Below are 72,089 nucleotides of genomic sequence, written 5' to 3' on the forward strand. Positions count from 1 at the left end.
TTCCCACATGACAGGTGTGGGACTCCCAAAGGTCTAAATTACAAGTGATACAACAAAATTCAAATGTGATAATTTAAAGGGGTTCAGAATAGGTCAGGAAAACTTAAAAGATAGGAAAGATGTGTCAGACACAAAATATTGTGGTTGGAGCTGTGTTGAGAAACTCTCCATTCCCACGTGACAGGTGTGTGACTCCCAAAGGTCTAAATAACAAGTGATACAACAAAATTCAAGTGCAATAATTAAAAAGGGTTCAGAATAGGTCAGGAAAACTTAAAAGATAGGAAAGATGTGTCAGACACAAAATATTGTGGTTGGAGCTGTGTTGAGAAACTCTCCATTCCCACGTGACAGGTGTGTGACTCCCAAAGGTCTAAATTAAAAGTTAAACAACAAAATTCACATGTAATAATTAAAAAGGGTTGAGAATAGGTCAGGAAACATAAAAGATATGAGAAGATGTGTCAGACACAAAATATTGGGGTTGGAGCTGTGTTGAGAAACTCCCCATTCCCACGTGACAGGTGTGTGACTCCCAAAGGTCTAAATTACAAGCGATACAACAAAATTCAAATGTAATAATTAAAAAGGGTTCAGAATAGGTCAGGAAAACTTAAAAGATAGGAAAGATGTGTCAGACACAAAATATTGTGGTTGGAGCTGTGTTGAGAAACTCTCCATTCCCACGTGACAGGTGTGTGACTCCCAAAGGTCTAAATTACAAGTTAAACAACAAAATTCACATGCAATAATTAAAAAGGGTTGAGAATAGGTCAGAAAAACTTAAAAGATAGGAAAGATGTGTCAGACACAAAATATGGGGGTTGGAGCTGTGTTGAGAAACTCTCCATTCCCACATGACAGGTGTGGGACTCCCAAAGGTCTAAATTACAAGTGATACAACAAAATTCAAATGTGATAATTTAAATGGGTTCAGAATAGGTCAGGAAAAATTAAAAGATATGAGAAGATGTGTCAGACACAAAATATTGTGGTTGGAGCTGTGTTGAGAAACTCTCCATTCCCACGTGACAGGTGTGTGACTCCGAAAGGTCTAAATAACAAGTGATACAACAAAATTCAAATGTAATAAATTAAAGGGGTTCAGAATAGGTGAGGAAAACTTAAAAGATAGGAAAGATGTGTCAGACACAAATATTGTGGTTGGAGCTGTGTTGAGAAACTCTCCATTCCCACGTGACAGGTGTGGGACTCCCAAAGGTCTAAATTACAAGTAATACAACAAAATTCAAATGTAATAAATTAAAGGGGTTCAGAATAGGTGAGGAAAACTTAAAAGATATGAGAAGATGTGTAAGACATAAAATATTGTGGTCGGAGCTGTGTTGAGAAACTCTTCATTCCCATGTGACATGTGTGTCATGACTCTGAATGCTCTAAATGTCAATCAATACAACATAATTCCAATATTAATGCTCAAATTGTTTCAGAATAGGTCAAAAAGAAAGAAAATTGAGGGAAACAGAGATAAGTTACACAATTATGGTTGTTGGGGATGTGTTGACAGACTCTCAATTCCTACGTGACAGGTGTGTCTCTGAATACTCTAAATGCAAATCAATACAACAAGATTCCCATGTCAATGCTCAAAATGATTCAGAATATGTCACCAGGAAAGAAAATGAAGATCAACATTGATAGATAATTCCATGCTAGCGGTTGGAGATGTGTGAGAGCCTTTCATTCCCACGTGACAGGTGTGCAACTCCACATTTTCCAAATGTCAATGGATATCATAAAATGTCAATGTCAATGCTCAAATACAATATGTCACCAAGGAATAACATGAAGGAAAACATTGATAAGCAAAACCATTATTATGAATAGAGATATGTTGCGAGTCTCTTCATTTCCACGTAAAATGAATGAGATATGGATAAGTCATAGTCATAGTGCTGCAACAGTTGTTGCGTCTCATTCCTTCTGTTACAAGTCTATCACAAATGACAAAAAAATTGATACTCACTTTGTGCTCATGCACTTTCTCTATCAACAAATGTGGTGGTTTCAATCGGGTTCGAACTCACAACGTACGGTACCCTGTCACCTAGCGGAGAAGACTGTACAGTTGTATGCAGTATAGATATATGTACGAACAGCAATAGTTATTTCACAGGCGACCCAAGTATTACTGAGTTTTCACACTGTTTTCTCTATAATTTTCTCTTCTTTCTTCATGCTCTGAATGATCGGAATAAATAAATAAAATAAATGGTTTATATAACCTAACCTAGCCTCTGTGACTCTTTATTTATTTTACACTCCATTACAAGGACGTATATCTCTCATACACACATGCTGTAATTAATTAGTCAACACAACTAATTATGCTAATCCGTGGACTTATCAGAGGTTGGTCAACATCGGAAAGATAGTGATGTTAATGAAAAAGGAGTAACCATTCCTATCTTTCGCGATGTTGACCAACCCGTAAAATCCCTGATAAGTCCACGGATTAGCATAATTAGTTGTGTTTACAGCATGTGTGTATGAGAGATATACGTCCTTGTAATGGAGTGTAAATAAATAAAGAGTCACAGGTTAGGTTAGTTAGGTTATATAAACCATTTATTTTATTTATTCCGATCATTCAGAGCATGAAGAAAGAAGAGAAAATGATATAGAAAACAGTGTGAAAAACTCAGTAACACTTGGGTCGCCTGTGGTTATTTGAGGGAAGCGCTTGCGCAAAAGTCTGGCCTATGACCTTTGATCTCATATTCCGTGACTAAACGTGAGCATTCCCACATGACACATTCCATTTCCCAGGTGACAGGCTCCCTGTCGCGCGCACTACCCCTATCCATAATTGTTCCCGCGCTTACTGCATGTGCTGCAGAAGACTGGCCACCAAAGACGATATAAAGGAAATTTAGGCAACTCCACACATTAGCCCTACGAGTATGGTGAGAGTGTCCGGCTTTCGCTACGCCGCCTCCCACGGCGTAGCCAAAGCCGGACACTCTCGCCATACTCTTAGGACTACTCCACACATCGGCTCTACCAAGATTGTTTATTATTACGATGTGGTGAATACAAGGATCATTGCATTTATTTTGTGTGGAATACATAGCGAGACACCGATGAATCGGTAGTGGTTTGACCCTAGTCATGTGATCTGGGTCCCCGGTAAACCGGTTTGTTGATTCAGTGATTCGTACCAAAATGGGGTTCCTTCATCAGTCGCTCTCTTGTTTTGTATCCCCTCCGCTTGGTTGTGTGATGAAGTCATCTTCGTCGTCGAGGAGGAGAAGCCAGATTCGTTATTGAGAGAGTTCAGAGAGTTAGCCACTCTATTGACTGACTATAGTGAGCGATCCGGTGTGTGGTGTCATATTATAATTAACATGACCTAACATCAACCGGAGTTTCTAGACGCTTATAAGGATTTTAGTTTTAGGGCATATTTTGAGCGTTGCTAGTGCTCGTTATGTTAACAGTAAATGTTGTACTAATCATTGGTCATTGTTCGGCGTGTGGCGTCGCTTAATTTCATGTATTTCACAATATAGGCCTATGCGCACTGATCTCTCGCTTAATCCTGACAGATTATGATCAGGAAACAAGTCTTTCAAAGTACATGCTATCTCGCGGTGTGTTTTACCTTCAAAAACAACCATTTGCCGCATAAAGTCTTCAGAGACTAAGGAAGACAACTCAATTTTAAATTTACCGCAGTTCTTGCGTTGACGGAAGCCAAAATCTCGCACGCATCGCTGCTCGCCCACTGGCCGGTAGAGGGCCAGGAACAGCAAAGAAATTGAAATCACATGTAAGTCGTTTTTCGACCATTTTCAAAAAAATGAAAATGGTTGAAACTTACCATTTTCAATTTTCAATTTTCGCAAGTAACAAAATGAACAGCGAATTCATTTTCAATTAGTTGTACATGATTTAGTATTAAAGGGTTTCGATTCTCATCATTTTTGTTCTCCTTCAAATGTCAAAATTATCCTATATTTTATATTTTACAAAAATCGGTAGAAATACCATTTTTGTTATGTCAAGTTAGAATAAAGTTGAAGACTTGAAATTATTTTTATGCTTTGTTGAGAATGGCAACATCATTTTTAAAAAATGAATTAAAATCAAAATATGAAACAAGGAACGTTCAATAAAAGTAAACCCGAACTTGTGTCTTCAAATCTTATGAATGAAACAGAATTAATTGATTAAAGCTTAATTTGTGTTTACTGAAAATTGCTTTTCGGATTCAAAATATAAAGAAGGCGAAACAGAATTATGTTTTATTAATAATGAAAAGCCGAAGCTTTATTTAAAACGGGCCGTCAATCGGTTTTTTTTAACGGAGATAAAATGAAAAATAATTTCCGATTTGAAACATTTCAAATGTTGCTTTCTATGCCAAAAGGCTGTTTAATATTTTTGGGAATTGATTGGCCGCGAAAAGCGTACCAAAAAATCGGTAAAATAAAAATTTTGTCTGCAAAAATGAATATTAAAAATTGGTTGTTATTTCATTCAAATGAAAATTGCATTTTGACGGTGATTTCAATTTTCAATTTTCAATAAATTGGTTGGACGCTAGGTACACGCATTCTTTTCCTATTGCTTATTTATTTATATTTTATAGAAAGCCTAAATTCAGTAAATAACGGTATATTTATTTATCTGTACCTTAATTCATTATTGTACTGAGAATTCTATGGACATATTTACGGTCCGAAATAAAGTGAAATAATAATAATAATAATAATAATAATAATAATAATAATAATAACTTAAACAAAATGGATAACTAAAACTAAATGCTAAATGAAACACATAGGTCTAGACGTCCAGGGACACGGGGGTGTACTATGATTACCGTGCGCATGCACTTTCACTCTAAAATTTGATCCGTAATTTTGACAAATTCCAATAGACCAACGGTATATGATCGCACATGTTTCAGAGTACTCTCAGCTCGAGCTGATAGGAATATTTCGTTTAACTAGCCTAAAGGCAGTGAGCTGCATCCTTTGACATTACTCTCACGAATTTAATTTCCTTTCAAACTAAAATTAGTTCATTAGGATGTACTTAAGTTTATAAACCTCTAATCAGGACCTGATGTGTAAGTTTTAACGAGATAAGTAATAAACGGGTGCCTCTCTCAAATATGGCTGCCTCCATGCGAAATTACGCAAAATATAGTACTGTTTACATAGTGCATAACGTATTTTCATTTCGTCATTTGACTTCTAAACTTTCGTTTTGGAGGGAAAAGGGGGTTCAAGGTCAAACAAAATGAGTTTGGTTTGTCGAACGAGTGTTTTACTCATTATCGGTCCCTCAGATTCGTAAATTATTTTAATTCGGGGTTTGCACCCTGTATTTCTTAGATGCGACTCTTCGATGTGCCTCCTAGGCCAACGGGAATTTCAATGTGCCTCCTAGGCCAACGGGAAAAATGCCATGACAGTAATGACGTCGAGACTGGCTACTCGGTTTTCTGACTATTGCTTGGATATGGCTTTTTCCACAATACTTGAAATATTGACGTCGCAATGGAACCATCGAGACTAAACAATAAAATGATCATTAATATCAGATATCAGATCCTTTTTTTCTGAACTGTACAATTTTGGCGATGAAAATTGCAGAATAAACGACCGACTTCTAATTACTGTCGGATGTTAGCCGGTTATGGATACATAATGAAGCAAGTATAGGCGAATTTTGTGAAAGGTATCATTATTTCAGTGATAGCTTGGAAAGCCGGGCATCTAACAAGGAGATAGAAACATGTCCCTGAAAGATTATGGATGGTACATCTTGTTGTACTCTGCGTTCATGTATTTAGAGTTGGGTGATACAGCGATCAAGGTGAGTACTAGTAACTCAACGTGCACGTTGGTGAAATACGCGCAATGCAATATGGTCTCGATCATGTCTGCTGAAATGTCAATGTATCGGTTGATGCCAGAACGTAATTGCATGTGTACAAATAAAATGTGCATGGCAAAGAGAAAATGGATACGATTTCCGAATATTGCATTTAGCAAAAGTATTACTACGTTACTATAGTAAAAAAAAAAATGAAGAAATGTACTGCATGCTCAGATGGCTGGCTTATTGCAAGAGGGCTGTATCTCAAATTTTTACGATTTTGGCGATGAGAGGGAAAACAATTCTGAAAATCCTTTAAATTTTAACTAAGATTTTAACTCTAATATTACGGTGTTTTTTATTTCATGAATTATACATGTTTCAACACGAAGATTTAAAATATGCAAAAATTCACGTGCAAAAAAAAAAAAAAAAAAAAAAAAAAGAGCTACGCCCCCTACTACACTGGGCAATCGAAATGTCCATTCAATATCGTCAGACTATAACCACGAGGCTAACGAGAAAACAATGTATACTGTGGCGAAAAGAAATGAAAGAAAAGAAATCAAACAAATTGACTTGGTGCCTCATATGATTTTCTGTAGGGTTTTACGAATATCACATCTTTACGTCAGAAGTTCTATATTACCGGGTATTTACTCTTTTTCGATTTCTTACTTCGATAACAAGAACAAGCTTCTTTTCTGTCAAGGTAGGCGTATTTTCACAGCAAGAATTTCTGTCTTTTTGTTTAAATGCCAAGTACAAGTCGTGTTCAAGATCAGCGAAGGTTTGTGGAACGGACGAAACCTGTATGTACGATTTAATATGCTTTCCAACGGACGAACCGTGTACAGTCGGCGGTAGGTGATGACATACGCTGTTCTAGCTGTGTATTATGAACACTTTGATCCAAGTTTCGTGCCTTCTTCGCACCTTTTTATTCTGGAACAATTCACTGAAAGACATTCTTTTAGACAAATACTGATAACAATAAAATATCAATTTCAATAGTAATCCAGGACACAGAAATTCATCGTGTACAGTAGACTACCATATAAGTACAATGCTGGAACAATTCAATGATTGAGAGAGACACTCTTCTAGCCACCGTGGGTGTAAAATAACCAACAGTATTGATAAGCAACGGTCACTTACAATTGATATCGGCCAAAGGATATCGGTGGGCCCGTGTTTTAGATAGAGTCAATGTTGAGGTTCCATAGAAACAAGAGATGAATATTTCCTAGCTTACGATTTGCAGATTAATACAATACCTTTGTTCCATACTGGAATGGCCAACATATAAAACATTAGGAGACATGCCGTACATGGTATGTTGATATACATATTTGTATCGTAAATATCTTCTTGAAGGGGTTACGAAGTCTTGGTCCAAAGGATTTATGGAGACCAAACTAGAAAAGGAACTTAGAAGGATTAGACTTTCATAATTCATGCTGACATGGTGTAGTCCATCAAACTTGTGTATTGACGTCCCTCAGCTTTTCCGGTGTGTCTGTAAATCGCTGCAATAGCGAATCAATGCTTATCCAAGGTCTCGGGAAGGCCATCACATAGTTTTGGAAAAGACAAACAGCGATAAAAACAACTCATTTAGCTGACATAAAATGTGTCTGTTGCCAAGTTTGCTATGATAATTATTGTCACAGCTATCGATATCGTAACATGTTGATTACTGTCACTGGATTCAAACTTCTCATGGAGGCAATTATTTTTGGGGGTAACTTTTTCCTGAAAATATTTATGTTCAACGTCTCTCTCTTTTCAAATCGGGTTAATAACATGTACAAGTATTCGAGATTAGCACATTTCTCGTTCTGTCTTTTTGATCTCAGGTCAATGCAGAAATAACCACGAAGTCTGCATTAAACCGGACAACAAGTGTGTACCCCTGCACCCGTGTTTAAACCACAATCAGTGTCCGTACAAGTCAAGATGCAAACAGTCTCCTCATCTTGGTTACGAAGTATGCCAGTATCCTCACCTCTCCTCCTTGATAGTGTATGCGATATAACTTTCTATCACATATAAATGATGGATGACAATAATTAGTAATTATCATATGTAATATGGCGCCTGTTGACGAGTTAATGGTGACTAATTGGAGGCAATTACCGTATGGGACATCATAGATATCATCAGCAACTGTGTTCAAGCTAATTACCGACAGATTCCTGATGTAAAAAGCGCTGTTTAAAGATGTATTTCCGTGACCATGGATGCACAGTACGTGAAAGCTGGGCAGGGTTTGTAGCCGCGTCATAATTAGGGCCCAAGCCGACCGGCTGGGCCCTATTGGTTTTATAGGAGTTCAACTTTCTTCTACTTCTTCTTCTTCTTCCGCTCTTTTTTTGTCGACCTAGAACTCAAACACCACTTACCGCAAACTTCTGAAACTTACAGGGCTAATAGGTACCTATTAGATCTTGTGCACCTGGGTATACAAATTTCGAATAGTCGCGCGACCTGGCGGCCATATTGGATTTTCGAAAAATACCAATTTTATTTTAAAAATCTTCTTCTACAAAACCAACATACAGATTTAGCTGAAATTTTACTCATGTCATCCTTAGAGTGATCTCTTTGAAGTTTGCGAAAGACGTTTGGATCAGTCACGTGATTTGGCCGCCATCTTGGATTTTACGAAAAATCGCAATTTAATCATTAAAAATCTTCTTCTCCAGAACCAACATACTGATTTAACAGAAATTTTACTCATGTCATCCTTAGAGTGATCTCTTTCAAGTTTGCGAAAGACGTTTGGATCAGTCACGTGATTTGCCCGCCATCTTGGATTTTACGAAAATCGCAATTTAATCATTAAAAATCTTCTTCTCCAGAACCAACACACCGATTTAACTGAAATTTTACTCATGTCATCCTTAGAGTGATCTCTTTTAAGTTTGCGAAAGACGTAATGATCTGTCACATGATTTGCCCGCCATCTTGGATTTCACAAAAATCGCAATTTAATCATTAAAAATCTTCTTCTCCAGAACAAACACACCGATTTAACTGAAATTTTACTCATGTCATCCTTAGAGTGATCTCTCTTAAGTTTGCGAAAGACGTTTGGATCGGTCACGTGATTTGGCCGCCATCTTGGATTTTACGAAAATCGCAATTTAATCATTAAAAATCTTCTTCTCCAGAACAAACACACCGATTTAACTGAAATTTTACTCATGTCATCCTTAGAGTGATCTCTCTTAAGTTTGCGAAAGACGTTTGGATCAGTCATGTGATTTGGCCGCCATCTGAGATTTTACAAAAATCGCAATTTAATCATTAAAAATCATCTACTGCAGAACCAACAAACTGATTTAACTGAAATTTTACTCATGTCATCCTTAGAGTGATCTCTTTTAAGTTTGCGGAAGACGTTTGGATCGGTCACGTGATTTGGCCGCCATCTTGGATTTTACGAAAATCGCAATTTAATCATTAAAAATCTTCTTCTCCAGAACCAACACACCGATTTAACTTATATTTTACTCATGTCATCCTTCGATTGATCACCCTTCATATTTGGTATGATCGTAGGCCAGTACCTCATTCAATATGCACATATCTAATTTTGGGCAAGCCAATGGTGCTGGAGGTCTGATTTTTGGTATATGGGGATAAGTATGGGATACAATTTTTTTGACAAAATGTCACATGACCTTAATGACCTTTGACCTCAAATATACATATATGTCCATAACTCAGGAACCACAAGTGCTACATCCGTCATATTTGGTATGATTGGAGACCACATGGTGCCATATCCGGTACCTCATTAAATATGCACATATCTAATTTTGGGCAAGCCAATAGAGCTAAAGGTCTGATTTTTGGTATATAGGCATAACTTAGCGATACAATTTTTTTGACAAAATGTCATGTGACCTCAATGACCTTTGACCTTCAATATACGTATATGTTCATAACTAAGTAACCACAAGTACTACACCCTTCATATTTGGTATGATGAGAGACCATATGGTGCCATATCCTGTACCTCATTAAATATGCACATATCTAATTTTGGGCAAGCCAATAGAGCTAGAGGTCTGATTTTTGGTATATGGGGATAAGTATGGGATACAATTTTTGGGACAAAATGTCATGTGACCTCGATGACCTTTGACCTTAAATATACATATGTGTCCATAACTCAAGAACCACAAGTGCTACATCCTTCATATTTGGTATGATCCGAGATCATATGGTGCCATATCTTGTACCTCATTAAATATGTACATATCTAAGTTTGGGCAAGCCAATAGAGCTAGAGGTCTGATTTTTGGTATATGGGGATCAGTATGGGATACAATTTTTTTCACAAAATGTCACATAACCTCAATGACCTTTGACCTCAAATAGACATATATGTCCATAATTCAGTAACCACAAGTGCTACATCCTTCATATTTGGTATGATGGGATATCTTATGATGCCATATCCGGTACCTCATTAAATATGCACATATCTAATTCTGGGCAAGCCAATAGAGCTAGAAGTCTGATTTTTGGTATATAGGCATAACTTAGCAATACAATGTGACCTCGATGACCTTTGACCTTAAATATACGTATATGTTCATAACTACGTAACCACAAGTGCCACACCCTTCATATTCGGTATGATGGAACACCATATTTGTGAAAGGCATTTTTATCGGTCACATGGTTTTGCCGCCATTTAGGATTTTGAGGAAATTGTGATTTTATCTTCAAAAATCTACTTCTCCAAAACCAACACACGCAATCAACATGATAAAGTCCATGAATTCTGATATCAAGTTCTGTCTATCAGATAATACAGCAGGGAGTGATGTTTCATACTATCCTTAAGGAGAGAAATTCACTGTTAACTACAGCATAAAGAAGAAAAAATTGTGATATGCAAGTGACTGAGCCTTGACTAATGATGAGATTTTAACTCCCTTTATTTAAACTCAGTGGATAGCCATAGCTATTAAGACTTGGAAGAACACTAACAACACAATCATTATTACATAAATGTGTAAAATTCAATAATAACAAAAATATTTCATTTTGAGCAATTACTCCTACTTGAAGTTTCACCATACAGTACTAACAAAAAGTAAAACAGAATGATATTAGAAACTCTTCTTCACAGTAGATGTATCACCATATTATTTCATTACAATCATTGAGTAGCTAATAATGAACACAGACTGAAGAAAGTCATACTGCACTGTTCCAATAGGTGTAACAATTTTGATCATGAAAGTTATCTCTTAAGGTTGAGCTGCGTGTTACCAACACAGTTTTTTCAAAGCAACATCTCTCATCAAAGATGACAAGGAAACCCCCTCAAACTATATATTTTCAAAAAGTAGATGGCAGTAGTTTAGTGAAAAGATGAAGTGGGTGTATATTTGGCGTAAAAATCCTCAATTTCGATACTAATGATAACAGTTAATTTAAGTCAAAAACTTGATGCTAATTTTAGAAATGTAATACTTCACTTTAAAGAACAGTATACGTAGTAAAAAAGGACTATTTTGTTTTGCATTATCTATCTTCATTCTAAAATGGCAAGGGTTTAAACACTGACAGTCAAAAAATTGATTGAAATCATGATAAGAAAAATTAAAATGCCTCTTATTCAAATGTAATAACTTTATTGCAAAACAAAATAGTCTTTTTGTTATACAGTATTTAACGAACATAATGTGAAAATTTCAGAAAATTTGTGCCAGCCAGAGTGGAGTTAAATTCTTTTGAAATTTCGAACTTTGGAGGAAAAAGAAGCCAGGAAATTGGGTAATATGCATATATTTGCATAAATTGACACTTCTTTATCTCATATGTTCAAGAAGCTAAAAGGTGAACCCAACCAATATTTTAATTTTGGGTCAATAAATTTATTAAACTTGAATAAATATTTGCAAAAAAATTATTTTTGAGCAAAATATGCTGTGTTTGGTAAGTGACTTGCTGTATATTTAAGCAATAAACTACACCAAGCAACAGTATATACAATGAAATTTGACCACTTCATGACATAAATGCATGAGCCGTAGTGAGTGCATGTCTAAAGTGAACTGGTCAAAACCCATTGGTATCTGGTCTCTGGGTGTGATATATTGCTATTAAATCATAACAATATATTGAAACTCTGGCATGGAGTTTGCAAATGTGCTAACTGTGTTATATCATGAATATACCAAATTGTTTTAATGTCTTGATTAATTAGATGGCTGCATTTGTCCGATCAATATACTGGTATGGTATAATTTAATGTATAATACTACCATGGTATCCAGCCTTTAAAACTGTCAAAAAGCACAAACACTCAGTATGCAGTCACACAGCCTGTTTGAACTCATCATAACATTATACCAAGTGTGGCATCATCTTTCTGCACGTTAAGCCATGCTCCAGCTAGTCTTGCTTTCCAGACTACCAATGATGTATTCCATTGAGATAATGTGAATTGGGCAGGCACAGCACTATATTCAAATATTACATATCAGCATGCCCAGGTTGAATATTCATTTAAAAGCCAAAAGAAGTGTACATGTCAGGTTGATTCCAGCAGCACAGAATCATGCTGCATTGTGATATCAGTTACATTGTACTTGTCAAGACTACATTGTTGTAGACTATCAACAAAGTTGAAGACTTCCTTGAAAATATAGAGAGACCATGAAGCATGGTTATATATCATAACTTGACAAAAAATGTGAATTTACTTTGTTTTGAACTGTTCTGACCCTTTAAACTACATGTTGAGAAACTACACGTGAGTCTTCCATAGTACATTTATAAACTTATATCCTCAGTTCTTTGCTGACGTTTGGAAAATCCTTGAACCTTCAATGAATGGTTTCGGACTTTTACACAACAAACAGAACACATCATAAAGATTCATTCACAATAGAAATGAGGTCTTTTGAAACTCAACTAACAAAGTAATTGGCACATGATTGACACCTGGCAAAGATATGCACCATATGTCAGACAAATATATAAACCATTTTTCTTTAAAGAACCAATAACCATGTAACCATACAATGTACTTAATTGATGAAAATTCTGCAAAGTATTTCATGATATGGTATATAATGTCATAGTTTCTGAATCTCCCTATATTGAAGCACGAGACATTGACACTTCAAAACATGAAGTGGCAGCTTCCATCTCTATTTTCTGTTTCACTGTCATGTAGCAACTCCCTTCTATTGCTGTGGCATTAGACATGATCTTGTAATTGTTTTTGTATGTATCGTACCAATGCTTTCCATACCAGCCAACAAGTTAATGTAGCATGTCTTTTTCCACATATTAAAAAGGCAATAACTTCAATGTGCTTGTATCTCACACACTTTATCAAGACCTTTTCTCTGCAACAATCAATTGCTTTCTTCAATTGTGCTGTACAGCTCCATTTGTTGGGTTGAACTAGCTATGGTGTTTGTCTAGTGTTAGCAGTTTTCTAGTATGTCAATAACTTGAAGGAATCCCTGAAAGTTTATATGAATCATTGATATATCAGTTGATTGTCTAAAAGTCACTTGCGATGAGTTTCTTAAACACTCTCAGATTTATCTTGTTCTTTGTTGTTATTACAAGTGCCTTGTCTTGAATATGCACAACGGTTTTAACCAGTGTCTCCATTGTCTTTCTATTAAATTGGTGGCTATAAATATCCTAAAATATGAATATTTGTAGTCGCCACATATCCTTGTTGCTTTGTGACTCACTCTTCTCACTTTGCAGCTTGATGCTAAGGTCATACTCCCAACTGCTTGCAGTACACCTTACTATGATATTATGTCAAAGTGACGCCTCTAAGGTCTGGAAAGCAAGACTATGCTCTAGCCAGCCACAACTTATATAGATATTACAACTGGCAAACATTTTGTTCATTATGTAATGTTTAACATTTGTATGGCAAACACATTGATAGCATGCTCTGACAGCTATGAAAATCAGTAAGTCAGATGCTCATGCTTCTAAGATAAATTCCTTTAAAAATACAACAAACTGCGTCAGCACATCCATGAGTTTTGCTTCATCTTTTCACACAAGTTCAACAGACATCATTTCCAGTATTTCATGTAAAAGAACTCATACATTAGCTACCACTTGCAATGTGGACTTGTAAACACACCTTATTAAATTTCTTTGCTTACTATAGGATATAGCTCTTAAAATTAAATAATAAATATGATTAAATAAGTAAATAAGTCTACAGCCAACAATGCAAAAGAATATTGCAAACTTGGAACATTCATAAAGTATGTACATGTATTGTTAAGTAATACAGGGCTCTAAATTACTGACTATAAAGGCCACCACTTTTCAAGTTTGGGCCAGCTATTTCAAACATCAGTAGTCTTTTCCGTTTTGAATCATCTATTTCAAGAAGCAGTCGTTCAATTTGGAGCAGAATGTCTACCTTTTTGACAACACACATACTACAGACAAAATCTGTAATTGTATGCAGGTCATTGTGAAAAGATCAATGGCTTGTTGACTGGGACACTCCCATGTCTCACTCATTAAGAGTAATACAGTCAAACTCATTTTTCAGATATTAATACAGTAGGTGATCTATAGAAGTTCATCTAGAATGTACAGTGGCTGCATATGCAACAGTTTTGCATCATCAATTATTAGTGACTAACCTTTGTCAACATTGATTGTAGTAAAATAAACATTAGAGTACTATACTACAGCGACCACAATACTTTCTCACTATAGATCACCTAAATAAATTTGTTAGCATTAAACCAGTTGAAACTGAATTTCCTTGCATTAAAATGATTATTGGACCAGTTTCATGTGATATTCAAACAAAATCTCCTTTGTAGTCCAGTTATATCTAGTCTTATGGGAACATCAGCGAGGTCAAGAAGTTTCTGTATTTCATTAGAGTATCTATAGCAACTAATGGCAACATCTAAATAAAAGCATTTCTTTTAGGTCAAATACATAAAAATCACATAACAAATACAATATTTGCATGCACTTATTTCAATTCTTAAGTCCGTCATAGCCATATCTCTTAATTTCATTTTTCATCATAGTCCCTAACTTATATACAGGAAGGTGGTCAGTTTCCATCTACGGGGATGAAAAGACTTTCTATAAAATATTTCTTAAATTATCCTCCACATTGTATTACCAAATAAGCTGTAACCTCTCTAACCCTAACAATTTTTTTCTGATGTTTTTGAAGATTCCCCTGTCTGATGCAAAGTGACCACCCCATACATTACATACTTTATGAATGTCCTAAAAAATAAATAAAATAAATAAATAAACAAATATATAAATGAAATAAATAAATAAATAAAATAAATAAAAAAATAAATAAAAAAATTGGGAGGCCGTCTAGTACCAAACTCCCTAAGCTCTCGCTGCAGAGAGCTTCCTCATTGGGACGGCACAATTCAACAAATTTGAATCCTAACAGCTTCATGAAAACTGAAATATCTTGGTATAACTTCAACTTTTACACTGTCGATTCCTTTCACATAAACATGGTCAATCAATGTGCCAAGTTCTGTGGTTTCTTGATAGACATATTGCTTGAAGCCATGTTCTTCCATTAAAGTAACTGTTGATTTTGAGACAAACAAGTTTTCATTAAAATCACCCATTATTATTGTATGTTTATATTTGTCCATTTCTTTTATCAAAAGTAGTAAGAATTTTCTAAATGTAGGGGCACTATATGATGCTGGTCTGTATATAATGGCCACTTTCACATTTACATCATTCAAACAAAATGTTATACATTCCAAATTAGAGATACCTGGATGCAAAATTTCACATGACATTGATGTTTTCCAATATACTGCAACACCACCATGGCACTGAGAGAGCAAGCTTGCAGTATTCTTGTTATATTGGTCATATGATTTACTTCTTGGTTGATGATTAAATGTAAACTCATCTAATTCCAGATCAAAGTGCTGTTGATCATCAGATAACCATGTTTCTGTCAAACAAATACAGTCAGACTCCATAAATAGACTATCATTACGAATATCTTCAATATGTGAGCACAGCCCTTGTATGTTATGCAATATCAAGGAGCAGGAAAAACGTCCCTCAAATGTTAAATCTGGCTCACTGAGAAATGGTGGCATTTCAGCAATGGCATCTGTAATTTTTTCATTACAATATATTGAGGATGGTTGGAAATCTTCAATGACAAGTCCATCCAATGATGTCACTCTACTTAAAGCTACATAAGCTTGTCCAGCTGCAAACATCTTTTTCAAGCTAACAACTGTTTCTTCTTCGTCACTCCCTGGATTTTATGGACAGTGCACGCCCAGGCTAGTCTCACTGGGAATTGTTTCCTAATTCCGCCGTTGTGTGCGACAGTAACTTCATATGGTTCAATAGGGGTGCTATTTTCTTCCATACCTGATGGTATCACTTTTTTTCTACGTAAATTTACACCAACTTTTGCATCATCGAATACAACAAACACTGTTGATGGAAAGCATTGACTAGTGGTAAATGCAATGTGAGACACAGTTCCAAAGACACCATTTACCAGTCCATCAGATATGTCAATATTGTGGGTCAGCTGCACTCGAGCACCAATGGCAATTGTAAGACTCTTTGCCAAATCCTTTCTGTATACTTTGGCATGATGTCCTTTTATTTTGTCCATTTTGCCACTTGTAGTATTTCTACTATAATCTTCAGCCTCAATGCACACAGGATCTGTACACAAAGAATGAAGCATTGTAACATTGCAATTATTCACTTCAGCATTGGTACCAAAAATGTGAATAGCATCAGATTTCTCGCCAGTTACACGGCTTTGCAGCATCTCAAAATCCTTTGGTGCCAATTCGTCACTTTTCTTTTTAACCCTCAATCGATTCAGTGTCTCTGCAAATTCGTACTCTTTCTGTCTCATAATTTCTGTCAATTCTACAATGCGGAAATTATCTTTCCATAAACTAACCGCTTCATTGTCAATACACAATGGATTGCCTTTTACAGGAGGCAGTTGATAAAAATCCCCTACTCCTATGACACATACATTTCCAAATGCAGTAGAACTGCAAGTTTGTTTAATTTGCTTTAATCTTCCATGAACATAATGCAACAATTTGCGGTCCACCATGGAAATTTCATCGATAATTAAAATTTGAAGATTTTCCAATTTACTACGAAGAGTGTTTATCTTTTCTTCACGCAGAGGTAGATACGGCAACTTTGAATCTACAGCAATTGAGAATGCACTATGTAAAGTTGTGCCTCCAATATTAAACGCTGCAACACCTGTAGGTGCACTTAATAGTACAGAAACATCATCAGGTTTTGGCAATATACGTGCCAGTATTCGTGTTGCTTCATAATAAATTGTTTTGATTAAATGGCTTTTGCCAGTGCCAGCACCACCGCTAACAAATACATTAAATGCCTTTGGATGCTTGCCATTGCTCTTGTCTAAACACCATTTCCTAACTTTGTAAAACACTTCAGATTGTTTCCTGTTCAATGATCGGAGCATTGCTTCAACCTTTACTCTTGGTAGTGAAGATGTGGATACTTCTACATGACAATCACCACGTGGTTTTTGCACTAAATCAGGAATATCTGCCTCATCAAAATCATCATTATCAAGGCAATTTCTACGTGATTCAAGACATTCCATTCTTTCTAATTCACTTTCTGGACATATTTCAGCCCATGCATCCTCTAATGGACCATTCATATCCAACATTTCTTCAGCCATATCGATTGCATCAGTATCTTTCTCAAATAAAGCTTTGTTGCTATCTACTATCACTTTCACCTTTTCCAAACAGCCACCTTGAAATTTCACTGCACCATTACAATAGAAATCTTGATATGTTTCAAAAGTCTTAGGTTTCAGTTGAGATTCAACACGATAGGGCAGGAAAAGTTGTAGGATGCTTTGAAAATACTTCTCAGGATATTTGGTTTCTGAAAATCTTGGGTATCTAATTACAGCTGGTTCAGTCCTAGATCTCTTTTGCATGTATCCTGCACCATTTTGCAACTTCTCAACAGGCATCTTATGTTTCCTACTTTTTACATTGGACATTTCTGTACTTGAAACAATTCTATATTCTGAACAAAAACTAGCAAGACACATATAGTTAAACTCTTTCTTGTTTGGTCTGTTTTTATATCTATCAACAATACTTGTCATCCAGATTGATTCTTCATCGATTTGTTCTCCTTTCAATTTTTTCTGTATTGCACTGAAGGGTAAGCTCATCTTGATAGGATTTTCTCCTACAGCAATAAACTGAACTTTCCGTGAGCATTGTTTTAGCTTCAATCCACAAACTCTATATACAGCCTCCTGAGCACTTACTTCTCTATTGTGCAGATATACACTACCCAATTGTTTCAGTGCAGATTTTGCATCCAAATTGCCCTCTTTAGTAGCCTCTCTTTGAGCATGTTCCAACAGTAAACCCATTTCTCTTTCGGCTTTTGAGATGTATGAAACAATATACACAACACAGGCATAGGCATCTACAACAAACTGGATATCCATATTTGCATTCCAGCAACGAAGGAGATAAGCATTGTACTGATTGACCCAGAGGTCATTCGGCTTACGTTTTAAAACTAAACTTGTCTTCTTTGAACGAAGCGCATATGCTTTCTCAAACACATCCTGCGATATTCCAACTGCATTAAATAATGCATCCACAGATTGAAATTCCTTCTTCTCGTCACAGACAAATGCCCAAACTCTTTCTAAGATTTTTGTAGCGATCATCTTGCCAATTGCTGTATCGTCTAGCTCTACCTGTGGCACTTCAATTCCAAATTTATTGGCCAGATTTGGTACAACATTATCAGTCTCTGACTTTTCATCATCATCTTTATTTTCACTATCTACACTGTCACCTGGGCGACATATGAATGTCTCCTTGGAAGGAGGTCTTGGGAAGTTAAATCTACATGTAGTACCCTTTTTCATGCATGATTTTGAGTGCCTTTTGCTGTGTGTCTGAACTGTCTTTACAATCTCATGCAATTCCTCATCCTCATCCACAGATGGCATGTCACATGTTACATATTTGTCAACAAATCCAACAACATCTTCATCACAATCTTTGTCAACTTTTGGAGCATTTTCAACCCAAAATAAACAGTGTGTGTGTGGTGAACCACGCTGTTGAAACTCCACTCGATAAAAATAATCTTTAATCTTTCCAATAGGGTTTGCTGGTGACCTTATGACTTCATTTAGAAACAATTAAATCTGTGATCAAACATTCTTGCTGCAGTTACAGGATTTGCCCTCAAAATAGCACATTTCTCAGACCAATTAAGATCACTAGCATTACGTGTATCATCTTGCTCACGAAGTATTGTTTCAACTACTTCTGTCCACCTTAGGTCAGCAGCAGAAAAGGAACAAAACCATGTTGGTATGCCTAGTTGTCTTATCATTGCAAACAAGTCTTTCTGTGTTGCTTGCCAATAAGGAGGGGTTCCTCTGATTGGCTTCAGAAATTTGTAACCTTCATCACACTTCAAAATTTCCTTCAAAGACTCTTTGTTTGTTAGAACAACACTGGTCACTTTTTTACCACAAGCATGAGCACTTCCCTTCCTCAAGGCAATTGACACATTTGACACAACCTGTTCTACTTCTGCAAGATACTGTGCAAAAAATATGTAATCTATACTCTTTGCAAACCTGTTACTCGCATTCATTAAACGACTTTGCAGGTATCGACCTAATGTTATCTTACCTCTCGATCATCATGAAATGTTGGTGAACCAGTTGGAAACAAAACAGGAAAGCATTTCGCTTCATTACATTCATCCATCAAAAGTCTAACAGGAGCATTACCCTCTCCAGGTGCAACACAAACAATATCCTCAAAGTGATAATCAAGAATATCTTGACCTATATCAACTGGTTGAAAACAGGTGTCAACAAACATTCCATGAACATTTTGATCAGGTTCATTTTCATTGTCTGTGTCTAACAACCCATCATCTTCATCAGAATCTGAATTATCTTCTTTTTGTTTTTCAAGTGTGTTTTCCCAATCCACATTAAATTTTATATCCCTGTACAACTTGTTATTCCTCTGCAGGTATTCCAAAGCATTCTTTACATGACCCTTCTTGACAAACTGATACTGGTAACAACCTTTATAACTAAGTTTACGTTTCAGTTTCACCTTTATCATCTGATCACCTGTCTCACATCGAGGCAACATACTAGTAGCCTTCTCTATATTAGATGGCACACATACTATAGGTCCATGAACACCATTCTGTCCACCTTTAGGTAAAGCTAACATCTTCATAAATGGAATGTGTAATGCAATCAAGTGTTGCTCTAAACCATTCAGGCAATTTAGTTCATATGGGATTGGCTTTACTTCAAGATTGTTTGCAACAGCTTGAGCTGGCATTTGTCCCTGTAAAAGCTTGTTGTGGCATGTGTAACATATCCACAATTTACTAGCTGCACTATTCTTAATTGGACAATCTTCCATACACAAATGGCTGCATTTATGCACATATTCATCCGTTATACATTTGTTGGCGATGGTTTTACAAATCCCTGCTTTAGAACAATATGTCTTTTTAGTACATAGCAGTACTTGCTTTCTGAACAGCCGTCTATTGCAAACAGAGCAAACACAATTTGGAACATTTGACAATTCTTTTCTGAAAGCGAAAATAACATGTTCCATATTTTCACATTTCAGTCTAGCATTTAACCTATTCATCTTACTTTTATCCAATACATGTTGTTTAAAATCTTTATTTTTGTCATATCGACCAACAAATCGTGCTTTCGATGCTTCTTTAAATTCAAAATCTTGCTGATACTTTTCTTTGAAGTGTGAAGCACACTGAGCTTTCTTAGTTTCTCTTAACTCATGGTCTTCTTTATACTTTGCTAACAACTGTGATTTTTTTGTTTCCCTGAATTCTGAATCTTGCTGGTATCTTTCTGAAAATCGTGATTTCTCTGTTTCCCTAAATTCAGCATCTTCCTCATATCTTTTCACAAATTTTGCCTTTTTACCCTCTCGAAACTCAGCATCTCGAAGATATTTTCTTGAACTTAGCAATATTTTTCTTTCTCTGTACTCTGCATCTTCTCGATATCTTTTTCTATTCTGTTCAATTCTCACCTGTTGGTAGACCTTGTCTCCATAGTATTTCATCTGACTTTCTGTCTTCTTTTTCTCTCGAAATTCAGAATTTCCATGATATAACTCATACTCTCTAGCAGCTTTACTATGTTTTACATCATAACATATATTTGTTGCACTCTTTACACTTTTTTTCAGTTCATATTTTTCTCGTCTTAATTTCTTACGCAACCGTTCACCAATACGTTTTCGTTTCATTGATGTAACACTTTGCTCACTTGAAGTTTCATCAAGACTGTCAAATAATTTCTTTACATTCTTATAACCATCTGCTTCATACTTATTACTGTCAGAGATGCAGCAGTTAAAATCTGCTGCTTGTGCCATATTACTTTCCCTCTTCGAAGTAACATTAGCGATTATTTGGTCACAACTGTTTGCCAAAGAACACACTCGGCAATGTGGCAACCTGACACATTTGACAAATTCATAGTGATTTTGATTTAAATGATTAAGGTATATACCTTCACCAGTATCAATATTGGTCTCATTAATTAGACTACAAGAAAATTTCAGCCACTGATTTGCACTGTAAGTGTATACATTTATGCCAAACATTTCGGCAGCGGTCAGAATTTCTGTCTCTGTTCCCCATACACCAAGCTGTTGTATTTTTGACTTACTTATGTAGTCTGAAACAGAACTGAATTCCTCCCTCATATAACCATCATATACTTCACTATTCAGAATCATGTGATTTACAATAGCCAATCTTACTGTTTCATGATTATCCTCAGTTCCGCTGATAGCATATGATAATGCTCTGAACAAACAATTGCCATCACCTTCAATTGATTTAATTTTACATGGTTCTCCCACTTCAATATTATGAACCTTGTCAACAATTCCAACATTACCTTTATACTCTATTCCAAGTTTTACACACAACCGTTGACAGACAGACACTGTCAAAGGACAAAATGGGAAGTCAGATTCCCTTCTTTCACTTACCCACATTACATCATCACTCTTTGTATCTTGTACAATGGTACTTACTTTGCTCTCAGTACATTCCTTTTGACGTTGTTCTTTTGTAGAGTCACCATCACTGAAGCACTCTTTATTAACTCTATTGGAGTGGTTTTCTACTTGTCCATGGAATGATTCCATCTCTTTTTCAATGTCTTTATGATATTCTATTGTCCTTTCCTTTTGAAATGCACCTGCAATTCTCTGGTCCTTTTCAACTTTATCATTAGTTCTGCTGTCGTTTTGGATTTCATGACTACTGATGAATGGCAACATTTCAACATTTTCACTGTCTATGTTACACTTCTTTTCATGTTCATCAAACATTGCATCATTACAAATGCTCTGTAGATAGACAGGATCTTTAAAGTCATCAACAATGTTCACTGAAGTATCCAGCTTCTTGTCATTACAGATTTGCTTACACGTTTGATCCTTATGAACTTTCTGAAATGTCTCATCGTTTCTGACTTGCTTACATGTCTCATCCTTTTGGAATTGCTTATATGTCTGATCCTTACGGATAAGTTTATATTTCTGATCCTTACGGATATTGGTCCTGTTTTGGAAGAGGTCAGGATCCTCTGTGGGTTTGGTCCTGTTTTGGAAGAGGTCAGGATCCTCTATGGGGCTGGTCCTGTTTTGGAAGAGGTCAGGATCCTCTATGGGTATGGTCCTGTTTTTAGAGAGGTCAGGATCCTCCATAGGGCCTTTCCTGCTTTTTAAGAGGGCAGGATCCTCTTTCTTCAGGCTTCTATTCTTCTTCCAGTACTTAGTGCGGGGCATCTGCAATATATAAAAACATGTAAGTTTAATTTAATTATTGACTCATTGAAAATTGAGGTTTATACTAGCTTCATTTTCAAGCAATCTCTACCTTACTATACAGTCACTTTTGAGCCAACACAAGACTAGATTCTCTCACATACTTATCATACATTGATATTACAATGTTAAATTTAATGTTAAATTTCAGTTTACATTGTCATTTCATCAATGAATTTAGTATACACTATATTTGGCAAATCAAACTCTGAAACAAAAAAACAAAGTACAATGTCCACATCCATAATACATGGAGCGAAGTGTGGATACCAAAACCAAGACTTATCCATATACATTATAAATACCGATACAAACTCAATATCCATACAGACATACATTCATGTACATCCAATCATGCATCTATAATGCATGTATACTATACATCCATGTATGGACACATATATGCATGTGTGCATTCATTCATACCCATATACAAAATTAAATGTACATGCATACATATATATGGACATGCATACACACATTCACAGATATCCATGCACACACACACACACACACACACACACACAAAGACATACATATATACACAAAAACATCAATATATACAAAGATACATACAATAATACATGAACTACCACATATGCTTATACACATTTATACATGTATATTATACATCAATACATCTATCCATACATACATATACATACATACATATATGTGCACACATCTAGCTGCACACACAAGTTCATGTACATCCATAAGAACACATTCATACATGTTCACATGTCTAATTGCATTGTACATCCATTCAGGTGTATGTATATATGTGTGTGTGTATATATATATTATATATATATATATATATATATATATATATATATATATATATATATATATATATATATATATATATATGTATATGTATGTATATGTATTTATGTATATATAGATATGTATACATGGAATTATCTATTCTTATATATATATATATATATATATATATATAAGAATAGGTATCTCCATCTATACATAGATACAATATATCTATATATCTATATCTATACAGTATATAGACATACATAGTTGTATACATACATATAATCACACATGCTTTTATATACAAGCACTTTATAATGCATGCCTGCATATTACACACACCATACACGCACCCTCGCTTGCTTGTATGCATGCATGCATTTTCATAATGGTATATATGTATATACATACATACATATTCATGCATGCATATATTCATAAATTCATCCACACGTACACATTCATCCCATCCATCCATACATGCCAGCATACCTACATACATACATAAAGACAGACATTAATGCATGCATGCATGCAGGTGTAGCTTCATATGAATGTACGTACATGTGTGTGTATATAAGTACATACAAACAAACATACATACATACGCACTTATGTACATACATACGTCCATACATACATACATATATACATAAATATGTTCATACATACATACATACATACATTAATACATACATATGTACATATGTCTGCGTGCGTGTGTTTCTGCATGGGAATGTATGTACGTGTGTACATACGTACGTACATGCATACGTATATACATACATATGTACGAACGTACATACATACATACATTCATACATACATATGTACATACATAAATACATTATAGATATACATAGTTGTATGCATACATATAATCACACTTGCATTTATACATACATAAATGAAAGACATCCATTCATGTATTTATAATGCATGCATGAATATTACACACACCCATGCATGCAAACTTGCACGTACATATGTACATAAATACATACGTACATACATACATACATACATACATATATATGTATGTACGTACATACATACGTATGTACATACGTATGCGTGTGTGTCTGCATGCGAATTTACGCATCAAACATACATACATACATACATACATACATACATATATGCATACATACATACATGAGTATGTACGTACATACATCAAAGGTACATACATACAAACATACGTCTCATGTTTCACAAACCTTTTAACTAATTTGTAGTTTATCTAGTAAACACTTGTACATAAATAATAGACAATCTTCATGTTTTTTTTTTACTTTTATTCAAACAATTATGTCTTCTGCTTAAACTGAAAATGTTAGACTTTTTGTTATCAACACTGCATGCTTTCCTTATTCAGCAATTTTCTATAACTTGTTTAGCTATACGTATACTTGAGACATACATATAGCTCCCAGTGTTGTTTGTAGCATGGTTTGGTAATAGCGGATGTTTAGCTATACATATAGCACCTTCTTTCGATTTGGCCAATGCCATAGCCCTGAGTGATCCTTACATCCTGGCATTTTTGGTGGTATCACTGTGCTTCTCTGAGTTCAAGTTCTGCAACAGTCAACCATATGACTCACTTTGTGCACTCTAACTCAACCAAAAACCACAATATGAATTTTCTGTTACAAAAGGGAGAAAAGTTGAATGTTGTGTGATGCCACACACAACAAAAATATCAGGATGTAAGGTCATTTAGGGACCACATATACAAACATACATACACATACAGACAGACATACAAGCAGACATACAGGGCTTGAAATTAGTGGTAGTCCCAAGTCTACATACTACCAACTTTTCTCATGGGCTACCAAAATCCATGAAATGGCAGCCCAAAGACTACACCAAATCCTAGCTGAAATTCAGTTAGTACTTGGCATGTCAAGTCCTGGGTGGAACAAGAATACTGATATTTTCATTGGGGTTCTAACACCCCAATTAAAAATATCTATCAAATACATTTTGAAAATCTGATCCACTGTTAGGGATTTTTTTGACAAATTTTGAGAATTTTCACCGGAATTCTGTTAGATGTGATGGTTTTTCCAGCCACACTACATTTGCTTTGTTATGTTTAGTAGTTTTTCAGATGAAAAGTCAACCCATCTTTGGGGATTTGTTTGTGAAAAAGTAACCCACTCAGGCAGAACATTCCCATATATATTTGTATGACAGTACACCACCAGCCCTTACATATATACATTGATACATACAAACATAATGGTACATGTATACATACATACATGCATACATACATACATACTCCTACCCAAGTTGATCTCAAAAACACAAAAGTTAGGAGAGTATAATGCATCGTTACAGTTCGTATAATTACTTGTCAGATCAGAGAACCATCAAGGATATCAAACATTGCAATACTGAAATTTCCATAACAGCATCATAAGGAAAATGCCACATTTATACCATGGTCTACTTCCACCATCTTGTGATACAAATTCAATGACTGACAAGAACACACAATTTGTTCTGAAAAGTATTTAGTTTATTCCCCTACAATTCAATATCCACCCGACAATCTCCCTCAAATTGTGTGAAACAACAGAATGTTGCAGTATGACCTTGACTATTTGTGGATGCTAACATGGACAAATACAGATTTTGCATTGAAGTAATCCCATTAACGATGTGTGATCAATAAAAGTAGGAGCACTGTAATAATATATATTATAGCCCAAACATGGGACTATGTGCCCGAGGGTAGGTGACCATTTGCCCGACGTAAGGAGGGCAAATTGTCTCCTGCCCCAAGGGTACATAGTCCCTTGTTTGGGCTATAATGTTTTTATTACATGCCTCTCTTACACAGTTTGCACCAAAAATATTTACGTTTATTTGCAAATTATAGTCAAATGCTTTATTTTCATTTTAGACAAAAAACGGTTAAAATAGAACGATTTTCATCATCGAATGGCGCATTGATATATTTAAACTACTGTTATGCGGTTTATCAATATTTTTACGAGAAATTTCCCAAAAACCAGATTTTCTGTGCAAAACATGAAATTTCAAGACTTTTAATTCCAAAAGTTTTTAAGTTGAAAATAGTTCCGGTTCACTTTCAGTCCAGTGATGACTATCTACCTGCCTGCTACGTCATCGGCGAGTTACCATTGAATCCTATGGAGCGCGCAACGTCTGATATACGAGGCATGTAATAAATTTATATATTCTCTTTTATGCATTGTCAACATCAACAATAAAATAGGACATTCACCATGCCTGTTCTAAAAATACAGTACTGCGAATTTATAAACCAGAAAAATACTCAAAGTACTTTTCCACCAATGCTTTTCCCATGGAAGAAATCTTTTCATGAAAATTATCTCAGAATCAATCAAACCCATTCACATATTACCTTTTTTAATCCATTGAATTTACTTTCTTTTGACTGAACTATGCACTAATTTTCTGAAAATAACAATAGTATAACAGATTTTTCCATCAATCTCCCCACGGACTCCTACTGGAGAATGACAAGTCATCGTTGATGACCCAGTCCCCGCTTGCTAATGGGTACTTTGATTACAGGTTCTGTGATAAAAATACTTTGATACAGATGGCACTCAATGGCCAAGAATGAGTTCCATGGTGATGAAAAACATAAAACCAATGTAGGCCACTATCCTAAAGGTCATTAAATGAGTCAACTGGGAATTAGTTGACAGGATGTTGCAAAACATTTTTCATTCTATCCTAACACTAATAGATAACCGGTACCATATTTCATAAAGTTTAATGTAGTATTTACAACACTATGAGATCAACATCTGTATCAAGTTTCATCAATTTGACGTTGTATTTGTGGATATATCACTCTAATTAGGAAAGTTCATTACATATGCAATTACAAATTAATTAAAATGACACTGATAAATGTCTTTTTCACTGTTAAAGCAATGTGAGCTTAACATCTGTACAAAGTTTCATGAAATTTGATGCAGTATTTCTGACATATCAACCTAATTATGAAACTTCAATAATTGACATGATACTGCTACATGATGTGAAACAACTGACGAGCATGTATGAAATAGGTCAATGTCCTTGTACCAACTTTGAATGATACTGTTGGAAATACCGGTATGTCTGAGTTATGGCTCAGTACAAGAGAAAATCGTAACAAATTTGCCGCCACGCAGCGATATTTGATCTTACTGTTTAAAAAATCAACACGTATATGTATTACATAAGTCAATGTCCAGGTACAAACTAATAAAATCAGTTGAGACTTGCTAGAGTTATGGCTCTCGACATGAAAAAAACCATAACAAAATTGCTACCATGTGGCCATATCAGACCATATCAGAAACAAATCAATGTACTTATGTATACTATAATCAATGTCCTTGTACCAACTTTGAATAAATTTGCTTGATACATGTCTGAGTTATTGTTCAGGACATGGAAAGTCGTAAAAAAATGGCCACAAGGCGGCCATATTGGATCGTATCACAAAACAATTCAATGTGCATACGTATACCATAGGTCAATTCCTTGAATAGGTCATGTCCTTGTACCAACTTTGAATAAAATCAGTTGAGATATGCCTGAATTATGGCTTTGTACACGAAAAAATCATAACAAAATGGCCGCCTGGCGGCCATATTGGATCATATCACAAAACAAATCCACACGCATATATATGACATTGGTCAATGTCCTTGTACCAACTTTGAATAAATCTGTTGAAACATGTCTGAGTTATGGCACTGTACATGAAAAACTCGTAATAAAATGGCCGCCTGGTGGCCATATTGGATCGTACCACAAAACAAATCGACATGCATATATATGACATAGGTCAATGTCCTTGTACCAAGTTTGAATAAAATCGGTTGAGATATGCCTGAGTTATGGCACTGTACATGAAAAAATCGAAACAAAATGGCCGCCTGGCGGCCATATTGGATCGTATCACAAAACAAATCAATGTGCATATGTATGACATTGGTCATTGTCCTTGTACCAACTTTGAATAAAATCGGTTGAAACATGTCTGAGTTATGGCTCCGTACATGAAAAAATTGTAATAAAATGGCCGCCTGGCGGCCATATTGGATCGTATTGCAAAATAAATCGATGTGCATCTGTAGGTCATAGTGCTATGCCTTTGTGCCAAGTTTGAACAAAATTGGTTTGGCAGTGTCTGAGAAACTGTTGATGACGGACGGACGGACGGACGGACGGACGGACACACGGACGGGACCCAATCTATAAGTCCCCGCCGGACTTCGTCCGCGGGGACTAAAAATGTGTTCTTTTACTGCACATATATCCTTAACGGTATTGTCTGCTTACAATTCATACCAAGAAAACACCTGTTTGCATGACAATCAAACATTACAATCAAACATTACTATATGTACATAACCATCATCAGCACCACACTCCAAACGGTGGTGATATTTGTACTTCTGTTTGACTCACACCCTCCCTTTGCACATTGCCAGTAGACTAGCAATTTTGCATAACAACAGGCAAACTTACCGTAACAAATACAAATAAAGGGAATCACCACTGATTCCATTGTCTGATGTAAAGCCGGGTTACATCAATATTTTGCGAAAATAGTTCACAGACCAAACAGTAAAACATTATATTACTTCACACAAGTCAGACTTTGCTCTTTATACAAAGTTGTATAATGGTATGAGAAGCCCTGACATGTCACAAGTAACACAGCAGTGTATCTCAACAGTTCCCATCCTATAAGATAAGCAAAGCACCACTACCACACACATGCACCGGCCAGACAGTGGGCTTTCTCATTGTCACCCTAGTGATAACCCAGCATCAGTGTGAAATTTACCCTTCCCTTTCTCCAACTTCCTGCTCTATTGTTAACAGATGGGATGGTAGCATAGTGTCCTTGACATCATAGAGACTAGAGGAGTGACCTCATGCTAGCCCACTCACTAACTATGAACTACTGTTCTCAGTCAGTGAGTACTCTTCAGATATAGATGTACTATACCTGTAGTTCATGCCCATATACAGGACTGTGAAAAATAACGTGTGACAGGTCAGATAATTTTTGTACATCTTGTATGTGTTTATACACAACTACTAAAAATTAAACAATTTGACACAATTGAATGTACAAAACTTGTAAGTCACATATTATTGTACCAGATATGTACTCCATGAACTAACAGACTTGATACGGGTACACAAATGTGAATACAAATCTATCTCACAAGTTTTACAAGACATGTCACACAAGATATTTTTCACACCCTATCACAACAGCTTACATAGTACATCTCAAAAACGGCCTTTCCCAGTCACCCACCTTTAACCAAAACAACATGCCAATGAATCTGTTTCAATACAACTTCTGATGTATATACATTTTTATCAACATGCTATGAAGTTTATATGAACTACATGAATTTCAACAAGCTATTACAATTAATTATTAGCATTGACCCGTTGCCATTAGACAAACTAGATGTATTGTCTAAATCAAGGTGTTTCAAACCCTGTTAGGTGCAATTATCAGCAAGGCATTAATATGAGTCAATCATAGAAAATCAACATCTATCAGGATGTCAAATATAGTCAAAACAACACCAGTCAATAAACACGCAGCACCTCTGCTATGCTAGCCTACATACCAGCAATGCAAGTTGCATTTTTTACCATACTTCCATTGCAGTGAAGTTTGTTGTTGAGAAGAGAATTGCTAATGCATGAGTGTATGTTTTCCAGTTACAAAAACTGTCAATGCAAAAAAAAACCTTACATTTGACAGCAATTGATACTTGATAGACAGCAGGTTTTGCTTGGATGTGTGTACTCTTGTGGTTTTGACTATGTCTGACCACCTACAAGACAATGTTTCAGCTTTTGCAGAGTTGTTTTCTTTGCAGTTCACTGACAATACACCTAGCTGATAGTTATGCCTGACAGTGTTCTCAACACCTCAATTTGGACAATATGTCTAGTTTGTCTCATGCCAACAGGTCGATGCTAACCACAAACTGTAATACACCTAGTGCTATCTGCATCTCTTTGCCTGTGGGAAATGTACTATACCAATCAGCAACACTTACCGTGAGAAATGTTTGGCTTCCAGAAACTGAAAAGAAACAAGCAACAGAATTATCAAATCATCTATTTCAGTATGTAGTATAATGTTCAATATCATAGTACACACAAAACTTGGATCACAACATCAACCATTCCAAAATATCACATACATTTCTCATACATACTGATAGAACTGTCAGTATAACATCCACAGTATTTAGCATATTCAACATATCTTCACATCACCATAATATCTTATACACATCCATCTCACACACAAACAAACAGTTGACACACAAATTTATCTTAGATTGTTCAAACTGTGTTCTAAATTTGTATAACTGCAGTTACTTGCCAATTTTCCCTTTTTTGATCACATACATTTTTTTCTCTAAACCTATTTGTCTCATTTGTTTGTCTGATACTCACACAGTATATAGAAAAACTACACTGAAGGTACCATGTTGTACCAAGCACACATAAAGTCCTAACACTATACCCTAATTACTGATAAATGTACATTCATATCAATTTTCACACTCCTGTGCTTCAGCATTAAATGTCTTTTCACACAGTTTTAAACAAACACAAAAGGCCACAACAATAGTTACATTTATGATTGTTACTCTCACTACAAAAAGAACACCCGCTTCTGAGCTAAAATTTCTTACAAATAAAATATTCATCAAAATGCATTTGTCACTTTCTGTGTCTAAGTTTTATATAACACAATCATTACAAAATCTCCCTTGAAGTCATCATCATTCTAGGAGAATTTCTACAATGCACTATTTCCCAAGAAATACTTGGCATTTTATGATAAATATAATTTTCAGCTGTAGTGAAACAGCCAACACTGTCCTTTACATGCCTTCAAACACTTCAAACATTCCATAATCATTATAATACACATTCTCTATTTACCTGCAATATTTTCAATATCACATCACAAATTGCTGATGCACTGACAATTAAAACCTATCAATTCTTAAAAAATACCGCAATTATACGTTGTCACTCAAATTTGATCAGAATTGGTACATACCAGTATGGGTACCAAAGATCAACAATAAATGTTGTTTCTATCTGTTCAGTGGAGGAAAATTCTACGTTAATGTTATGACAATGATTTCTGCACAGTACAACCAGAAAAACAACAAGAAATATTTAAACCAGAAAAACAAGAATGACAAAAGTAAATAGGGTCTGAAACTTTAGGTACTGGAGGTCAACTTTAGCAACATGCACAGCAGAAACAGCAAGCCCCTCTTAGTTTGAGCATAGACAGTCTTCCCCCCTCTACTGTCTATGGTTTGAGCAGGTCTGTTAATATGTAACAGTTCATAAACAATTACAGGAAATGACTCAAGGTCAGTGGAGTTGGCCTGTTTCTTACTGGCATGCCATCACTCCTGCATATTTGCAGGATTTCCCTTTTTCTTACCTCATTTGCACATTTTTGACACTTACATGTTCATTTGAACGTCACGTCTCAACCCCTGCATCTACCTGTACACCAAATACTGAGATGGTAGCTTTGGTGGTATGGGAGCCTTTGTGTGTGATGGACATACATCCGCACATACATACCAACATACATACATACAGACGCCACAGACTCATCATATAAGCTTTTTTGGTATTTATATACGAAACCAAATATGAGCTAAAAACAGCGTCATTATTACTTGGCTCACATTTGATTCAATGTGGGAGGCCACAGTGAACATTTACCACTGAGAACATGCATACCAAGTCGCAAATCAATCGCACAAATGATTTCAGAGAAATAATATTTTGACCAACAATGCGAAAAATTGCCCAAAAATACAACTACAAAAATTTCACCTGATCAACACATCAGAAGTATTCAAGACAGCATTCTGAGCTCACAAAAAGTAAAACTGTCAGAATACACAAGCAAATTACAGTGTTCAGTTAACAGCTAATCAAATGTAACTACCAAGAAAACTAACCAATCAACGTGAAGACAGGAACTGCAGCCAACACCACACTCAATACAAATGAAATAACAAGAATGTGATGGTTGGTATTTCATGATAGGCGATGCAAACAGTTACCTCACTGTCTTTGAGGACAAAGAGAACACAAATCTGTACAAAGACAACAGTAACAGATGTGCAATTATACAAATGGAGGGCATCCTGAATAAATATAAAAGGAAACAGCAGAACAACATCTCAGTCAATTCAGTTAATCAGCTTTACCTAACACACATTACTCCAGCAACAGCAAACGTTGTAAACAATGTACATATGTGGATGTCATGGGGACAATACCAAACAGCCATTTTAAAGATCATCACACACACATATATCAACACCAAAAACACAACACGCTACAATTACAAACATTATTTAAATCAGTATATTAATATGAAGCAAACAAAGCTACCACAAAAACAGAAAACAAAATAAACATCACATAAGAATGTTGCAATACACAAGAAAAATCAAACTGATCATTAACACAAACACGGACCTTTAGTTCACCTGAATTTATCCTTCCAACACAGATCTCGCATGGAAGGCATGACATTATCAGAAAACAGTGAGATACCAGAAGAAAAACTGCTACATAAACAAGCTGATGACACACTATCCATTATCAATGACATAGCGACTCGCGAGAAAGTATCAAAGATATCAGTTACACAGTGCGAAATTTGCAACAGACAACTAAGAAAGAAAAAAGCACAATGTAATAAAGATATGTACCATACAAAACATGTCAACACACATATCTGCCTTTCAATTCAACCTGGAAAACCAATACGAACTCTACCCTGAATTCAGTATGAGTAGAACAAAATTAGACAACCTCCATTCAAAACATTAAACTTCCTTGAACAACAAAACTCATTCAAACCAATGCTGCATAACAAATTTCAAATAAACGAGATAGACAACGTCAGAAAAAGAAAGTCGTAAAATACCTCACTTTTACAGTGCATGTTATTTCGGCCATACTGGATTCTAAACTGCTTACCTTTCGACGATTACGGACAAACCCATACACGCTATATACTGAACGTTCTCTACCTAACCGCCGTAGTTGATATAGCATACATTGCTCACACACTGCAGATTTACAATCAGTGAATCACTCGAATCTCAAACAAACAACAATAACAACAACAACAAAACCACACAGTGTGCGGTCGCATCAATTTCTCTTCCACGATTTGATTGTCCCTATGGCTTATTGTATAATCCCCACGTGCTCGGTGGCGATTGCTGTGTTCGCCACTACAAAAACTTTCCATAAACATTCCCCTCAACACTCAATATGTGTGGCTTTTCTTATGATTCTATATCCGCAAATGGTGTAATAAATCTACGACGGCAATGATCGAAGCATTACACTAACTAACTATCCACTTAAAATCAGTAGATGCCACTTATCGTCGCTGATATCGTACATTTAAAAATTCACAAATCAAAGCTTGTACTTACCTTAGAATCACTATGGCGTCTGACCTTCAACCGATGATATGACGTCACCTTCACTTGTCTCAAGCTACCGTTGATGGCGCAAAACAACTCGCTGAGCTGGCTGCAGGCGCTTGCCACTTGGGCCTTCTGAGAGCACACAATCAAGTTTTGTGGCCAAGAAGAAACACTGGAACACATCTTATTTGAGTGTAAATATGTAAACGACATCTGTCATAAGTGTAGTTTTTAAACTTCTTTTGCAGAAAACACAATTTTGACATGATTATGATACCAATATCAAAAGATTAGCAATTGCCAGAATTGAAAATGATAATAATAGAACTCCAGACATTAAAAACTGTATCACTTCCTTTGTATATGCAGTTTAGAAATTAAGAAATTCTCCTTCTTTTAATGGCAATGGAGTTTCTTTTCAATATGTCATGTAATTAAAATGTTTTTAGATTTTTCAAGTATTATTTTTCTGATTTTCTATGACCTTTGATCTGCCCACATACCTATGCAGCTGGATTTGGCCAATGGAAGGGCCTGAATGGGCTTGAACAATGATGAATAGTGACCATATTGAACACCAAAATTATGGGATGCCCCTTGACCCTTGACCTTGGCACCATTAACCACATTACTAAATAGGCACATGTGTAATTCTGGTGTACTCAATAGAGCTAGAGGTCTGATTCTTGGTATATAGTATAGGCATAAGTAAGTGAACAAAGTTTTTTGATATAGTATCACATAACCAACAACTTCCTCACCTCGTTAAGGTAGAACGCACCTCGAGAACATAAATTTGGACTCTCATCAATCTTTTACACATCTCTTCTGATATACCACTTGTGGGTGTTCATTTGAAAGCTCTTGGTATAAAGAAAACGTTTCACCAGCTTAGTTTTTCAAAATTCGAAAATCTTATTTTTTCTCCATACAGTTAACACTAGAATGGTGGCCACAGCTACAACTCATTTTTTTGGTATATAGGGATTATTCAGCAATACCATTTTTTTGACAAAATGTCATTTGACCTCAATGACCTTTGACCTCATTTATACATATATGTCCATATCCAAGTAACCACAAGTGCTACGCCCTTCATTATAGTATGATGAGAGACCTTATGACACAACATTATTTTAATTATCATGCACATATCTAATTCCAAACCTGCTGTACAGGTAGAGATCTGGATTTTGGTATAGGGATAACTCATCAGTAAATTTTTTTGACAAATTGTCATGTTACCTCGATGACCTTCCACCTTATATATTTACGTAATCCATAACTCAATAACCATAGATGCTACTTCCTTCATATTTAGTATGATGGGAGAACTTATGATGCGACATTCTTTACCTCATTAAATATGTCCATAACTCAGTAACCACAAGTGCTACACACATCATGTTTGGCATGATGGGAGACCTAATGTTCCCACATTCTACACCTCAATAATTATGTGCATATCTTATTCCGAGCCTACCAATAGAGCTAGAGGTCTGACTTTTGGTATGTAGGGATTTCTCAGCAATACATTTTTTTTACAAAATATCATGAGTCGTCAATGACCTTGGATCTTATATATACGTATATGTCCCTAACTCAGTAACCACAAATGCTTCATCTCTAATATTTGGTATGATGGAAGACCTATTGATGCTACATCTGATACCTCCTTAATTATGTGCATATCTGATTCTAGGCTAGGAATAGAAGTAGAAGTCCCGATTTTGGCATTTACAGAAAACTAAAAGATACCTTTTTTTGGGGGGGGGAGCAAAGTCTCATGTGACCTTAATGACCTTCAATGCAGAATAGACATATATCCTCATAACTCAGTACCCACAAGTGCTACACCCTTGATATTTTGTAGGCTGTTAGACTTATGACAGCACATCTTTACCTTACTGTTTACATGCATATGTAATTCCTGATCAGCCAATAAAGCTAGAGGTGTGATCTTTGGTACACAGGGATAACTCTTTGATGAATTTTTTTTTCACAAAATGTTAGGGTGATCTCTTTCAAGTTTGTGAAAGACATTTGGATCGGTCACGTGATCTGACCGCCATATTGGATTTTCGAAAAAATACCAATTTAATCTTCAAAAATCCTCTTCTGCAGAACTAAAACACCGATTGAGCTGAAATTTTACTCATGCCATCCTTAGAGTGATCTCTTTCAAGTTTGCAAAAGACATTTAGATTGGGCACGTGGTTTGGCCGCCATCTTGGATTTTGAGAAAATCGCAATTTAGTCTATAAAAATCTTCTTCTATAGAACCGAACCGATTGAACTGAAATTTTACTCGTACCTTTTTAAGTATGATCTCTTTCAAGTTTGGGAAAGACATATGATCGGTCACATGGTTTGGCCGCCATATTGGATTTTACGTAAAACATGCAATTCCCACTGACACGTACAGTAACTATGAGATGATGTTCAAAATCTTACTTTTCCAAGATCGAATTTTGCACATAATATCATTAGTGCAAGATCTTTCAACCATGTTATCCGCTTGGGCCCCGCAAACGCTGCTTGCAGCTTTAATTTAAATTACAATTGCTCAGGACTGGTGATAAGAGCAATTTATTTTCTCTACGGAGTCATATCGTGGAATAAATGAAAGGTATTCTTCGCTTATCTAATAATTTTTAAATTAGACTGACTTTCCAAAAGAAAAGACACAATTAGTGAGTCGGCAGACTGCTATGGTCATCATTGATATTCATAACTGCAGGGCGCCATCAACTTTAAGCATGGACAAAAAGAATACTCCTGAAGAAAAGCATTGATTGTTTAACAGTTACTGTAAGTTTCATTCTTTCAAAATAGTTTAACTTGTGCTATAAAGGGTAAACTCAGCAATTTTCTTTTAAAACGAAATTTATTACAAAAAATAAAACTAATCGCTAAGTCAAGGGATAGAATACAAACTGTAAAAGCGTACGGGCTACTTATCTCAGCTGGGACGGCAAAGCTCCAGTCTCACAGTTGTGTCAGTCAGTAGGGCGAATGAACAGTCCTTTGGCTTGCAGGGTTGAAGTCGTACAAAGTCTACAGTATAAATCCATCGTGGCATTGAAGGTCTTGAACAGTCTTGAAGTAACACGCAAGTGACACGATCCCAAATGTCTGGCTGCAAGCCCGCTGGTCCCCTATTTTGTATTTATACTCAAGTGGTTATATAACAGAATATAAGAATAATCTAGAAATTCTATTGATATGCTAATTGCTGCTCTAAAATGATCTCCCTTACACGATTAATTAAATTTCAAGAACATTCCAAACATGACTAATTGAATTCAAGGTCGTGACGTCTTGAAGGACAGTTACCTTGAGAATGTTCGAGACCAATTAAACTCAGGTCATGAGTGGGGGAAAATGACCTAAATAACACTTGTAACATTCAATTCAATTTAATTTCAAGCATTTTAACCATACTCTATTTCCTTTACTAATTTTGTAGTATATTAGCGACTATAAATGCTTCAATTATACATTTCGAGTTCATATACAAGTACAACTACGCCGTGATTTTTTTTAATTGAAACATAAATTGCAATCATATCAATATGTTATCGAGAAACATTGATTTGCAAATCGAACATACACTTTATATTCATTTCATGACTCTGCAACTTTACACTGTACTATTGCCATACCGCTTTGTAAAACGACTAAAATTGAACTGATCCATCGAAAATCATTACGGCCTGACATTATTTCTATTCGTAGTGAATGCTCGCTGTTCAATCAGCAGGTATACTTGTTATAAGTTTGACAGCGAGACTCATTGGTTGATTCGGACATTTCTCAGTTTGAAACACATGCATCGTCTTCATAATGCCAGCCGCTTACAAAATGATCAGTAAATCACGTCAAATCTCGGACATTCGTCCTCTTTGGGACGTAATATACTTACGTTGCGCTTGTAGTCAGGGGAATCGTAATGCTTTCATTAACAGAAGTCAACACATTGAGATGTTGGTTGTAGCACTACTTTATATCTTTATTGCAAGGTGGCAACGTGACACTTCACGTCTAAAGTCTAAGTCGTCAGTGTACATTAACAACAAATTTATATATACTTTTCTAAACTTACATTACTACAAAATTATCATCATTATAAAATGGTCATCACGTGGAAATTTCCCGCCAGTCTTTATTGCTTCTTAAGATGAAACAAGATCACATCACGGAATATCCGGTTCTCGATTGTTCACATTCAACTTTTTACCAATGATTAATGAAATGTATAACGCTATCTGCTATCTCCTTCTCGTACGATCTTGAACCAACATTCACAAGCCTTGGCCACGTGAGGCACGTTTTTAGATAAAATCTGAACAAGGGAGGGCGTTACACTTATTATCGATCTGTTCTTGAAAGTGACAGAGAGAAAATTCCGAACCAATCATTGCCCAATGCACAGATATGAGCTTGGGAAATGGCATAGCCAACAACTCTATTCTTCATTATCATGGTATCAACTTCGCAATCTTGTACAGCTTGTCAGGTAATAAACATACAAAGCTCTGCCTTGCAGATTTCTGCAAAGAAGGATAATGAGAACGAAATTAATATATTTAAAGCTTGTGTGAGTTAGCCTTAATTGCTCAAAAGGTATTGTCAAGTATACAATGCACATCGACAACACCACATAAACTCTTCTTTTCTTGTGGTACGCGCATGCGTGATATAATCGATCCAGTGACGTTTCGCGCTCTCGTATTCCCATTGGACGAAAGTTCTGCTGTCGAATGTCTGTTTATTTGATAGTAGAATTAGTGCATAGGTTTTTGAATGCCAGTTCGTGAGAACGGTTTGTTGCAAGTAAATTAAAGCAACTATTGTCAGAAGGGTCTTGCCGCTGCACATGCAAAAACTTTATCTACACAGTGACGAAAAACGGAAGGTCTACATAACTGAATGTTGAATTGGAATTCTCATTTATTTACCAATTAGAATTTATAGGTCAAGTTGACAAAAAAGCGACAGCAAAACAGTGACACGAACTTAAAGGCTCAGAGACTCGAAAAGTATAACTTTCTCTTGAATGCAAGCTTTTGTCTGGGCAGAGTGATAGTTCGGGTAGAGTATGCGTGCTGGCTGTCGCTTTTGCATTTCATTTCTTCAAAAAAAAACCAAACAAACTAACTAACTAACACAGAACAAACATTCATCATTGTTTCAGCTATATTGTCATTTACTCTATGTATTCGTAAACGAATAAACGAACAAACAAACGACGATAAAATACAATCATTGGTACAGGAAAGACAGATATTCTCAAGGCGATTTACTGGTACAATTTCAAATACAAAGAAAGAAATTTTGCATCAGACTGTCTTCTATTCTACGGCGGAATCTGTGAGCCTTTGTCCTATTTATAGAGCCTATGTGTAAGATTAATTGCGCATCTTTGCAAACATGCACGGTGTAATGGGTAAACTCAAAGGAAAATACTTGATATTAATAGAGGTACAAGCGAACAAGGGTATTCAGTGTTAGATATCCACAAGCAGAAGTTCCCGACCGAGCTTTATTTACTTTACAATAACTAGAGGAGAGTATTTTTGCTGCTCGATCGATTTTTGGTAAGAGTATTAGAGAGCGCCCTCTATCAGCTACAACATGGAAATAGCCGGACTTTCTGAAGCACTGGAAGAGGATGTGGATTTAGAAACATTTTTTGAAGGTTTCCGTGTGTTTTTGTGAACCGGCATGATAAGGAGATGTTGCTATTATTGATGTAATAAATATTGATATCAAGAAATACACGACTGATCGTGAGTCGCTGTGATCACAGGTTGTAGGCCTACTTAGAAACCTAGCATGATAAATTCAAAAAAGAAGGGGCAAACTACTGAACAGTATATAAAATCGAAAGTAATTATATTTTTTATTATTATTATTACTCTTTATTTATAGAGGGTAATCTGAGTTACAAATGAATTGTAATTTACATCAGAGCCCTCGTCAAGAAAGCAACAAATTGATACAGAGTTATTAATTATACATCAACAGAAAAAAAGAAAAGATGCAACGAAAGCATCTAATCCAGTGAAGAACCCTCATTAATGAATTTTTGAAAAAGAAAATTGCGCAATTGAGATTTGAACTGCGATAGTCTTTCAACACTTCGGATTGAAATAGGAATATTATTCCAAATCGTTGTGGCTCGATAAATGAACGATCTCTGTCCAGTAGCTGTTTTGAAAATTGGGGCGTATAAATTCCTGTTACTTGAACTACGGGTATTAATATTACTCACATCAGAGATATAACGGAACTGGTGTAAGTAATCAGGTGCAAGCCCATTTAAGATTTTAAAGGTCATTACAGCAATGAAATAATCAATTCGAAAGTCAATGGGTAGCCAATGAAGGCGAGAGAAAAGTGTACGTGTAGAAACTGTAATGTCAACACCTAAAATAACCCTGGCCGCTCTCTTTTGAAGCCTGTAAATTAGTTAATAGTTGTCAAAAAGAATGGCATATACAGTGGTTACATGTAAATTTCTTGGGAAAACCAGTCATATTCTTGTTGATAATTGATAGTCCCCGTTGCCTTCTATTTGCAGTCTCGACTACCAACGCAGCTATAGCTATGTGTGGCAAGTGCCAAGGAATAGGGCTGCGTTCACAAATAACAGTTGGGGGCTGGAGGATTCGCAATTGAAATCTAATTTTTTTCAGATCCCCAAGTCCGCCGTCTAAATGATCAAATTGTTCAAGTCCCCCAATCATCATATAGCCGCATACTTATTAGGGATGCACGCAAAGAAAATATAAACATACATTGCGTAGTTCTGATCGCAGATGTTCAACACTTACTGTACCCTTACCAATTTGTACAGCCCTATTCCTATAAGGCTAGTTCTTAAATTTATTCATTTTTAAACACATCAGTGGATTATTTAGATTTATCAGTTTAAACTGAGCACAGTGACCCACCCAAAATATTTTTCAAGAATACGAGACATATATGACTTAGATGCCGCTCAAAATTGACAATATTCGAAGGTTAAAATATTCAATTAAATAAATGTATTAATCTGTAAAATTTTTGGTGTAATAATGGCAAATTTGGTAGAAAATAAATAATCCTATTCAGTCACACATTTTTTTGTTTAAATTAGAGTCTTTACTGTTCAAGGTTTTACTTTTGTGTCATTTTATGATGAGAATGTGAAAATTTAGAAAATCAAGCATGGTGACCCCCATCTTTTTTCTTTAATGTTTGATTATTCTCATATGCCAGAATTCAAAAATCCTTGATAACTTTCAAGTTTCGTGGTCTTCCATATCATGTGTTGCTCTCTGGTCTGATCTCATGTACAGGTATGTTTCACGGCCATGAGCATCATTCGACCAAAACTCTTCTTCATCACATCAGAGTCAGAGCCATCTCTGTCACTGCCGATATGCAGTGAAAGTGGCACTGCAGTAGCAAAGCAGTAGCGTATTAACCTTGATTATTTTATAATATTGTCGAATCCCTCCTGAATTCCTCCAGCCTTTTATTTTTTATGAACGCAGCCTAGGTACGAATGGTGCTTTCCCTCGCAACCAAGATCTAAGTTGAGTGTCCACCCAGAAGTTTGTCTTGTGCAGGATGTTGTCTTGGCACATCTTGATTAACGGTTTGGTGACAAATTGACATAGCAAAAAGTAACAGGACAATGAGTGGACACATAATAGAGGGACCTTGCATGAGCATATGTAGAATTATAGAAATAGGTGGCAGGAAATCACCTGACAGCTCTTGTTTGATACCATCAAACATATAAACTGAGTCCCTGCGTTTGATGTGTCGTTTTTGTGTATTATGAGTTCATTCCCCCTGAAAGATCTAAACAAATTCAATTATTTCTCTGCGTCATTAGACATTATATCCTGTGATTTTGATTCAGTCGCTAACCTAACTTTTTCAGTACCTTCTTAAAATGTGTGCCATGAGCCACATTGGTGCAGTAGCCACTTTTTGAAGTCTTACTTTATCATGCCATTCAGTTGAAATGACATGCTCGTTCTCATTTCTATTTCCACCAGAAGTAATTTTTGATTAGTTACCATTCATTTTTTTGGAAAGAAAACATTTCCGACCCGCTCTTGTCCTAATATGCCACGATATGTATAGACAACCAATATCGTTTGGCTAACGTGCAGCATCTCGGAAGCTGTTATCCAACTAGTTGGCTGAATCTTACCGTTATCATTAATTATACGCAATAGACTCCTTAAATTGCTGTGAACAGTGAAAATCGACCGATCAGATATAACCTTACGGGCCAGCTGCATATCCGCAGATATCGTTGTCAAATGACTTTCACGTCAAGATTATAGAATAGAAATCATTTGCCAGCAGTGACATTAAATTTGGACTATAACACTATAGTATGCACACTACACTGTGTACACATTGTCATGAGTTGACAAGGATAATGCTTTGTCATGTGTAGCGAAGTACACAGGGTAAAAGACTGAATAAAAAGTGTATTTGTTTCAAGAGGAAAATTCTTATTTATCATGAATGAATTACAGTAATTATATGAATTTGAGTTCAATTTTCACTATATGGAATGCACTGATTCATAACCTGCTCTTATATTATACATGTACTGGTTGTATTGTACAGTTTATGTTCTGGCGTGAAGTCGAGACTCTAAATGTTATTAACGGCATTAAAGCAAATGAGAATCAACTTAAATCACATACAGTGTCAGTTTGCAGTAAAAAACTTTTTTGGGGGAGGGGGGGTGTAAACTTCTACTTTGAAACGGCCTGGCAAGTTGGTCTAGGAACCAGAGTATAAACTTTTCAAAAATCAGAATTTGATGAAATGAGATTAAATGCAGCTGAGGAAAAAATATATGGCCCAAGATTAAGCAAAAATAATTATAATACAAAACCATTCACACGTCACTCTACAATAATGTTTGGTAATGATACAGAGGCTAGATAGTGGACACACAGGAAAAATACTGAAAAAAGAGGAGAAAATGGTATTAATGGGTCTTTTACAACTATAACAGCACTGAATGAACTTGTAGATTGTTTATAAGGTATCTGGTAATTTCATCATTCTTTGAGATTAAAATAGCACAACACAATACTGTAAAGTAGCTGTAGGTGTTACAAGTCGTAAAGCTTGAACATATGTTGTTTTGTTTGTTTATTATTTATATATTTATTTGTTATTATTTATTTCAAGAATGCAAGAATGTTGTTTTCACTAAAGCATATATTAAAAATTATAAGGATTATATATATATGTACAACTTTGTATCTATGTAATCTTTCTTATAGGGGAGGGGGCCACAAAAAGTTTGTTGCCGGCGTTTGGGGGGCACTCAAATTTTTGCTGGTGTTAGGGGGCCTGTAAAAATATATGCACCACATATTTTCTCTTCCGGCCCCCTGCCGTTAATTGTGCTCGTTCCCTTAGAGGGAGGAAGGAGGGAGGGGGAGTCGTCAAGAATTAGGAACTGCGCCTGTGCGGCTTTCTTATTCACAACGAATACATTTCATGCCTGATATCTAGATGTATCGCATCAACAGCTGCAACATTTAAATTTCACGATGTACATTATGATAAACATGTTTTAACTTTCAACAAATCGGTCAATCGCCGACTCACTTTGGATACAGTGTTTACAATAGGTCGTTTGAATCCCATACAATCTTACGGCGCAGTTCTGACGACCCCCGGTAACAACCCCTCCCCAATAGCTTCGCATTTTATGCATTATATTCCTGATTTTATTTTCAAACTAAAGTTGGTTCGTGTGAATGCGCTAACTGAAGGACGTGAATAGAAGTATCGCTGCTCGCTGATTTGGGCCATGCCTACACGTTTTAACAGGCTGAATAATAAACGGGTGCCGCACTCATAAAATGGCCCCCACGGAAAAGTACCAAAACACCCCAGTATTTACTGCACATACCCGTCATGATCATACCAGAAACAAGCATGATGCCATTTACTTGAATGTACGACACAGGATGGTCAGCATTTTGTTGTTGTAACTTTTATTTTCTCCTTCATATGATAACTTTTGAAAATGGCGAGAAATTTAAAATGATTTTAAAACGTTTGAATATACATGCTACTTTCGACACTTATGACAGTGTCATACACTATTCAAGTCCTTATTCAAAGAAAACTCTTGGAAAAGTGAGGATATTTTGAAATCGGTTTATTACACATTCGTAGCTATTTGTTTGTGATAAAGTGACGGGTGTTCTCACAGAGCTAACTGCAGACTGTTGGTCTCCTGAAGCCACTTTTACAATACTGTGAAGTCCACGGGAATTATGTAAACTTATTGTCCAATTATCAAAGTCTACCACAACAATAACGAAGTGTCATAACATGTTTGTATGTAAAATGAATGAATGAATGAATGAATGAATGAATGAATGAATGAATGAATGAATGAATGAATTTCATTGACTGATTGAATGAAGCTATACATTGTCAAGTATTAAGAAGAGATCATTTGTTCTACATAACACCCTTATTCTTCTCGTGGTTGATTGGTGGATTGGTCAGTTCAATCAGATTTTAATGCGTCCGTAAACCACTAAAGCATAAAACAAACTCAAGCGTTATATTCAACCACTGCTGATGGACGAAAACTCATAAATGAGAAAACCTTTGGAACGCCTTACCATTCGACGTTCCTTTTATTCAATGTATAGTAAATATAAAACTGAAATACACAAGCTTCATCCAATATTGTGGTGTGATCGTTCTCAATATGTATAACTTAAAGTTATACATATATCATTCATTTTTCAAATTACTCATTACCTATTCAGACTGACGTTATGCAGGTAGTGATCATTGACACAATATCAATTGCACTGTTGATAATTAAAACACTGGAAGTGAATTACATACAAAGCAGACATTCACATTATTTGCTGCACGTCTACAAGGACGATGCTTGTGCTTTACGGTCATGTTTTGATAAGTACTAAATTAACAAATCAAGTTTCACAATTTTGTTTTGAATCAGTATTAATGTTGACTTGTAGACCTTAGCCTTCTTATATATTTATGTTTATGATTTCATGGACTCTTTAATCTCTAATTCATATCTATTATATGATTGAAGTTTCATCACAAGGTAGTATTGCACGTCTCCAAAGTCAAAGACTTAAACTTTTTCTCAAACTATCCCCAAAGGATATTTTAACTATTCTCTTTCAAACTAAAGACTAAAAATGGGGAGGGGGTCACCGTTAAAGTTTTGGTACCAGAGACACGAATTAACCAAGATTTACCGATATTTGAAATTCAAAATGGCCACTATCCCTGTGCTAACTCTGTGGAGAAAAGGAAAACTTTCGATTTTCAAAAAATTAAGACGGTAAAAAGTTTTCTTACAAAAAGAGCTTTAAAGGGAGGCAGTCGTCGGAACTGTGCTCAAAGGTAGCTAGGGACCTCTACGACAGATGTAAACACTGTATCTAGGCTAAGGGTATGTTGGCGACTGATGAAAATTAAAACATGTTTGTTAACTTTGAATATCGTAAATTTAAATGTTGCAGCTATGTTGACTTGATGCATCTAGACATGGATAAAATACATTGTTTGTAAACAAGAAAGTCGCACACGCACAGTTCCGACGACTGCCTCCCTTCAAAGTGAACCTCAAGAAGTGATACATCAGAAATGAATTGCAAAAGTTTTAGACTCCAAATATCTGTCCCTGTGCTTCGACGATATGAACAGGACGATGACAGACGAGGATCTCGAATTGTAGAAAGACACGTGACACCTACAATGGCGAGAAGGTGTACATTGGCCCGGGGAGGGTCAGCATATTTTGCGCAAGAACTGGGGGGAGGGGGGGGTGTCAGTGTTTTTCATGCATCGCGGTTTTGAATCGCACCGGCCTCCCCCCTGTTAATTCTGACCAGGCCCTTAGAACGAAATTGTCTTTGTTTATCCCTTTGCTTTTGTCATTTCACAGAAATCTGACACTGTGTCGGATGTCTATTATTTAATAGTATTTGACGCAATGCGATGTGATTTTGTCACTGATAAGTTGGCTATGAAAGTTCAATTTAGCGGAAGAGAAAGGCTTGGACGGTACGAATGATAGATAATGTAGGTGAGAAATGAACGGTCATCAAGTTTTCCCTCCACCCGGCAATCAGCAATCTTTGAATGTCAAGCTAAAAAGTGAAACTGAGTGGACGTAGTGTTTCGCGTTAATTCTTATCAATTTAGTGTCATATCATAGAAAGAAGCTGGAACTGACGACGAGTGATGACTGGTACATCAGTCTGTGAGTCTGCCTTTAAGTATGGCTGCTGCGTGGGTCCGTCTCCGGAGTGTGTATGGCTGCGTGACTGTGTCCATTTATAAAGTATCATAGCTGTCATAATCGACGCCATGAAGAACAATAAGATTCCTCTCTATATACATTTTCCAGCTTTTCTATCTGTGATATAAGCGTGATTGTGTAAATTGATATGTTTACATTTGACGCCTCAAATAATGATATTCAAATATGACGTATGCCATCCTCCGTTGGTACAAATTATATGACTCTTACATTAAGGCTCGAGGAAGTGATCCAAACTCGTGGAATGGACCACTTTTCTCACAAGTCACTGCAGGCTTGTAGCCTATTGCTACTTGAGTTCACATAGAGCTATAAGAATAATAAAATGTATATTGCAAGTAGCGTGCATAATCCAAAAAGCCTATTTTCTGGAAAGGGGAAATCTATCTAGTGCGAAAAATATTCAAAATTGTTCACTGTTCATATATTAGTACATTTTTAAAATATCTACTTGATCTGATACAAAATTGTGTTTCTGACTACTTTCATCTTGACGTACTCAACAACACTGTACGGGCCTGCTGTCGTTGTCCTTGCCAGTCATTTCTTTACACTAGGAAAACGATTGGAACTAATTTTGGATAATGAGATCTTCATATTATCTTCATATATTGTTATTTAAATTTGTAAAAAGTGTTAGGTGCCTTGTAGCTTAATGTTGCAATATTGCAAATAACTCACAAAAAAGTATATTTAAAAAGAAAAGCAGATAGCTTATTTTTTGCACATTAAACCGACATTATTTCACTATCCAACAATCCCAAATTAGTTCCAATCGTGTTTAGGGTAATTTATAAATTTTGTTTGCTCACGTGTTGACACACGTGAGCATATGTCGCAGCGATGTCTGTCTGTCTGTGTGTCTGTCCGTCTGTGTGTCTGTGTGTGTTTGTCTGTCTGTCTGTGTACACAATATCCCAAAAACAGTTCATCAGATCAGAATCAAATCTGATACATACATTCAGTTTGCAAATGGTAAGTGCTGATTAGTTTTTGGTCTGTGTGGCTTGCTTACTTTTTGCTCATTTGCATAATTAATGATTTTAGAAAAATGGATATATATTGACAACGACTGCACACGATTTGATGAGATTCGCTACAAATGTTGATCACACCAAGATATATCAGCTGTGAAAGATATTAAGGGGTGACATAAAAGATAATGGATAATTTGCATATTTAATGAACTTTCCTTATTAGGGATACATATCTGATTTGACTTGATCAAATTGACAAAACTTCGTATGTATATTGAAGATACTATGATTTAACATTATTGAAAGTCATTAATCATTTTTACTTCATCAAACTCTAAATTTGCATATATATCTGAATTAACTTGACCAAAGTTGATGAAACTGCCATGCATATTGAAGATACTATGATATAACATTATTGAAAATCATTAAGCAGTTTCACTTCAGCCAATTCTTTATTTTACAGATTTAATGAACTTCACTAATTAGGGTTATATATCTGAATTGACTGGACTGAAATTGATGAATCTTGCTACATATATTGAAGGTACTATAAAACAACATTATTGAAAGTCATTAAACTTGTTTGCTTCAGCCAATTCCAAATTTGCATATTTGATGAACTTACCTAATTAGGGATATGTCTCTGTATTGACTGGACCAAATTTGGCGAAACTTGCTATGTACATTAAAGATACTATGATACAACATTAAAACTTATTAAGCATTTTCACTTTAGCCAATTTCTTATTTGCAAATTTAATGAACTTTTCTAATTAAGGATATTAATCTGTCTTGACTAGACCAAAGTTGATGAAGTGCTTTTTACGTTAAATATACTATGATATGACATAATTGAAAGTCATTAAAATATTTACTTCAGCCAATTCCTAATTTGCATATTTTAATGAACTTTCCTGATGGGGGATATATACTTGGATTTAGAATTAATCTGTGGTGAATATGTTGATCATAACACTTTCAATGATGTTGCAAACATGTGGCAAAGATTCAAATTTACACATAACTGCAATGTAATGAAACACGTGAGCATTTTCAGTTCATATCTGGTTGCCAAGGTTAGTAACACTTGTCTATCACGTGATCAATCAAACCTTATTTGCGTAGTATGTTGTGTTAAATTTTTAATCTGTTCGAACATGATTTTGTTTGTGATACTTAATAGGCTGGTAGTCATGACTAAAATGGACCATTCAATTTGTTTGATGACTTGGAAACATAATTTATTTTAATCCACCATGGTATGGTTGCTTTAGGGTCATTCATTTCATCCGTTCCATCTTTTGAAAGTACGCAAGAGCACTCAAGGCCCAAGAGGGTACATTTGTTTAAGTTTCAAAAACATATCTTACAATTATCATCATGATTTACACCTTGATTCACATGCACTAAACCTCTGCTTTGATGTGAAGGAGATGTGATTTCAACTGGCATTTCATTCAAGAGCGTTTCCATGTGTTCTGTCAGTAGAAAGCGTATACACGTTTGGTGAATCATGTCCCGAATACACTTACCGCGAGATCAATATTATAGTACTTGATTTTACTGCTCACCATTTTGATTCTTCAAACCCTTTCAAGTGACATAGATTACCATTGAATTAATTTCGTGCATGGACCGTCCTATTGACTCAGAGGCATAAAAATTAGAGATAATGCTCTACACTTTACATATATACAGCGGCAAAAAGTAAAGTAAGATTTAATTCATAATATGGCCCTGATATTTTCTCTTAGGAAACTCGACTCTTCATGAGATACGTTACGATGTCTACAAAATAAGCCACATGAATGGGTTATTTTATTTTCCATAGCTTGTTTTCCTTGGTGGTAGGGGGAGAGAGAGAGAGAGAGAGCGATGGATTATTGACTGTATTCATCTGTATATGCACTCTTCAGCTAAAATACAGGCAATAATCCATGCAAATACAGTAAGTATTATTGGCTTTTCATGCAGTGAGAGAGAGAGACTCTTCTTCATGCGGTATTTGCATGGCTGCTGTTTTGCTGTAATGAGATGAACCTTACAGTTTCTGGCCATATGTATGTCCGAATTCATTCCCATATTTATTAACTCAATAAATTCTTCTGCCTTGCTGCGAAATCATTCGACAGTTCACGTTCTTAATGAACATACATGCCAAAAGCTTAGTTACAGTAGTAACAGAAGAACTTGCGTGACACTTCTCCTGGTTCATACATACACGTATGATTCGGTATCATCGAGACGACTTGCCTGAACGCAACCCATGAAAAAACCCCACTAAACTCTTCCGGGCACGCTATGACCTGTGAAAGTAAAGTAATGGATAGAAAAAACATTTCAATATTTTTAGGCTTAGCGCTACCGTTTAATGTGTACTTTCGGAGTAATTTTATGCGTAGAAAAAATTCAAATCAATTTCAACGAAAACACGTATGATAGATTATTAGGAATATTGGGTCATATGAAGGGATTTCGCTTTATATATATGTTATTATAGATTTCGCTTGCTTACATGTTTTTTTATTGTCATATCATCAAGATGGCTGCCCAAAAATCCCTTTGCTGTAATTTGTCATATTGTGCGCTATCCAATCTATTATGATGTACTATCTAAGACGATCGATGTTCTAAGATAATTGATGTGCATAGTTGTTGGCATTTAATTAAAGCTTTCTAGGTCTTGACGTCTTTTGATCTAACACTGTATTCCTCATTCCTGTTTACAATGCACACGTTGACACTTGTTCCTTCAGCTTGACAGTTAATTTATCCACACTCCCACTGCACTTAAACCAATCAACAGTGATTTAATTTACTACTATAGCCATCGAAAATTGTCATTTAATTTCTGAATTACGAACAAATGTTTTTGTAATACCCTTAACATGTAGTCTAAACGTAGATGTTCCCAAAGAGGAGACATTTCTTAGCTTTGAGTGAAGTATGATTGCAACTATACACAAGTACTGTCAGGTTTAAGGTGTGCTAAGTTCACTAATCATGTACTTATATTGATTATCATTCAATTAAAATGTCTCCTAAAACATCTGTCGTAATGTTCACGAGAGAACAAACTTTAAATTTACAGACATTTAAAACTCCGAGTGACTGCAATACTATTTATCAGGTGTCACATACGGAAAAAAGAGGATGGTGACGGCTAAAGGTAAGAATTCAAATGTAAGAAAACACAGCCCCTAAGGCACATTCTTCATGTAACTGTGGTAAGACAATTGCCATTTTGAAGTTAAATATCAACAGCTTCTGTTCATACCCACCTTGCAATCCCAAAATGCGACTCCATTTTCATAGACTGTCATTTTACACTGAAGACAGGAACCTAAAATATCGTCCCCAGGCCCATTGCCCTAGATTAAAAGCACATGTGTAGTTAGTGGTGGTTTTAATTAGGGGCCCAAGCCGACCGGCTGGGCCCCTATTGGTTTTATAGGAGTTCAACTTTCTTCTACTTCTTCTTCTTCCGCTCTTTTTTTGTCGACCTAGAACTCAAACACCGCTTACCGCAAACTTCTGAAACTTGCAGGGCTAATAGGTACCTATGAGATCTCGTGCACCTGGGTATACAAATTTCGATTGGTCACGTGACCTGGCGGCCATATTGGATTTTCGAAAAATACCGATTTAATTTTAAAAATCTTCTTCTCCAGAACCAACATACAGATTTAGCTGAAATTTTACTCATGTCATCCTTAGAGTGATCTCTTTCAAGTTTGCGAAAGACGTTTGGATCGGTCACGTGATTTGCCCGCCATCTTGGATTTTACAAAAAACGCAATTTAATCATTAAAAATCTTCTTCTCCAGAACCAACTAACTGATTTAACTGAAATTTTACTCATGTCATCCTTGGAGTGATCTCTTTCAAGTTTGCGAAAGACGTTTGGATCGGTCACGTGATTTGGCCGCCATCTTGGATTTTACGAAAATCGCAATTTAATCATTAAAAATCTTCTTCTCCAGAACCAACACACTGATTTAACTGAAATTTTACTCATGTCATCCTTGGAGTGATCTCTTTCAAGTTTGCGAAAGACGTTTGGATCGGTCACGTGATTTGGCCGCCATCTTGGATTTTACGAAAATCGCAATTTAATCATTAAAAATCTTCTTCTCCAGAACCAACACACTGATTAAACTGAAATTTTACTCATGCCATCCTAAGAATGATCTCTTACAAGTTTGCGAAAGACGTTTGGATCGGTCACGTGATTTGGCCGCCATCTTGGATTTTACGAAAATCGCAATTTAATCATTAAAAATCTTCTTCTCCAGAACCAAAACACCGATTTAACTGAAATTTTGCTCATGTCGTCCTTAGAGTGATCTCTTTCAAGTTTGCGAAAGACGTTTGGATCGGTCACATGATTTGGCCGCCATCTTGGATTTTACGAAAATCGCAATTTAATCATTAAAAATCTTCTTCTCCAGAACAAACACACCGATTTAACTGAAATTTTACTCATGTCATCCTTAGAGTGATCTGTTTCAAGTTTGCGAAAGACATTTGGATTGGTCACATGATTTGGCCGCCATCTTGGATTTTACGAAAATTGCAATTTAATCATTCAAAATCTTCTTCTCCAGAACAACACACCGATTTAACTGAAATTTTACTGATGTCATCCTTAGAGTGATCTCTTTTAAGTTTGCGAAAGACATTTGGATCGGTCACATGATTTGGCCGCCACATTGGATTTTCGAAAAATCGCAATTTAATCATTCAAAAACTTCTTCTCCAGAACTAACACCAAAATCTTTTCGCAAACTTTATAAGCCATACTACTAGATGCTATATAATACATTTCAAGGAAATTAACCAGGCAGTTTTTGGGAAGAAAATTTTTAAAGTATTATTTTTCTGATTTTTCAATGACCTTTGACCTCCCCATACTTCTGCAGCTAAGCTATACAAATGGCTTATTCTGGCCTATGTAAGAGTCATATCTAATTCTGGGCAATCTAATAGAGCAAGAGGTCAGATTTTTGGTATATAGGGATAACTACGAAAAACATTTTTTTTAACAAATGTCACATGACTTCGATGACCTTTGACCTCAAAAATACATATACGTCCATAACTTAGGAACCACTAGTGCTACATCCTTCATATTTGGTAGGATGGGAGACCTTATGGTGCCATATCCGGTACCTCATTAAATATGCACATATCTAATTCTGGGCAAGCCAATAGAGCTAGAGGTCTGATTTTTGGTATATAGGCATAACTTAGCAATACAATTTTTTTGACAAATTGTCATGTGACCTCAATGACCTTTGACCTTAAATATACGTATATGTTCATAACTAAGTAACCACAAGTGCTACACCCTTCATATTTTGTATGATGGGAGACCTTATGGTGCCATATCCGGTACCTTATTAAATATGCACATATCTAATTCTGGGCAAGCCAATAGAGCTAGAGGTCTGATTTTTGGTATATAGGCATAACTTAGCAATACAATTTTTTTGACAAAATGTCATGTGACCTCGATGACCTTTGACCTTGAATATACGAGTGTATGTCCATAACTAAGTAACCACAAGTGCTACACCCTTCATATTTGGTATGATGGGAGACCTTATGACACCACATCCTGTACCTTATTAATTATGCGCATATCTAATTCTGAGCCAGCCAATAGAGCTAGAGGTCTTATTTTTGGTATATAGGGATAACTTAGCAATACAATTTTTTTGACAAAATATCACGTGACCTCGATGACCTTTGACCTTGAATATACGTATATGTCAATAACTCAGTAACCACAAGTGCTACAGCCTTCATATTTGGTATGATGGGAGACCTTATGACACCACTTCCTGTACCTCATTAATTATGCGCATATCTAATTCTGAGCCAGCCAATAGAGCTAGAGGTCTGATTTTTGGTATATATGGATAACTTAGCAATACAATTTTTTTGACAAAATGTCACGTGACCTCGATGACCTTTGACCTTGAATATACGTATATGTCAATAACTCAGTAACCACAAGTGCTACACCCTTCATATTTGGTATGATGGGAGACCTTATGACACCACATCCTGTACCTCATTAATTATGTGCATATCTAATTCTGAGCCAGCCAATAGAGCTAGAGGTCTGATTTTTGGTATATAGGGATAACTTAGCAATACAATTTTTTTGACAAAATGTCACGTGACCTCGATGACCTTTGACCTTGGATATACGTATATGTCAATAACTCAGTAACCACAAGTGCTACACCCTTCATATTTGGTATGATGGGAGACCTTATGACACCACATCCTGTACCTTATTAATTATGCGCATATCTAATTCTGAGCCAGCCAATAGAGCTAGAGGTCTGATTTTTGGTATATAGGGATAACTTAACATTACAATTTTTTTGACAAAATGTCACGTGACCTCGATGACCTTTGCCCTTAAATATGAGTATATGTCCATAACTCAGTAACCACAAGTGCTACACCCTTCATATTTGGCCGCCATATTGGATTTTACGTAAAACATGCAATTCCCACTGACACGTACAGTAACTATGAGATGATGTTCAAAATCATACTTTTCCAAGATCGAATTTTGCACATAATATCATTAGTGCAAGATTTTTCAACCATGTTATCCGCTTGGGCCCCGCCAACGCTGCTTGCAGCTTTAATTAGGGCCCAAGCCGACCGGCTGGGCCCCTATTGGTTTTATAGGAGTTCAACTTTCTTCTACTTCTTCTTCTTCCGCTCTTTTTTTGTCGACCTAGAACTCAAACACCGCTTACCGCAAACTTCTGAAACTTGCAGGGCTAATAGGTACCTATGAGATCTCGTGCACCTGGGTATACAAAATTCGATTGGTCACGTGACCTGGCGGCCATATTGGATTTTCCAAACCAAAAACCTAAAATGGCTTCTCCAGAAGACCCAGGGGTCTAGTCGATTTGAAATTTTTTTTATAGCAAGCATGGCCTAAGGTCTTAAGAATTTGCCAATAAAATCGCATGCGGTCACGTGACCTTGGCCGCCATATTGGATTTTGCGAAAATCGTGATTTAATCTTTAAAAATCTTCTTCTCCAGAACCAAACACCAATTCGACTGAAATTTCACAAGTAACATCTTAAGTGTGATCTCTTTCAAGTTTGCGAAAGGCGTTTTGATCGGTCACGTGGTTTGGCGGCCATATTGGATTTTGGGAAAATCGTGATTTAATCTTCAAAAATCTTCTTCTCCAGAACCAATACCCCGATTCGACTGAAATTTGACATGTAACATCTTAAGTGTAATCTCTTTCAAGTTTGCGAAAGGCGTTTTGATCCGTCACGTGGTCTGGCCGCCATATTGGATTTTGCGGAAATTGTGATTTAATCTTCAAAAATCTTCTTCTCCAGAACCAACACCCCGATTCGACTGAAATTTGACATGTAACATCCTTAGTGTGATCTCTTTCAAGTTTGTGAAAGGCGTTTTGATCGGTCACGTGGTTTGGCGGCCATATTGGATTTTTCGAAAATCGTGATTTAATCTTTAAAAATCTCTTCTCCCGAACAAACACCGATTTGACAGAAATTTTGCATATACCATCTTAAGTGTGATGTCTTTCAAGTTTGTGAATGCGTTTTGATCGGTCACGTGGTTTGGCCGCCATATTGGATTTTACATAAAATATTAAATTTCAAGTGAAACGTACAGTTACTATTAGATGATGTTCAAAATCCTACTTTCTCAAGCTCGAATTTTGCACATAATATCATTAGTGCAAGATTTTTCAACCATGTTAACCGCTTGGGCCCCGCCAACGCTGCTTGCAGCTTTAATTTTAAATTTGATTTGATACAATATGCCAATTTTTAAAAGGGATATACACAGATGAAACCCACAGTACTGTTTCCCTGAAAACGATAGTCAAGCAATCGAGATCATTGTTACGATTTTGTGCACTCCCTCACACAGCGTGAGTTAAACTTGCACACTATTAGCAAATTACGCTGCGAACAGCAATTATCGTAAGAAGGAGCTTTTCTCAATCTGGAGGTTTACCCGAGGGGAATATTATATGTTTAATGCCCAAGAAAGAATTATTGTAAATGCGAAAGAGAACATTGTGATTGCGCAGGACAACATGTTAAACACACAGGGCAACTTTGTAAGTACACAATAACGTGCAAACAGAAAGGCAACAGAAGGCAAAATTATCAGGTATCATTAATAAAGGTCTGCAAACAAGTATGGCACCTCAGTATAACCGGTATAATTATACAAAGAGATTCCGAAGCATAGCCAAATTACTAAAGCAAAATGTATGAAAAGTATGACTGCATTTAAACCAACAGTGGGTATTGGTGGAGTTGACTACATGGACAAGTGCACCAGTAGATAAAAGTGTGACAATGCCAACTGTGGAATTTGTCAAATTGGAGGATATATTGACCAGCCTTGACCATACATTTACCGAAGTAGTCCGCTGCCATGAGGAAAGGGAATGTCAGTCATGCTTATAATGGTGTTGAGAATATGGGCCAACCGTGCTTAAAATCTTGCTTGAGTTTTGATTGAATTTTAATTCAGTAGACTTTTGATCGGACTCGGACTCACTAAAAAGTCACCTAGGTGAAGACATCAAAGTCAAAACCACCAAATCCCCATCCTTAAAAAAGAGCGGTTCAATAACCGAGCTAAGTTGTTATAATATTTTTCTGACTGTGACCCCTCCACACGCCGTTGAGTTCATGAAGCACTTGCACTCACAAACGCACTATCACACATCGCACACAAACTTTATCAGAGCAATGAATACATCGCTGAAGATATGATGTCATAAACACGGATAATAATGTTCACTTTCACTGTGTATTTTTAATTCTTAGCAGAGGAGCAAAGTGTCATCTTGGCACTCTTTTTAGATGGTTATATAGTGTCTGATATGAGTATGAAAGACATGACACGGCTTCAGGAAAGAGACGTGGGTTATCACATCCTTGTAGTGGCCATTGAACATGCAGGAGCCTAGTCTATGAGCATTTACTTCCATATCTAAAAATTTTCCTTGGTGACAGCGGTATTGCAAATTAGTAACAATATTTCAAAATAACGTACATTTCCAGCGCCTTTGTATTGGAGTAATTAAATTTCATGGTATCCTTTCAACCAAACTTTATCAGAGCAATGAATAGATCGCTTAAAGATACGATTTCATAAACATAGATGATAATTTCCACTTTCACGATGCACTTTTAATTGCTCTGGGAACGTGCGGCTTTACATTTTATTGTCGCCGTATTCATAATATCAGCGTTATACAGCTTAAATATTCGCGTTCGCATTCGATGCAAATGCACCGTATGTATTGAAATGCATAGAAAGTTTATGGAGCCTGCCAGGACGCCAATGAAAGAGACATATTCTAATTTACTTTTAATCAAATTACGAAGTCGAACAGATTTTTCGAATTCTAGTTTTCTGACATCATCGCATGGTTACTATTTACATACCATGGTCATTCCCTGTCCCAATCGTCCTTCTGGTAATGTTACCCATTTGAATTTTTCCTCGAAATTTGCTGCAGCGAAGTACGGTGGAATTTCACTGATGACATCAACAAGCCCATCTCGGATGTTTTGTACCAGTTCAAGTAAATCTGGTGGACACGATGGTGTTAGCTCACAATTCTCGCCGTAAATACTTCCTGATTCGTCAATACTAACTCTGCACCTATCGCAAAGCGGTTCATTGTCACCACGAACGTGTGCCCAAAGTACGATGGAGACAGAGATGACAGCAAAACGGCAGGATGAAACCTTGTAAAACAAAAAAGAATATTTTACTTTTATATGATGGCGAACTTTGTGATCATCACCGTGGACATTTGGTGCTTAATGGTCAAATGAAGTCGTCAATATAAATTTGATGAGGAAACTGACAGATAAATTAAAAGCATTAAGTTAGTAAATCGAAAACCGATAATCATGCACAATTCTACACGATGAATTTATGTACGGAGAAATATTGCATGTGGGGATTTGGCCGAGCGGTTCTGTCTGTTGCTTCTCCGCTAGGTGACTGGATGTCGTATGTTGTGGGTTCGAGCCCCGATTAAAAACACCGTATTTGTACATGCTAACCACAGAAATTGAAATGAGATGTTAACTTAATATGCTCACGTGGCTTACAACAGGTTCATTACATAGTACTACGCTTCACTGAAAAATAAGATATCTTTCAGATCATTATACAGGTCTTTTAGTTTGACCATTTACACTTGCATGTTCATCACACACGTTTTCTTATTAAGTACACACAGAATTTGTTGATAAGCTAGACATTAACGTTGCTGACTCATTTAATCATTGTGTGTGAGTGGTCAATTTGTATGTGTATGTGCAGTCAATTGCCTTTCTGTTTACGTGAAAGAGATCATAAACTGGCACCCTGTGTTCTGGAAATTAGTGTTCCGTCTCTGCTAAGACCATACAATCCCTGGTATGTTTTGCTTGCAAATTAGAGATACCTCTCTCGTAAGACCCCAGACACTGTCATGTTTTACTAACCAGTGATTAAATGAGTCGGCAACTTTAACGTCTGCCTTATCAACACATTGTGTGTGTACTTTAGAAGAAGATGTGTGTGATGAACATGCAATTGTAAACGTTCATCCTGAAAGACCTGTATGTAGCAGGTTCCATAATTTCGCACAGTCCTCTCGGAGTTTAATCACTAATTGCACAACTTCATTTTATATTCTAATGAGCTGTTTATTAACTTGACACTGCTCAATGCTTTATGGGATAATTAGATATCTATCAGATCAACATGTGTAGCATGTTCATCAACTTTAATGCTGTAATTTTGGAGTAATATAACTAATTACAAATCGTAATAACATATGCAAATGCGCTATTTATTAACTTGACACTGCCCAATGCTTCTCAGTACAAATAGATATCTATCAGATCAACATTTATAGCATGTTTCATCAAATTTAATGCTGTATTATTGGAGTAATATCACTTATTACAAACTTCATTACATATGTAAGTGAACCTTAATTAACTTGACACTGCTCAGTGCTTCACACGACAATTATATATTTATCAGATCAATGTCTGTAGCAGGTTTCACCAACTTTTGTGCCACAATTTCAGAGTTATATCACTAATAACAAAGTTCGTTAACTATACAAACTGACCCTCCATTAACTTCACACTACTAAATGCTTCTCAACACTGTCAGATATCAGTTGGATCAGTATCTGGAGCAGATTAAATAAAATGTGGTGCACTTATTTCGAAGTTATATGACTAATTACAACACTTCATAAAATATGCAAATGTGCTATTTTTTAATTTGACATGCCCAATGCTTCGAATTACAATAAGTTATTTATCAGATCAATATTTGAAGCAGGTATTATCAAATTTGGTGCAGGAATTTCGGAGTTATATCACTAATTACAAATGGTTCACTAAATATGCAAATGAGCAGATATTTGACATGACTCTCACAATATCATCACAATGTTCAGAGATTGTCATTCTGAAAACTTTCATGAAATTTTGTACAGTATTTCTTGATATATGTCGACACAATCATTACTGCCTTCATAGGAAACCGTGATATGAAAAAATAATATTTTATAACTTCATTAATATGCAGGTCCCACTAACCAAAATCTAATCAGTTCTTGCATTAGCATATGGTACCTGTCTACCAAATCTGACCTGAATCCGTTCAGGCGTTTTTGAATTATCGTGTAAACGGACAGACATACAGACAGAAACACACACACACACACACACACACATACACACACACACACACACACGGACAGGCAGACAGACATCGCTACGACATTAGCTCACGTATGTGAACACGTAAACTCAAAATATAGTTACTAATAGTGGAAGTATAGAGCCTGACAAAAACAGAAGTCACTCATTTTCTCTCCTCCAGTTTCCGTACACTTAGCGATTCGGAACGGTTAAACTTATATAGCAAACAATAAGTTCTCAAGGACCCGGTAGCATTCTACCTTAGATTGATGTGGTTATCAGTTATTGCACCAGTTTTAATGTCATACTCCATCTGTGTTCCATCGTTGCATTCTCTCACGTTTTGCAGTCGGACCTTTTGAAACCTTTGTTGCTTATCCATTGCGGTTGCTATATTATGGCAGGCCATTCAAAACATTGAATTTTCAACAATTAAAATTATTGTTGTAAAAGTGCAAATTAACAAGTTTGTGCAAGGATTAACTCATATTATTCCAACTGTTTAATCAAAGACTGTGATTGTTAGCACTGAACTAAACTTTTTCTTCATATGACTCTAGATATGCCATATCACGCTCGTCGATACCTTCTATCATGTGCGTGACACTTCTACTTTCAGGGTCAAATTTGAAATACCATTGTGCCAAAGAGGGACGCGATACAGCTTCAAGGAAGAGATGCGAATTATAAAACCCTTGTAGTCGGATATCAAGCATGCCGGATCAAAGTCTGTGAGCATTTAGTTTCCATATTTCGAAATTTTCCTTTAGGTAATGGTACCGCTTATTGGTAACAATATTCAACATAATGTATTTTTCCAGCGCCTTTACATAAAGGATTAATTGAATTTAATGATTTCCTTTCTTGACAAAATCTCCAAATATTTTGCTTAGTTATCGTAGAGTTTTCTCACACTTATACATTAAACTTATTTTCCAGACCCTTAGTATTTCAGTATTCTATTTGAAAAAAATTATGTCACCATGTATCTGCCATGGATACCAATATGCATTACAGATTTGTCCTTGGCGGTTTTATTCAACGATTGTGAGTACTAGCGCTTCCGCAAACCATGCACTATCCTGCAGCCAGAGCATGTTGATGCAATACAGACCGACAAGTCTCACGTGTTGCCGAAAACTTACATTCGATGGAGACCTCGAAAAAACTCTAAAATTTCAAGTGTATTTTAAAGTACAGCTCATATTCTGTCGAACTGGACAAAACTACACATTGCTCCTTTCAAGTCTGATTCTCGAAATTACAGAAAGAATTGATAATCTCATCAACACATTTTGTCTTTGCACGCAACTGTTGTTTGAAAGAAAGACTGCCATATCAGCTTCAGCTTACGTGCTTTGAAATGTCGAACCATATCAATTTTGAATAACAAATACAAAGGTGCAATTGTTAGCTTAAACACAAAGGCCTTATTTACACTGTTAATGACATTGATACGAGTACTTACCATCACGAAGTCGTCAGTGTTACGACAGATAACGAAGTATCAGAATGTGTGAGGCATCTTCCGTTGTGTTGAGAATTTTTACTTGTAAGGGATTATATACATATCATATAATTATATACATATATATATATATATATATATATATATATATATATATATATATATATATATATATTCAGTGCAATAACTACTGTCACCGTGCGACCCTCTTCTTTATTCGATTGAAGCATGCATTATATTTTCAAAGACTGTCGATCACGTGTTAAATGTATCTAAATATAAGCATATTGCGTGTATAAATATCAACACTAAAGGCGGAAGGTTAATTTATCAGGTTTTTAAAAACTACGCCACACTGGAAAGAAAACTCAAAAGGAAAATATGGAAGTGATAGTATAGTTCGTGTGTTTGGCGGCAGGCTAAGACATTTTCCGCTGTTGTGCTCTATCTTCTCTTATCGAGCATTATATAAAGATCCAATTATTGTACCTTTATCCGAAGCAAACACTGTCATAAATAATAACATTGATGAACTGGGAACATCATAGCTAACAGCAGAGTCGTCTGTACGCGGCGAGACGTTCACAACGTGTGTATAGAAAGAGCTGACTTGTAGACATTGATTATGTTGAAGTTTGATTTAGAGATTATAACATTATTAGATGAAAATTACAGTTTATCGGGAAAACAATATGAATTTTAAGTATGATACTAAAATATTTGGCCGCATTTGTGTGAAACCAGTCACAGATAATGCGTTATACATTGAAATGAATTCGTCTGACATCCTTTATCGAAAACAAATTGATTTGACATGAAATTCAAAGGAAGTACGGGATAGTGTGTTCATGCTACTCGAATAATAAATGTACAACTTACTGGCGTACGACAACAACTCTGAGCAGTGTCTTAATACGGCGTTTGCTGTTCCACTTTGACCTTTGCGGCGGCATATTCTTGCATTACTGAGTCTAAGATGAAACCTGACTCTGAAGTACAAACTTAATAATAGCATCGCTATCAAATAGTTCTCCGTACGGATAGTTAAATTCTCTATTGAATAGAAGCAAAATAGTAATGGAATGATAAAAACCGTTAACAAACAAACAAACAAACAAAAAATCAACCAGAAACGCAAGGGAGTGTTTAATGTTACTAGTACTATACAGAAATGCGTTTTGAAATCATCAGTTCTATCGTACGATGCCTTGTCATTAACATTTCGGACTTAATATTGATAACGTACCACGGAGGCTTTCTCTTTTCTCATTTTTTGTAGAGTTTAGTGCCTAAAATATAATCATTTCCATTTTAATAACTGGGTGGCGTTTTATCATACATTGTCTCAGCAGGTCATAAAGTGTCCCATTTTATCACAAATCGGGTTAGACGATGACACATTCAGGGCAACTGTGACATATTTGGCCCATTTCACGTATGGAATGGAGTTCATATACACACTTGATAGCAAATTAATCGAATGTCGATATGAAAACCATACCCGAATAGTATAACAGAGTTCAGCAAACGTAGAAATGTATACTGGAAATGTATGGTGAGAAGACGTAATTTTATCATAAAAAGATCTCTATCCCATTTCTTGGCTCATATTACTGGGAAGGCGTGTCTGATAAGGTGAATCATAACAGCGAGGAGGACGAATTTTCACTTCTAATTCTCAAAGAAAGATTGAATATCAAAACGCTTTATGGGCGACGTCAAAAGTTCAATGTAGGATAAAAAACTTAATTCCCTTAGTTTCCCCCAAACCCCCCCACCCCCTAGAAACTTAATCGACTTATATTGAACCTGTTGCCGGGCTCTTTCCATGTAAAGCGAAGCTAAGGGTCAGTCAATTTAGGGGTGAAATACAGTAACGCATCGTTAAGGCCCCTCTAGCTTTAACTCTTGAAATATGTTGACCTCAGACTATCTACCTATTCTCTCCTCTCCGAATTCTACCCTCTGAAGAGATATGAGCTTTTACTGCATTAGGAAATCATTCCTTTTAATGACATTTGACATGTAAATTCAAATTTTAACGGTCACTTTGATTTCCCGCCATTTTCAAAAATTAGTAATATTAAAAAGGAATCAGAACATACAATGTCATAGTTAAAACATTCACCCTTGTGCATTACAATTTGGACTACTCTGTGCAGTTTACATGAAGATTTCAGTGCAGATATGCATGGTATCAAGGGTTCTGCATGGAGCTGTGATTTAAACTCTCAACCCTTTTCTTTCAAAACAAGTCATTGACAATGACATAGTCCCCGCTTGTAATTGGTAATTAATAATAATAATAAATGAAAAATTTATATAGCGCCATATATCCAAAAAAAAAACTGCCCATAGGCGCTTTACAAAAACAACAAAGTCTTTACATGAATGATTTGTAAGCCTTAGTGTATAAATAAGTTTTCAGTTCTTTTTTAAAACTCTCAATTGACGGAGACTCTTTAAGTTGCTGCGGAAGACAATTCCATAGCCTTGGTGCTATACAGCAAAATGCGCGATCTCCAAAAGTTTTAGAAGTGCATCTAGGAACGACCAACAGATATTTATTTCCAGATCGGAGATGTCGATTGGGTTGGTAGATGCTTAACAGGTCACTAATGTATGACGGAGAATTACCGTGTAAGGCACGGAAAGTAAGCAGTAAAATTTTGTATTCAATCCGCTGACAGACTGGTAACCAGTGCAGCTTGGCTAAAGTACTGGTAATGTGGTCAAATTTCCTGGTTTTTGTAATAAGACGGGCTGCAGTGTTTTGAACAAGCTGCAGTTTACTCAAATTAGTCTGGCTGATGCCGTAAAGGAGACTGTTTCCATAATCGATCCGAGATGTCACCAGTGTGTGGACAAGATATTTAGCAGTGTCCTCTGTAAGGTACTTTCTGATATGACTAATACTTCTGATGTGAAAATAGGCTGTTTTACAGGTTTCTGTAATGTGGCGATCCATATTCATGAGACGGTCAAATTGAACTCCAAGATTTCTGGCTGTTGCAGTTGGTATAATAGTACAACCATTAATTTGAATACTCGGAAATTTGAAAAGGGAAAGTTTAGGTCGTGATCCAAAAAACAGCAGTTCAGTCTTATTAGAGTTTAGCTTCAGGAAATTAGAAGTCATCCATCTGTGTATTTCAGAAATTGTGTCCTCCACGTGAGAGATGCTCTTGTGAGTGTCTCTTACTTTGAAACTTAAATACAACTGAGTATCGTCAGCAAATAGATGGAACTGTATATTAGTGATTAGATTAGTGATATTAGTGAGAGGTCAATATGATCCTCCTGTAAAAAGAAATCAGGGTACCAAAGACCTATCGGTGAGTGATGACCATACTGGATTGTACTGTAAAAAATAAACAGTGGTGTGAATGGCATAGGGTTATGTCCTTTTACCAAGTTGGACAGAATAGAGTACGTCCTGTGCTTGCTCTTTAAAGGCGTCGATTGGTTATAAATACCGGATAACATGATACGACGCTCATTATGCAAAGGGACGCCGTACGAGTAGCTTTAACTGAGAGCTCCAGAGATTGCGCTGTTTTGCGTGTTTTTATGAAAAATTATGAAATGGGAATGCCCTACAGCAGGGTAAATACCTTATCAGTGCATAATGACTCCATATTTTTCGAACCGATAAGTTTTCGGGCCAATTTTAGTGAGTAATTGTGCATGGCCAGTGAGAACGTCGACCAAAGGGACATCGATGGGGATTTGAATATCACTGTCAATCAAACCTTGTGCAAAGTAAGGCACGAGTGAGCTGGATGTATACCTAATGTCGATTAGCATTTGCCTTATCTGCTAACGGTGACTAAAAATAAATAAAAAATATGTGTCAAGATTTCCAGTGTCGAAAGACCTTTGCAAAAGTTTCTTCACAGTTCTCAAACTTTTGTACCGTACTTACCCGCCACATTTCTGGGGATAAAAAACGTGATTAGACTACATTCAAGTCTACATCTTGGCAACCGTGAAGAAGAAAATATACTATCGGGTACTCTCTTTTTGGAAATTTTGGTGGCCCTGAAAAGGGCCGTTTGGTTTGGTTTTGTGGCCTCTACCACAGTCCGGACTGTGCTTCTACCCTACACAAAACGATGGTAAACGCGTACGGTACGCCGGGCAAATTTGGATGTAATGATCGGACGAGAGAAGTCACGCAAAATGGCATGTCAATTTTCTTCTTGTGACGAGTACGTCATTGGCCTGCATCAGATGCTGTTTTCGGGCCAAAAATCGCTCATCACGTTAAGCGTGTGTCCGGTCCAGGATGTCCCAATACTTCCGACAGAGTCGGAGTCGGACAGACGCGTTGTCATTGCCAAACTAAACCCAGAATGAAAAAAATCAAGAAATGTTCAATACCCCGGCACAGAGGTGTGAAGCGGTACGGTGTACGTGTATAGTTTCCCATGGAGTGTCGTTTGTACCTCCATGAGTCTCTTAATGAACCAAATGTTTATTTGACTTCCTCTGTTTTGTTCTACCATCACTTCGAGCATACAACGTATCCATGTGTGCAAGTGCCATCGATATTATGACGATAACCGACGCGATGCAGTTCTTGATATTGGTCAAAGTTCACTACGTCTGAGAAATTTACGAGATTTCCTGTCGGAGTTTTGGAAATGCATATGATTTTTGTACTTTTTTTGGTTTCAATCCAAACGAAGTCTCGCAACACAAATTGGCAAATAATGTAATACACGATAACCTGGGCTTGTTTTCTGACTTACGACCGTCATCTTTACCCATAACTTGGGCTGCATGAGTACGTCGGGATCAGGTTCAAGCTTCAAAAAATATTCGACATAGAAGTTTCCCAATTTAATAAAAAAAACATATTAGTTCTAAGAATTTGAGATATTCGAGCGATGGAAATCCTGGTTTTTGCATACCAGTTTGTTGACTTGTAGTGGTAATTTTGTTGGTCGTGGACACTGTCCGCATCGGGATCCCGATCAGTCCGCATCCGGCGCCAAGCGACACACTGCTGCAATCGGTGAAATTTATTCCCACCACGTACGGTGAAAACACCGCATGCCAAAATGTAAGTATTCCAGCGCGCCCATTGACGTTCGACGTGAATAGTTTGTTTGTAAATCTACCAGTATAGCTGTGTTTGACGCAAAACCATGAAAACGATACTATGTTGACAGGGTGGAGCACCTACTAATGCGCGAACCTGGGATTGAGAACGGCGGCTTTAAATGTAAAAATTCAACAAATCTGACAGAAACTGGTCCTGGCATGTCTGACTTATGGCTCGTGACTAAAGAGAAAACCAAAACGCCAGATATGAACCAAAAATGCCTTTATGTTCAATACAAAGTAGATTTACTATAAATAGCTATTGATAATGCTAAGTGCCGTTCTTGACCGTTAAATCTTTGTATGATAAACATTTGCAGCAAGTATCATCGGCTTTAGTGCAGTAACTCAGGATAGAGAGCACTTTACTGCAGAAAAAAATGGGGTTAGTCCATACCATTGTGGTGAAAAAAGTATAACTGATCTGGACTGCTACCCCTATGAAAGGTCATAAGTCAATTAGTAACTAATCGACAGGATGTTGCTAAATGTCATCGCATTCTATTAAATCACTGAGAAAAACATCTGTACCAAGTTTCATCAAATGTACTGCAGTATTTCTAGACGTATCATTCTGATTACGAAAGTTTACTAATATGCAAATTAGCAACTAACTGACATGATACATTTACATGTCTCTGCATGCTATTACGGCACTGAAAGTTCAACATCTGTACCACACGTTTCATCAAATTTGATGCAGTATTTCTTGACATATCACACAAATTAGAAATCTTCATTAAATATGCAAATTAGAAAATAAGTGACAATAATGGTGCTACATGATTTTGCAGGCTATCACAACGCTGAAATATTAACATCTGTATCACATTCCATCAAATTTGATGCAGTTTTTGTAAAAATATGACACTTACTATGAAATTCATTAAAACATGCAAATAAGAACTTAAGGTAGCTATATACCTTAAACACACTTTCAGATTTTTATTTTTTTCACAGTTATAGAAGTCCCAAACCCGAATAAAGTATATATTTTCTTAAAGCCCTGATATTGGAACTCCGACCGTGCACAGTACGTAGTCATTATTTGCGTAATAGTCACGTGACAAGCGTTTTGCTAAACCTTCCAAAAATCTGTTTTTCCTCCCTTAGTGAAATTTGTGCATTGACAAGCTTTTATAATACCCTTCAAATCAGTGTCTGGGATTTCCTTTATATGCCTTTGTTTTTTGTTATGCACTATTAAAGGTGTTAGACTAAGGTGCTTTTCAAGGAATTGTAATTGTCGCGCCATATAATTTGAACGGAGGCTCGGAGAAAAAATCGCAGACACAGATTTTAAGGGTACTGCTTAGGCTTGTCAGTGCATAATTTTCAACCGGAAATCGTGCAGCGTGTTCGCTATAGGGAGGAAAAACCGATTTTTGGAAGGTTCAGCAAAACGCTTGTCACGTGACTATTATGCAAATAATAACTGTGTACTGTGCACGGTCGGATTCCCCAATGTCAGGGCTTAAAGAAAATATATACTTTATTGGGGCTTGGGACTTCTATAACTGAGATAAAAATATAAAATATAAAAGTAAAAGTCTGAAAGTGTCCATAAGGTAAATAGCTACCTTAAAGGCCAGGGACTTGATACCCGGGATCAAGTTAATCCCGTTCACCTTTGACATTCACGGGCGGGATCAAAAGTTTACGTCTGTGTAAATTACGGTCACCATTAGTGTGCACAGGGGGTTGTAAACAGGTCAATGTGTTGACATGCAAACAACAGATTATACGTAACTGAATATAACGGCAAGACCAGTACACTGAGCAGACTGAGAAACATTTCATGAAGCGGCCCGCGATGCTTGTAGCAATAACAGGGGTACTTCAACAGTAATGACAAAGGTACAGCATCATGCCGCTGCAACTGACGGCTTTAATACATTCCGAATTAGGCCTACCCGGGGCCCGGGCGCGGGCTGCAACTGTATACAATCGCTGAAGCTAAACGATAGCGTGGACGTCGTGCCATTGCCAAGATACTCTGCTATTACCGATCGTTTCATCTACAGAACTACTAAAAGCCCTCTCACTAAAAAAAATAATTACGGTTTGAAATCGTTGAATTAATCTGAAATAAACACCGTGGTGCATTAATCTATAAAAGATTATTATCAGAAATAATAAAATGTAACATCACCGATCATAAGAAACGTGGTGTTGAAGAACATATTTCTTTATAGAGAAGACTGTAGCGACTATTTTCTGTAAGTATAATATAACTTTAGCAAACTTGCGAATCAAGCATCTGAAGAGTATCTTCAACACTTTTGGTTTTGTTCTACTCTTGTTATAAATTAAATCAAATTTCGGGAAAGTATCTGTACATTTTCGATATCTGTGCAGCGCAAACGTGTAAACGTACACAGCTCATCCATCCATCCTATAGACCATGATCAGTTCGCGAGTGCATAAACCACTTCTCTCTCTCTCTCTCTTTCTCTCTCTCTCTCTCACACACACACACACACACACACACACACACACGTCTAGCCATTTGATGTTTTATTTTGCCGACATTTATTTAACGCTTCACGATCACCGCTCAATGTTTATGTCGATTTCGATTTACGAAGTTTACCGGATAAACTTCGGAACTGGAAACATGTCACGACATGGAGCTAGTTATCACCATCAAAAATCTGTAAACGTTTCTGCTCCCGAATGGAAGTATTTAAATGCACAGGTGACTTCGTGCGTAAAATATTGAATTGCAATATGAATTTCACAGTTGAGAACGTCGATGACTTTCAAACTAGACGTACAACAACAATGAACATGGCGGATCAATGATATCGACGTATATTTTCATCGCGACCGCTGGTGAGAGCGACTCGCAGAAATTTTCCAACCTGGTAAGTATTTAGCTTTGCCCCATGTGCTGGGTATGTACATGTAAGCTAATAACAAAAGTTTAGCATTTTCTGTAAATTGATAAGCCTTTCGAACACGAAATATTCGGATATCTGTACCTCAACAGTAACTACGCAGCTCAAAAGTTATCCTACGACAGGACAGGAACGTTGGTCAAAGCCGGATTTCGCATGGTAGCTATGGAAACAAGCTGTTCATTCTCAGAAAGCATGCAATGTACTGCGTACTGCTGATACACCCATGGTCCGTGAACTGTTGCCGTCCCTACACACCGTCAGTTGCCTAACATTCACAGGATTCAATCACGTGTGTCTTCAAATTTTGATACATGAATTCTACCAATCATCAACCACGCAACACATAAAAAAACAATGGTCGCGGGTACGGGTTCAAGGACGTTCACGAAGAGACACCATCATTGTCGCAGAATTGTTTTGACTAGTTTTAGGAGAATATGGGCGATCTGCGTACGGTCGCACATCAAGCCGACAAGTGTACGCTTTTAATAGATAAAAATATGATGTCCGAAATATTTTTTATTCAACTTTTTACTGAGTCTTCGCCTTTGTTATCTCCTAAACATCCCTGTTTTTTTTTCGGAGAGACTGCAACATGAATATCCCCTAATCATAGAGTACGGCTGTTCATCCAATATATTTTTCACTGTTTCGCAAAACATCTCGTCAGATATGTGCTTTGGCGAACGGACCAAGTTTTGTACGTTGGTCAAAAATAAATGACAATATAGGTTTGGATATTACATCTGTCATATTAGGACAGAGTATTGAAGATGAAATTACTTTCATCGATCGACAAATAAGAGAAAAAATGAGTCAGTGAATATCGAATCATAGACGGGAGAATCGAGACAGTCAACTGTGTATAGCTTACTCATTGTGAACAAAAGTATTTCGATTAAGGGACGGACCATTAGATCTTGGGAGGGGGTGGTCAAAAACAGAAAAAAAAAATTTCAGAGCAGAAAGTTAGAAAAAAAAAATCTTCAAACTAGTATGCAAAATAAAAAAAAATAAGAAGACAAAGGCGTAAAAAAATCTGCAAAAGTCTTTAAAATTTGAATTTTTTTTAGATTTTACCGACAGAAAGCAACTTTCTGTATTTTTTAGTACATCCTCCCGGCACATTTTAAATTTTAATTTATACATTTAGAGTGACTGTATCCCTTATACTGGAAGTTGTGATTATCTTATCTTTTCAGGACTTTTGTATTCTGATCACTTGAAAATTATGAAATTATAGAATCTGTTTTCTACTTGTTTCCTGCGTACAAACCAAGCAGGTACACTAGGTAAAATATTGAAACTATGGTATGGTTGTCAAGACAGAAAGTTGTATTTGCCTTTTAAGATCAAGGTAAACAGATGCAGGCCACATCAGTTTCATTTTTTTCACAGCATTTTATTGCAATGATGAATGCAAGAATGGGTGAACAAGTAGAAACACGTCAATAATGATAAAACAACATATCAAGTCATTATGTATTATTTTGCTTTTAAAAAGGCATTTTCAATTCTTTTTTTCTCAAAAACAGCCTCAAAAAACAACAGCAACACATGTTTTAACATTCAACAATACACTACGTAGAATGCCATCTATCCAACAAATCCCAACACAAAACACACAAAAGGGGTTGAACTTTTAAAGTTTCTCGATAGCAAATACTGAATAAATCTGCATGAATAATCGTTTTTGTGTCGCAAATTTCAAAGAAATTGGACAAGCCCTTTCAGAGAATACAGATTTTTTGACCATGAATGGCATAAATTGCCCTAAAAAGACAAATATTGAAATTTCAACACATCTATACACATCCAATCAATTTGGACATGCTGCTACAGAGAAATAGATGTTTTGATCAAAAAGGGCAACAATTGCTCTAAGAACACAAATATGCAAATTTAACTATATTATTTAGCTTATTTTAGCTTCTCAGCTTGTCAAAATCAATTGTAAATCATGAGATATGCATGATCATTGGTGGGGTGAATGTAGCCATTTCACCATGCAGTAGAAAGGGAAGCCAGGAAACCAAAATACTCAATTTTCAAAACTATAGGAAGCTACTGAGGAGCAAGAAGACCATTTTCAGAGGAAGATGTGTAATCCGAAAAAAATGCTCCCAAAGTGCCACCAAATAACACCATTTTTATCTCTATTTTTCAAAAGCTCCAACAGCAGGAGGGGGGACACCCCCTCCTGACCTCCCCCCGCAAAAATACTCCCCAAGTGCCACCAAATGACACCATTTTAATCTCTATTTTTCAAAAGCTCCAACGGCAGGAGGGGGACACCCCCTCCTGACCTCCCCCCGCAAAAATACTCCCCAAGTGCCACCAAATAACACCATTTTAACTAAAAAAAATATAAATCTGAAAATTTACTCTGAAAAAAAATTTGCACACCTAATCTCAATTGGAAAAAAAAATTTCAGAAATTTACAATAGTAAAAAAAAAAATTTTCACAATTTCATTGTGACCACCCCCTCTCCCAAGGTCTAATGGTCCATCGCTAACCTAAATGAGTGTTTAGGTTGCAGTCGTGGGCATATCGACTACGGGATCGATAGATCGAGCCGAAAATCGATCTATTAGCAGACTCCCAAGCTACATAGCGCCTGTGCTTGCGGGTCTGCACTGAGGTCGCTCCATCTAATTACAATGACGTGGCGTATCTAACATGTTGACATCGCAAACGTTTACCGCTTCACACCTGTATGCGTCCTTTTTTGATTGACAGCTTGCAGACCTTTGTTATGGCCGCTTGCCACGCTAGTTGACGCCAAAGAGAAATACCTTCATCGATCAAAATCGGCCTTATTTATGCTCAAATCATAAAATTTTATCGATACATTCAATCACTAGACATTCATAGTTAGGTATAGGTGCATGGACGCCTAAATTTCTTCGCCTGTGACCATTTTGGCATGGTTTTTACGGAGCGATCGAGCGTTACGCCACCCAAGCCACGCTTTGCATGAACTAACTCCAACGGGGGCAGCCAGCTATTTATACCTGGCCCATTTTGGCATGGTTTTTACGGAGCGATCGAGCGTGACGCCACCCAAGCCACGCTTTGCATGAACTAACTCCAACGGGGGCAGCCAGCTATTTATGCCTGGCCCTGCCCTTTAATTGACCTGATACTGCTGAATGTCTTTGCATGTTAGTCCAACACTGAAATTCAAAATCTGTACCAAGTTTCATTGAATCTGATGAAGTATTTCTTAACATACCACGCTAATTAGGAAAGTTCATAAAATAAGCAAATTATCATTTGATTGACATGGTTCTGCTTTGTGTCTTTACACACTATTACAGTATTG

The 72,089-nt window shown here is 36.3% G+C and overlaps 1 protein-coding gene across 2 annotated transcripts; it reads right to left on the minus strand.

The window, feature by feature from the left end:
- Positions 1-10,793: 10,793 nt before the first annotated feature.
- Positions 10,794-34,175, minus strand: LOC139114650 (uncharacterized). 2 transcript variants are annotated; one of them, XM_070676488.1, is made up of 4 exons: positions 33,198-34,175; positions 30,719-30,744; positions 22,041-22,799; positions 10,794-16,584 (listed from the first exon to the last, which is right to left on the minus strand). In XM_070676488.1, the coding sequence occupies exons 3-4, from the start codon at positions 22,797-22,799 to the stop codon at positions 16,519-16,521; spliced, it is 825 nt and encodes a 274-aa protein (XP_070532589.1). In that variant the 5' UTR covers positions 30,719-30,744; positions 33,198-34,175; the 3' UTR covers positions 10,794-16,518. The 2 variants fall into 2 exon arrangements, with proteins under 2 accessions (XP_070532589.1, XP_070532588.1); XM_070676487.1 differs by lacking the exon at positions 33,198-34,175 and having other exon boundaries at positions 30,719-33,185.
- Positions 34,176-72,089: the final 37,914 nt, after the last annotated feature.

The sequence above is a fragment of the Ptychodera flava genome, chromosome 16 (genome assembly GCF_041260155.1).
Source record: "Ptychodera flava strain L36383 chromosome 16, AS_Pfla_20210202, whole genome shotgun sequence".
NCBI lineage: Eukaryota > Metazoa > Hemichordata > Enteropneusta > Ptychoderidae > Ptychodera > Ptychodera flava.

Excerpts from the sequence above, each read along its gene's own strand:
- LOC139114650 (XM_070676488.1), bottom strand. The coding sequence starts at position 22,799 with ATGCCCCGCACTAAGTACTGGAAGAAGAATAGAAGCCTGAAGAAAGAG. Across the intron at positions 16,585-22,040 it reads AGGAATGTACTGAGAGCAAA|ATCCTGTGTGCATTGAGGCT; the intron begins GTAAGTACCATT and ends CTTTGTGTACAG.